This window comes from Phoenix dactylifera, unplaced genomic scaffold (assembly GCF_009389715.1).
Source record: "Phoenix dactylifera cultivar Barhee BC4 unplaced genomic scaffold, palm_55x_up_171113_PBpolish2nd_filt_p 001060F, whole genome shotgun sequence".
NCBI lineage: Eukaryota > Viridiplantae > Streptophyta > Magnoliopsida > Arecales > Arecaceae > Phoenix > Phoenix dactylifera.
Window position 1 is genome coordinate 48,771 of NW_024068409.1, and position 72,089 is coordinate 120,859.

The 72,089-nt window shown below is 38.0% G+C and overlaps 1 protein-coding gene across 2 annotated transcripts; it reads right to left on the reverse strand.

The window, feature by feature from the left end:
• Positions 1–26,555: 26,555 nt before the first annotated feature.
• LOC103698719 (leucine carboxyl methyltransferase 1 homolog) lies at positions 26,556–46,219 on the reverse strand. 2 transcript variants are annotated; one of them, XM_039121402.1, is made up of 14 exons: positions 45,972–46,180; positions 45,326–45,412; positions 41,246–41,334; positions 41,000–41,142; positions 40,624–40,671; positions 40,242–40,323; positions 32,256–32,358; positions 31,232–31,352; positions 31,095–31,142; positions 29,507–29,590; positions 29,318–29,382; positions 28,199–28,250; positions 28,015–28,053; positions 26,786–26,934 (listed from the first exon to the last, which is right to left on the reverse strand). In XM_039121402.1, exons 3-14 carry the CDS (start codon positions 41,310–41,312, stop codon positions 26,848–26,850), a joined length of 939 nt encoding a protein of 312 aa, XP_038977330.1. In that variant the 5' UTR covers positions 41,313–41,334; positions 45,326–45,412; positions 45,972–46,180; the 3' UTR covers positions 26,786–26,847. The 2 variants fall into 2 exon arrangements, with proteins under 2 accessions (XP_038977329.1, XP_038977330.1); XM_039121401.1 differs by lacking the exon at positions 45,326–45,412 and having other exon boundaries at positions 26,556–26,934; positions 45,972–46,219.
• Positions 46,220–72,089: the final 25,870 nt, after the last annotated feature.

Below are 72,089 nucleotides of genomic sequence, written 5' to 3' on the forward strand. Positions count from 1 at the left end.
AAGAGCTATGGCGCCATTATTATCGCGGTAGAGTGTTATGGCATCTGATGTCATCACGTCCAACTCTGCAATGAATTTCTTGAACCAGAAGCCTTCTTTAGCAGCTTCAGAGGCGGCGATATATTCAGCTTTCATAGTAGAATCAGCAATGATCGGTTGTTTAGAACTTTTTCAATTCACCGTACCACCATTGCACAAGAACACATATCCAGATGTTGACTTCCTATCATCGACATCAGTCATGAAGTCTGAATCTGGGTACCCTTCTACCTTTAACTCTTATGATCCTCCAAAGACCAAGAATAAATCTTTAGTTCTACTCAAGTACTTAAGAATATTCTTCACAGCTGTCTAGTGTTCTTCACCTGGATTCGACTCATATCTGCTTGTGACACTCACAGCAAGGGCTATATCAGGTCGTGTACATAGCATGACATACATGAGGCTCTCTATTGCTGATGCATAGGGGATCTTGCTCATGCGTTGAATCTCTTTAGATGTGTTGGGGCACATCTTCTTGGAGAGGTGAATTCCATGCCTTAGGGGTAAGAGACCCCTTTTAGAGTTTTCCATGCTGAACCTTTTCAGCACTTCCTATATGTACATCTTCTGTGATAGGCCAAGCATCCTTTTAGATCTATCTCTATAGACCTTTATTCCTAAAATATAGGATGCTTCCCCAAGGTCTTTCATGGAGAACTCTTTTGACAACCAGACCTTGACCGAGGTTAACATGGGAATATCATTCCCTATCAGGAGGATGTCGTCCACGTACAGTACGAGAAATACGACAGCACTCCCACTAACCTTTTTGTAAACACACGGTTCCTCTTCGTTTTTGATGAAATCAAACGTTTTGATTACGTCATCGAAACGAGTGTTCCAACTCCGAGATGCTTGCTTCAGTCCATAGATGGACCTTTGCAGCTTGCAGACCTTGTGATCTCCATCACTAGAAGTGAAACCCAAAGGCTGTTCCATATAGATATCTTCATCAAGATATCCATTTAGGAAAGCAGTTTTCACATCCATCTGCCAGATTTCATAATCATGAAATGCTGCAATGGCAAGCAATGTTCGGATGGATTTCAGCATGGCTACAGGTGAAAAGGTCTCCTGATAGTCAATGCCTTCGCGTTGACTATACCCTTTCGCCACTAGCCTTGCTTTATAGGTCTCTACCTTTCCATCCGAACCTATCTTCCTTTTGTAGATCCATTTGCATCCAATAGGTACAATACCTTTTGGTGGATCTACTAGGGTCCAAACTTGGTTGGAATGCATGGAGTCTAACTCTGATTTCATAGCTTCCAACCATTTTTCGGAATCGATATCATATATCGCCTCGTTGTAGGTTTTGGGATCCTGTATGTGATCCCTATCTCCTACTAGGAACATTTCCTCGGTATCCTCTTCTAGTATACCTAAGTATCTATCGGAAGGATGGGAGACCCTATTAGATCTGCGAGGTGGTTGAGGGACATCGTGTACTGGCTCTATATGAATGGGTTCGATAGGATCCATGACTCGTTGCTTTTCAGAGACTTTCTCTTCAAGCTCAATTTTTCTCCCACTGCCTCTATCAAGGATAAACTGGTTTTCCAAGAAGATGGCATGACGGCTCACAAACACATTGTGATCCTCTGAGACGTAAAAATTGTATCCTAATGACTCTTTAAGATATCCTATAAAACGAGCACTTATGGTCCTAGCCTCTAGCTTGTCCGCCTGTAGTCTTTTGACGTGGGCCGAACATCCCCAAATCTTGAGATGACCAAGACTTGGTTTCTTACCATGCCATATCTCATACGGTGTGGTAGGAACGGATTTAGAGGGAACTCTATTCAGTAGATATACTGCGGTAAGTAAGGCATCTCCCCAAAGAAACATTGGTAAATCAGTGAAGCTCATCATGGACCGCACCATATCCAACAGAGTCCGATTTCTTCTCTCTAACATCCCGTTGAGTTGAGGTGTACCCGGAGGAGTCCATTGTGAGACTATGCCATTGTCCTTGAGATAGTCCCGAAATTCTCCACTAAGGTATTCTCCTCCTCGATCTGATCGAAGAGCCTTAAGAGGTTTTTCAGTTTGTTTTTCTACTTCATTTCTGAACTCTTTGAACTTTTCAAAAGATTCAGATTTGTGTCTCATAAGATACACATACCCATACCATGAATAATCATCGGTAAAGGTAATGAAGTACGAAAACGTCCCCTGACTTGCACATCGAATGGGCCACACACATCTGTGTGTATCAGGGTAAGTATTTCAGTGGTCCTCTCCCCATGTCCTACAAAGGGTAATCTAGCCATTTTTTCTTGAAGACAGGACTCGCAAACTGGATATGACTCGGAAGTCAATGAGCCGAGAAGTCCATCTTTATCCATTTTGTTCATTCTGTCCTCTCCAATATGGCCAAGCCTGAGGTGCCACAAATATTTTTGGTTTATCTCATCCCTGGATCTTTTGGATCCTTTGGCATTCACTTCTTGCTCAGACATATTTACAGATACATCCATATGCAAATGATAGAGACTGTCAATTATAAAACCACGTGCGACTATTTTATTTCTGAAATAAATAGAACAGCAGTCTTTGTCAAATATAAAAACATGACCTTCCTGTGCTAGACATGAAACAGAAATCAAATTTCTGCTAGCAGCAGGTATATAATAGCAGTCTCTAAGTAATAAACTAAAACCAGACGGTAGTCGCAGATGGTAGATGCCCACAGCCACAGCAGCAACTTTTGCCCCGTTGCCAATCCGAAGGGTTACCGCACCTTCCGCCAGCCTTCTACTTTCATTTAGACCCTGCATGGTAGTGCACAAATGAGCACTAGAACCAGAATCTATAAGCTAACTAGAAGTAGAAGAAACCGTTAGATTAGTTTCAATTATGAGCAAGTCTATACCTTCTGAAGGTGTGTCACCTTTCTTGTTCTTCAGGCTCTCGAGGTATGAAGGATAGTTTCTCTTCCAGTGGCCGTCGACATTGCAGTGGAAATATTTTCCTTTGTCATTAGCCTTTTTCTTTTGAACTTCCTTCTTTGGCTTCTTGTCTTTCTTCTGCTTCTTAGCAGGCTTCTTTTTCTTCCAAGTAGACTTTCTCTTGGAACCAGAAGTCAACTCAGCAGCAAGGACATTGCCCCTTGAACCTTTCAAGGCTCCCTTAGCAGTTACCAACATATCTATCAGTTCAGTCTTAGTGCATTCAATCTTATTCATGTGGTAGTTTACTATAAACTGTCCAAATGAATCAGGTAGGGATTGAAGGATCAGATCTACTTGCAATTCCTTGTGCATGTTCATACCGAGCTTCTCAAGCTCCTCTAGGTCCTTGATCATAGTCAGACCGTGATCATGGACCGACTGCCCCTCGCGCATCTTTGCTTTGAAGAGCCTCTTGGATACTTCAAAACAAGCTGTGCGACTCTGCTCACCATATAACTCTTGCAGGTGTGCTAGTATGTCCCTAGCAGTCTTCATATTCTCATGCTGGCATTGGAGTTCATTGGACATGGATGCCATGATATAGCACTTGACTCTGATGTCATCATCCGTCCACTTTTGATGTGTCACACGCTGATCATCAGTAGGACGTGCTGGTAGTCTAGGGATATCATTTTCGAGTATGTAGCCCAGTTTTTCACAGTTCAAAATAATTTTGAGGTTTCTTAGCCAGTCCTTGTAATTGGTTCCAGTCAATCGGTTGGTCTCAAGAATACGGGTCAAAGAGTTTGAGGCTGACATTATGATCTGCAGAGAGTAAAGATTCTAGTTAGACTTTTGTACTTGATCCTTAATCTGTTCTAAGGACTTTTAGAACAAATGTACCTCCCACTATTTTCTCGAATCCCTTACACTTCCCTGATAAGAAAACAGAAATCGTACGTGACTAGGGTTTCTAGTAGGTACTACGGTCTCACCAATCTACATGGCACCTCACCTAACAGTTATTGGTGACACATAGATGGATGAGTGTACAACTCTTGTACAATGCTTCTCAAGCATGTTGTAGTGCAACTTGGTCTCTAAGCCATGAAGACCTCACCTAACAGTTATTGGTCCTATTTCTTAGTTAAGTCAGACCCACCGTATAACCGTAGAAATAAAGTCGTCATTGGGTCCTCACCCAACAGTTATTGGTGCCCAACCCCACCTTTACCCTACAACATCTCATGTCTATAGAGAGGTCCAGCCCCCCGATGCAACTTGCCCACTGTATCCAGCCGAGACAAATCAACATTAGAAAGACCTTAGCAGCTCTACTACAGTGGAAGACCTATTGACTTAATATTGGTTAATCAGGTCTTAGTGTTTGCAACTTGAGCTCTTCATAAGAGGTAATCGAACAATTGGTCAGGTAAGCAGGTGGGAGGCTCCCCTTACTTAGAGAGTAAGGTCCTAATTAAGTAACCATCTTTCATCCTTTCCTAGACACCAATTAGATCAATTAATCTAATATGACTCGCTCATGTTGGTTCACTCTCGACTTGATTGAGGAGGTTTTAATTTAGGTCTCAATTGGGTTTGCTACATCACATGTAAACCTATCTACCCCGCTCTCATTCACATCACATGCAAACGGCACATCACAGGCAGTTATAATCGCAGCATCAAATAAAGCTAAACTTTAAATAGGTGATGATCATGGATTCTAGTTAGGTCGTATTACAAGCACATGCACGTCAATCGATCAATTGGTCTTCAACTCTTGAATTGGTTCCAAGCCTCCTTGATTCGATCCTTGATCAACTCTTGATCCCATCGCCATCAACCGCTTAGATCGCCGTTCATCTCATGCCTTGTTTTCAACTTGATCGTTGACGTACATCACATCACAGAAATACAACCAGATGTAAAATAAAAATAATAATAAATTACATCCCTTTTTAGGAGGCACGCAGGCCTCTCAAAACATCAAATAAGATGCATACAAGCATCTGAAAAATTACATGACATTACAGATTACATCGCAGGTCATGAAATTTGATACCAAAAGGATTTGAACCTATGATCATCACCACATGCAGTAATTATAATTTTCAGATCTGAAATCTAATTGATTATCTCATGACATAGGTTGCTGATCATGCAAATCATGATTCTAAACTTTGTAATCCCATTAACAATGCAATTAGAATTATCTTTTTATTACATAAAAATCAGCATGCAAAAATCAGCACCCTAGAAAAAAATCTGCATGCAGAAAATTTTCAGCATGCATAATCATTTAAATTTCAGATCTAATAAGCCTATTAATAATTAATCCTTACCTTAATCTATGATGCCTAGGCTCTGATACCACTGTTAGGAACCCGCCCATGCCGCAGAAAAATTTCAAAAATTCAGATGCAGCGGAAGAGGCATGCGCGGGATCAACCGTTCATCGTATGAACGTTGTTTAAAATCGTTCGTAGATAGATAAGGATTAAAAATTTTTAAATAACATTAGAAGATCAGATCTTCACCTTGTGCGGGTAGATGATCACCGCAAACTGATGATCGTGGTTTTGGATGAAGGTTCGCTTGAAGCCGTTCAAGTGCCCGGCCTCTACGGGTATCCACACGAAGCAAGAACCGATCAAGCTTCTTTGTCTCTCCGGGATGCTAGCTCCCTTGCAGAGACAACTTTTAATGGCTGATCTCCTCTCTTTCTTTCAACTCTTGAATGTTCTTGAGAGGAGGAAGAAGAAAGATGAAGAATAGTAAAGGAACAAAACCCCTGCAGCCTTCTTTCTTTTCCTTGCGTTGGAAGGAGGAAGGGAGGATGATGAGGCCACCTTTCTTTTTCTTCCTTTGCTTGCGGCTGAACCAAGGAAAGGGGAGGAGAGGGAGCCACGAATTGGAGAGGGAGAGGGCTTCAATGATACCCTAGGTCAGCCCCCACGCCTCCTCTTAAATAGCATGTAGAGCTCCTACTTTGTAGGAGCTCCTTGATAAACTTCCAAGAGGGGCGTCGGCCCCTCTTCTTTACCGCACCAAGCAAGGAAAAGAAGGAGGGGCGTGTGCCCCTCCTTCATGGTTAACCTAATCCTCCTTTAAGGAGGATTAGGAAGGTCACTCATGGTTAGGTCCTAATCTAATTAGGCTTGGACCAAGGGTGAACCAATTTGGGTTTAATCTAGGTAAGTCCTAATCCAATTAGAACTTAATGAACCATGACTCAATTGAACCCTTCAATCCTAATCCAATTAGGAGTCTTGTTGATTCATTAGATTAATAATTAATTAGGACTTAAGAAATCCTAATCCTATTAGGACTTATTTAATTTTGGTCCTAATCCAATTAGGACTCTTATTTGAATTCGAAGTCCTAATCCAATTAGGACTCTAGAAATCCTACTCCAAGTAGGAATCCAAATTTAATTCAAAACTCTTAATCTAATTAGGATTGTAGGAATCCTACTCCAAGTAGAAATTCCAGTCCTACTCCAATTAGGATTTCCAGTCCTAATCCAATTAGGACTCTAGGAATCCTACTCGAAGTAGGATTTGTGTTTAAGTCCAATTAATTAATTCCATTGTTCCTTCTTCAACTGAATATCAATCGAATTGATTACTTGTGATTCCTAATTACGATTCAACCATCGGATCGGTCAATACTTCTAGTGTGTGTGACCCCATAGGTTCTACTTTGACTGGTAGTGAGATATATTGTGATCTCTATCACAATATCATTGAAAACTCCTTTCAATGGGTCGGAACGATTCCAACTCTACTCATTAGGGTTTATCGATCATCAAGATAATCCCTATGAGTCCCACCATCCATCAGTGACACCTAGCAGCATGTAGTAGCTACCCAGCAGAATAGAATGATGAACCTCTAGGTGCAGTTATCATGTGATACAGTCCTTCTATCATGGATCCCTACAGACGGAGGTCATGGATAACTCGTCAAACCCCTTCGTCTGTCATATGTCAAGATTTATTCGACTTAAGTTCGAGAGCGGAGAACTCTTTCTCCACTGTGCAATCTGCCTCGGCCGAGGTCTTACGAACTCAGTCTTATAAATCACATAGGATCTCTCCTTATCTATCAAGGTCGATAGATTTCTTATAGGTGCATACCCTACTCCTACAATGAACCTACTGCAGCCAATCTACACTGCATGGACCCATATGGCTAGAGACCATGTATATGTGCAGTCAAACTACAATAACCTCACTGTGAGTAGCCGAAGCATCGCAGATCAAAGGACCAGTCACACTGCTATAACATCAAGCAAGTCACTGACGAGTGGATAGACATCCAAGTGACTTCTTGTCTTGGTCACGCTCAGTACCCTTATTCTCTAACAAGCACCTGCACTATTACTTCAGTGTCTCCACACTGTGGACTCGAGTCTTGTCCATCCATAGGAAAAGTAATGTGTGCACTGATCTCATCGGATCGATCACCGTCCTCGTGATGATCCATCGATCAAGAACCTTTTAGAAATTAATCACTAATGATACATGGCTCAAATTCTTAACTCTTAAGAATACGAATCATCTTATTAATTCTTTGGACGATTCATAGACACATAAACAACATGAATAAAAAGATGCCTTTTATTTATTCAATAATAAATAGTCAAGTACAAAATTATGTCCCTAGAATTAACAATGTGTCAGCCAGATTGGCTTCTAGGGCATACATCTAACACTGATGTCCGAGAGCTCGAGGACAAACTCTAAAGGAACGAAGAACCGGGCTCAAACCGAGCCCAAATCCTCATTACTCATGAGCGAGCTGGTCCCATACGGACCTGGGTCCGCCTCGAGCTCGGCCTCCACCACATCGGAAGAAGCCTGGGCTCGAGACGAACCTGCGCCGAGCATCAAGGCCCTCATGGGCGAACTCATTGCCTTGGTCATAGAATTATAAAGAAATGAGAAGACAAGGAACTCTCCGAACGACCGAGAGAGGGATAAAATGCCTACCCAAAAGCTCGCCGAAGAAGATGACTGGAGAAAAGAAGAATGATCGCCGGAGATCGAAAATAGCGCTCGACGCAAAGGTCGACGTGAAGCTCCCAGAACGCCCAAGGAGAAGCTCCAATGCTACAGCAATGGCGGCCGGAATGAAAGGAGGTAGAGGCGAAAAAGATCAAATAACGACCCTAGGGCCCCTCCAGGTCTTATATAGCCCACTACGACGGCTCTGATTGGATAGCCCGAGCAATCAGACGAGCTAAATTCCGCCACGTAGCAGGCCCCAAAATGACCTCAACAAATCTTTCTCGATCGCGGCACTAAATGCCAATCATTATGGCGAGGTGCTCCGGAGAGCAGAACATTAATAACCGGGTTCTCATGTTCCGTCAGGCGAGACGCTTCGGAGAAGTGGAACATTAATAGCCGGCCTTTCGCGTTCCATCCAACAACCCCTCAGAAAGGAGCACGCACGTGGAACATTAAGAAGCTCCCACGGTGAATTCTGATTAGGGTGACGTGGCAGCTTAAGCCACCTAAGCCCGGCTCCAAAAGCCTGACTCAAAGCCCACAGCTATAAAATACACCAAGTGTCCCCTACTCGGCGTGCGCGTCTTCGCAAGCGTTTGGCCACACTGCAGGATGACCAACAATCTGACTTCTTCCTTCGTCCGAGCCACAGGGCAACTCGACCTTGGAAGTCGGGGGGCAAATGATGGGGGCCAAAATGGATCGTCCTGCTCACAACAATGGGGCCACTCAATTTCGGCCAATTGGGCCCCAGCACCGACCAGGCCGGATATCGGCCCCGGCAAGAGCCAATCCGAGCCTAGACTCCACCGAAGGCATAGTTGACCTCGGCCGAATCTCTCCACTGCTGCGACCTGCAGCAACCTTCTGATGCTCATGATGACGCTCCGTGCCCAAGCATGGGATGCCCCAAAAACTTCTTCGACCTCGGGGCGCCTCCTGTATTCACCGACTCGCCCCGACCAAGCTAGGGGCGCCTCCTGTATTCGCCGACTCGCCCCGACCAATCTCGGGGCGCCTTAGGTATTCGCCGACTCGCCCCGACCAAGCTCAGGGCGCCTCCTGTATTCACCGACTCGCTCCGACCTAGCTCGGGGCGCCTCCTGTATTCGCCGACTCGCCCCGACCAAGCTCGGGGCGCCCTCTCCAATGATATGCCCCGACTCTTGAACTCGTGGTGCTCTGCCGAGCACACCTCGGAACCCGGGATGCTAGGCTAACCTCAACACCCGTTAAGTCGACCTCGCCAAATGCATGATGCAACCTTTCAACGAGCTCAGCCTTGCCAACGGCCGCACCCATGTGCGTGCCTACGCCCTTTACGTAGCCGTACATTGCGACACCACTACGCCATGCATCCTGGCTCACGACAGTCAAGGACAGCGCCGTGCTACTTCAGCCATACCCTACTACGACTGTCGATGCCTTACCACTCACAAGGATGGACCGCACCATGTGCCACAAGCAAGCTCTGGCTGCGCGTTATCTCCACTCATGATGAAAACAGGCCATACCTCCACCACCTGGGCGTCACTACCGGGGCTATAAATGACCCCATCAGGTAACGGTTAAGGGACTTTTGGCTGGACCAACTGAATACCACTCTAACTTGATTGTCGGAGGGTCTTCACCAGAAGCACCGGTAAGGCTTTGTGCAGGTACACCGTCGTGCGGAAGGTGGCTCTCATCCTCTTCCTCCACAGACCGGTGCTCCTTCGACTCCACCGGCGTGGTCACCCTCGGGCCAGATTTGAACCACAACAGGGCTCATGTACGATTTGTTGATAAACTTTTAGATCAGCAAATAAATAAGTAATTAACATGGATAAACATTTAGATGATGTCCTTGCAATGGGTTGAGCCCATCGTGGTTCATAGGTCATTTATGGTCTTTTACTCTAGATACAATCACAAGTAATCGCCATGGACTACACTACAGCAAAAACAATATTTTCCGACGCCTTTTTTGGCTTTTACCGATGCTAAAAAGCGTCTCTAAAATTCTTCCCGACGCACCCTCAAGCGTGGCAACCTCGTCGGCTATGCGAGCGTAGAAATGGATTTTTGCAATGCCCAGTTTTGCGTCAGCATTAGATGATGCTTTAAAGCGTCGCATATTAGCGACGCTGTTGTCGAGATAGACAACCCAAGAGGAGGGGTGAATTGGGTTTTAAAATAATTATTACAATTAAATGGTTTGTGAAATACTAATTAATATTTTTTGCAAGTTGGTTAATTAGATGCTATGTGCAGTGAATGAAATGAAAGTAAGAGACACAAAGGCAATTACAAACACAATGATTTTATAGTGGTTCGGAGCTAACCCTTGCTTCTACGTCCACTCCCCAAGCCTCACTTGGGAATTCACTATAACCCCTCGGATTACAGCCGGTTGTTTTACAAGCTCACAACCCAACTTGTTGTTTTACGAGATCACAACGAACTCGGTCGGTTTTTCCAGGCTCACCGACTAGAACCACCCGATTGTTTTCCCGGGATCACAATCAAACCCTTACACGTTGGTTTCAACCTAGGCTCACCAACAAACCTTTACACCCTTGATTCAATCCCCTGATTGAATCAAGTAAGAATAAAATGGATAGAAAGAACAAACAGAAAAATACAGCTTCTAAGCAAGCAGATATTAAGCAATTTAAATAATAGAGAAGTTAAGAGCCCTCAAACAAGTTTATGATGATGTAGAGGAGGGCTTCTCGAACTCTGGGTCTCCTCTTGAATGTCTTGAAGACTTGAAGGCTGAAGGAGACTTCTTTAATGCTGGAAAGAGTTGGTTGAATGGAGTTAATGGCCCTCTTCCTTCTTTTTCGTTGAAATCCTTTTGCAGATGAAGATTTCTTGTTTTCTTAGAGTGGAATGTCACTTCTCTACCGTGCTACAGTTCTCTGTGGCTATTTAAGCCATTCCCCACGGAAACAAGCCGTTAGACACAATCTTCTAGCCTTCTGCACATTCTGCACATCCTGACAATGTTTTCGTTGGGATCGGAGTCGACTCGCGCGATCTGGAGTCGACTCGGCTGCAGCAGGAGTCGACTCATGCTTTTCTGGAGTCGGCTCGGCAACTGTTCTGGATTTGAATTAAAGTGCACTTCTCGACTGGGAGTCGACTCGACTTAACCCGGAGTCGACTCCCCAAACTCTGGAGCTGACCTGGCACTTTTGGAGTCAACTCATTCCAAGGAATCCATAGAGGTATTCTTCAACTTTGCTCACTCGAGTCGACTCGAAAATTCTGGGAGTCGACTCGGCGCTCAGAGTCCGAACTCCCGATCTTCTGTCTTTTGGCTCGTGCAGTCTTGGAGTCGACTCGGACTGTTTCAGAGTCGACTCGGCTCTCAGTATCCGAAAAACAGTCTTCTGTCTTTTTGGGGTAGCGCTGCCTTGGAGTCGACTCGAACTGTCTTGGAGTCGACTCGCCTCTCAGAGACAAAAATACTGTCTTCTGTCTTTTTGGGGTCGCGCTGTCTCGGAGTCGACTCGGGCTTTGCGGGAGTCGACTCGGCTCTCAGTGTCCGAAAGTTGCTCTCTGACTTTTGCCTTGTATTACACTGAGAGTCGACTCTCGCTTCCTTTGGAGTCGACCTGCCAACCATCGGAGTCGACTCGCGTTCCTCAGGAGTCGGCTCGGCTCTCAGGGTCCAAAATAACTTCTCTGTCTTTTTGTCTGTAACTCCCTGGAGTCGACTCATACTACTTTGGAGTCGACTCGGCAAGCATCGGAGTCGACTCGCGCTCTTCAGGAGTCGACTCGCTGACAGGTTTTGAGTTGGGTCTTTCTGTTCGTCTGTCTGTTCTCAGTCGGAGTCGACTCGTAATGTTCCGGAGTCGACTCGAGCCTGTGCCAGTGCTTCTGATACGCTTGGAGTCGACTCGTAATATCCCGGAGTCGACTCGAGTCTCAGACTTTGGTTCATATTGACTTCTTAACTTATCCAAAATGTCTTGAACCAAATCTAGAGACACTTAACCATAAATTTAAGAGAATTTCACTGAAATACTAGATTGGATTCATTAGTACACATAAGATATACTCAAATGCTTTGAGCTCATCAAAATCAAATAGGGTTATAATCAATCACTCCACAATCTCCCCCTTTTGATGATGACAAAACATTGAGTATATGTAAAGTGAATTGCTCAACAAACAAGAAGATTTATAATAAAATTTTAAAATGAATTCAAGTGTCTGGTTATTTAATTTATCCAAACTTGAAAGGTGTGAAACAATAAATTTTGAAGTTAAAGCTCCCCCTTTCATTTGGAATTATATAAGCCTTCATGTCATGCAATCAATTGTTTGGCTTATATATATTTAATGATTTTGCTTTCTAAAAAATTCAGATTCTCCCCCTCAACACATGCATTCAACTTTGTTTTGATTCTCTGAATTTTCTTTTAGTGCATTGAAGCTTTTGAACTTAAATTTTTGGTTTTTAGAGAAAAAATCTGCCAATTTGTTCTTGAGTATGATTCAACTAATCTCCGAATATCTCTTGAATAGATTCTGGAGATTACTCTATTAGGAGCCCCAACAGAGAGATAATGAGCCTCGAGGTATCGAATCCACTAAGAACAAATTATTGTGTGTTTTAAAAGTTTTCTTTTTATTGATTTTCATTGATTCCTTTAACATATCTATTAAATATATTTCTCCCCCTTTTTGTCATCGTATCAAAAAGGAAGAAAGCAGAACACACAAGCAATTAGAGATTAATGTGCACAATAATTGAGGAAAATTGTCTACTCATTGTATTGATGTATATGTAGGTACACTTGAGAATACAAAGAGTAAAGCAGTAAATACATGTCAAAATAAAAAACAATAAGCTAGGGCTTCCTCGAGGAGGATGTGGCTCCCTTGGTCAGTCTTGATTGTTCCATGAGTAGACTGACCCCATCAGTGACGTTCCCTAGCTGTGTGATGATCGCCGAGGTGGCCCTACTGTGCGTCGTGGAAAGCTCAATCAGAGTCTCCTGGAGTTTGTCCAACTTGGCGATCAACACATTCGCCATTCGCTCGGCCCCCTGACTCTTAGTGCCCATGTCATGTCGGATGTCATCTCGCATCTTCCGTGTGATGCTTGTAACATCGCTCATGTTGGAGAATTGGGCTTGTATAAGGCTTCTGACATTGAAGATCTCCTCCCTCAGATGAGCCGTCATCTCGGTCACGGCTGATAAGGAGGGAACTAATGCAGAAGAGGGGGCAGTGGCTGGACCTCAGAGCTTCCTCAGTAGGTCGTCCCGAAGATCCCGTACAATCTCCTGCCGCAACTCCCGGAGCTGCTCAGGAGAGATCCTGACCTTTGTCGGCTGAGTGGGTGGTGCTGAAGAGGAGGGTCCGGCAGAGGTGGATGGTGCTGAGGTGGAGGGATAGGTGGAAAAGTCAGAATTAGGATCAGGATTGGGGGAGTGTCGAGTGGTAGGTGTGGAAGAGGATTTTCTGACCCAGACTCCCTCTACCTTATCAAAACCCATCCTGTGAAGGGTTCCCTCACCCATGCGATCTGTGTATCGCAGTGCGCGAGAGGGTTCCCCCTCAGGAATGGGGATCTCAGACTCCCTAAATATCAGGGTATACATCATCCCATATGGAAGGGTGAGCCTAGGTTTGTCTAGTGGCTCACATAGGTATTTGTAGATCATCTTAGGGAAGTTAATAGGGGTGTCTTGGAGAATGTAATACATGAGGGCTAGGTCCCTCTCGGACACAAAGTCAAAACGGCCGGTCTTAGAAAATAGGGTCCTAGATATAATACTTAGGAGGAGCCGCATCTCAACAGAAAGTGAACTAGCGGACACCTCATCTAGTGGGGACTGGGGTGGACTCCCTAATATGGCCGTAAGGGCCTCAGTCCTATCGGTCGGGTGTGTAGGAAATACCCCTACTTGAGAAAGATGTAGGATTTGTGCTATAAAATCCTCAGAAATGAATAAAGGAACACCCGCTACGGTTCCCTGAATTTCACCATTACCCCTAGACACAGTCCCATAGAACTTCCTAACTAGCCCTAGGTAAGTGGGGAGATCTAGTGAGCAAAGGAACTCTAGTCCTTGGGCCCTCAACCTATCTCCTATAGTGAAGCCTTCCCGGGAGAGATAGTCGAAGTTGACATATCTCCCGGTGGAGACCGCCTTCCCGGCGCACGGTCGCGAGGGAACCGGCCTCGGCGGGGAACGAACCGGAGGTTGTGGCCTCACGGGATCATTCCAAGCCTTGGACCGTCGCTCGGCGCCGCTCGCGGGTTGGGGCCTCTTCCGGCTTGGGACAACCATCTTACGGGGCATTCTTGACCTAGGGATGGGGAATAAACCTAATGGACGGAAGAAGGTCGACGGAAAAACCCTAACGGAGGTCGGAGACGATGTCGGAGACGGCTCTAGGGTTTGTGAACAGTGGAGGCGGTGAATAGAAGTGTTGATTAAACGCTTGGATTAGGGTTAAAACCTCGGATCCCGACCGCGAGTCGACTCCAGTAAGTCGCGAGTCGACTCGACCTCGAGTCGACTCCAAAATATGCGCGAGTCGACTCCCCTTATGCTGCCATCGTCCTCGAGTCGACTCCCGTCTATGTGCGAGTCGACTCTCCTGATGCTGCCATCGACCTCGAGTCGACTCCCGTCTATGTGCGAGTCGACTTCCCGTCATGAGCCGACTCTGAAACTTATCCGAGTCGACTCCAACTCTGGTACGTACCTTAGAATCATGTTATTTTCGTGCCAAACAAGGGACAATCACTAAGTTATGATTTGATTTGATGATCATAGATGAGAAACTCTATATTTAACACAAGCTAATCATCGAAATCAATGAATTAGAAGAGAACATCACTAGGATGGATCAATCACTCCTAATCCTCTCCTAAGCACACTAAACCTCTCTTCACTCAAGGGTTTTGTGAAGATGTCTGCTAGTTGATCATTTGTGCAAATAAATTGAAGTGTAACATCACCATTCAATACATGATCTCTTATGAAGTGATGTCTTATTTCAATGTGTTTGGTTCTTGAGTGCTGAATTGGATTCTTAGTTAAGTTAATAGCACTTGTGTTATCACAATTAATGGGAATTTTATCTTGTTTAATTTCATAATCTTCCAATTGTTGTTTGATCCACATGATTTGAGCACAACAACTCCCGGCTGCAACATATTCAGCTTCAGCAGTAGATAATGCAACCGAGTTTTGTTTCTTGCTAAACCATGAGATTAAATTTTCTCCTAAGAATTGACACGACCCGCTGGTGCTTTTTCTATCAAGTTTACAACCAGCAAAGTCTGAATCTGTGTATCCTATTAAGTTCAGGCTAGATTCTTTAGAATACCATAAACCTATATTTTTTGTTCCTATTAGGTATTTAAAGATTCTCTTGATTGCAATTAGATGAGATTCCTTAGGATTAGACTGATATCTAGCACACATGCATACACTAAACATGATATCAGGTCTACTTGCAGTGAGATATAATAAAGATCCTATCATACCTCTATACATCTTTTGATCTACAGATTTACCTGATTCATCTTGGTCTAGTTTGCATGATGAGCTCATGGGTGTGCTGATTGACTTGTTTCCCTCCATATCAAACTTCTTAAGCATCTCCTTGATGTATTTAGCTTGATTGATGAAGATCCCTTCTTCAGATTGTTTGTTTTGAAGCCCGAGGAAATAGTTCAGCTCTCCCATCATGCTCATTTCAAACTCACTCTGCATCAAGTCAGCAAATTCTTCGCAGAGGCGATTGTTAGTAGCACCGAAAATAATATCATCAACATAAATCTGCATTACTAACATATCTTTGTTTTTCTTCTTTAGGAACAGTGTTGTATCTACATTTCTCCTAGAGAACTCATGTTCTAATAGAAATTTGCTGAGTCTTTCATACCATGCTCTAGGTGCTTGTTTCAAACCATAAAGTGCTTTGTTTAGTTTATACACATGATTAGGGTATTGATGATTTTCAAAACCAGGAGGTTGTTCTACATACACCTCCTTATTAATATACCCATTTAAAAATGCACTTTTTACATCCATTTGAAATTCTTAGAGCATGCAAATGCTAATAATAATCTAATTGCCTCAAGTCTAGCTACAGGAGCAAAGGTTTCATCAAAATCTATACCTTCTTCTTGATTATAGCCCTTTGCTACTAGTCTAGCCTTATTCCTAATTACAATTCCATTTTCATCAAGTTTATTTTTATATATCCATTTGGTACCTATAATTGAATATTCAGAGGGTCGTTCAACTAGGTTCCATACCTTGTTTCTAGTAAATTGGTTTAATTCTTCTTGTATTGCATTTATCCAATTTACATCTTTTTCAGCTTCTTCTATGTGTTTGGGTTCAAAATGTGAGACAAAAGCTAGATGATTATTTAAGTTCCTAAGAGATGCTCTAGTCCTAACAGGTTGAGATGGATCATCTAAAATTAATTCCTTAGGATGCCCGTGAGCATACCTCCAAGCCTTAGTCAGCCCATGATCCACAATAGCCTCTTGGCTTGATGATGCATTTCCAATTAATTTTTGTTCATCATCTTGTAATGTCATCTCATCAATCTTTTCTTCAAGAATTTCAGCATCATCATCAAGATCAACTCTCTTGCTAGAAGAGATATCACTAGAATCATCAAAAACAATATGTATAGATTCTTCTATAACTAGGGTTCTTTTATTAAATACTCTATAGGCTTTACTAGTTGTAGAGTACCCCAAAAATATACCCTCGTCAGATTTAGAGTCAAATTTACCTAGATTGTCTTTCCATTATTATGAACAAAACACCTACATCCAAAGACATGAAAATAGTTTACTTTTGGTTTTCTGTTTTTCCAAAGTTCATAAGGTGTTTTCTTTATAATGGGTCTCAATAAAACTCTATTTAATATATGACATGAGGTATTAATGGCTTTTCCCCAAAAGTACTTAGGGAGGTTACTTTCACATAACATGGTTCTAGCCATTTCCTCTAGAGTTCTATTTTTCCTTTCTACAACTCCATTTTGTTGTGGTGTCCTAGGTGCAGAAAAATTATGAGTTATTCCCTTTTTACTACAAAACTCATCAAATAAATGATTTTCAAATTCGGTTTCATGGTCACTTCTAATAGCTATGACTGAAGTATCTCTAGCATTTGTTACTTCCTTATGAAATTTCTTAAAAACTGAAAATGCTTGATCTTTATGAGCTAAGAACATGACCCAAGTATATCTAGAAAAATCATCTACAATAACTAGGCCATATTTATTTCCACGTAGACTTGTGGTTCTAGTTGGTCCGAATAGATCCATGTGTAGTAGTTCTAGAGGTCTAGAGGTAGAGACACAATTTATGGATTTAAAGGAGTTCCTTGATTGTTTGCCATATTGACAAGCTTCACATATTTTATTCTTTTCAAACTTCAGTTTTGGCAAACCTATCACGGAATCTCTTTTAACTAGTTTTGATATTGTATCCATGCTTGCATGACCTAACTTACGGTGCCATAACCAACTAGCATCATTATCCTTAGTTTCATTAACAACTAAACATGGGTTATGTTTGGCTAGATCCTCAAGGTCTACTACATACACATTCTCACGTCTTATTCCTTTAAAAACTAAACTATTGTCATTTGAGTTGGTTATGATGCATAGGGATGGTTTGAACAAAACATCAAAATCTCTATCACACAATTGACTAATGCTAAATAGATTATGCTTAAGACCATCAACATATCGAACATTATCACTAAAGGTTGAAGGGGTGATTTGTACTTTACCTATACCAATGATGTGACCTTGGTTATTGTCTCCAAAAGTCACAGCACCTCCCTTCTTAGCCTCAAGGGTGAAGAATTGGTCTTTGTCACCCGTCATGTGTCTTGAGCAGCCACTATCCAAGTACCAACAATTTTTGTCGACCTTGGCTGCAAGACACTCCTACACAAGCAAATCATACAATTTTAGGTACCCAAGTTTTCTTGGGTCCTTCATGGTTAGTAATGTTGGTTCCTTTTGGAACCCAAACCCTTTTAATTTTTCTTTTAGTTTTTTCTTTTCTATAATCACACACATTTGCTTTATGTCCTAATGTTCCACAACAAAAACAGGTTATTTTCTTAGTTTTACTTTCTCCTGCTTTAACAAAGAAATTACTAAGAAGTTTTTGCTTATTTTTAGGTTTATACCCTAAACCAGCCCTATTGAACACAGCTCGTTGACTATTAAGTATCATTTCTAATTTTTCTGAGCTATATATAAATTTTTCTACAAAAGGCTTGTACTTTTCAAGTTCTAGTGTCAATTTTTGATTTTCTGTTTTTAGTCCATTTAGGTCTTTTGTGAGACTCTCTTTTAAGATTTGTTTATTATTTTTAAGTTCTAATATTTCTTTGTTCAGCCTTTCGTTATCTTTAGTTAAGGTATTAGTCTTTTGAATTAAGATTTGGTTGCTTGTCTTAAGTTCTGAATTTTCTTTAATAATAACGTCTTTATCCTTAACTAATGTATCATACTTACGGAGGTGAGTTTGGTTAGTTAGTTTTAATTCTTTGTTTTTAAGGTTTATTGTCTTATATTCGTCCATTAATTCATTGAAGGCATCATATAATTCATCGAAAGTAAAATCTAAATGTGTTCCGAATATTACCTCATTGTCGTTAGCCATAAAACAAAGGTTGGCCTTTTCTTCTTGTTCCTCATCCGATGAAGATAATGATGTGTCGGAGTCCGATAGGGTGGAGACAAGGACTTTCTTTTTCTTGTACTTGCTCCCCTTCTTCAGCAAAGGACACTCAGCTCTGAAGTGCCCCGGCTTCTTACACTCATAACATCCGATCCCCTCATTTTTCCTTTCCTTACCTTTATCCTTGTGATAGGAACTTGAGGGGCCTCTCCTTTAATGAGAGGACTTCTTCCGATTGATGAATCTACGGAATTTTCTTACAAGGAGAGCCTCATCATCATCTCCCTCATTGTCTTCTTCTTCACTGCTACTGCTGCAAGACACATCCTTGTTAATGGAAACAGATTTTAGTGCTATTACCTTTTTCTTGTGAGAGGATTCTTCTTCATTGTGTTGTTTCATCGTTAGCTCATGTGTCATGAGGGATCCAAGTAGCTCCTCGAGTGGCAGCTTGTTTAAATTCTTAGCCTCTTGGATTGCCGTCACCTTGGCTTCCCATGACCTTGGTAGACAACGAAAAATCTTCCTGACAAGCTCACTGTTAGTATAATTTTTGCCAAGGCTTTTTAGGCCATTGACAATGTCAGTAAATCTGGTGAACATGCAAGTGATTGTTTCATTAGAATCCATCTTAAATAATTCATACTTGTGAACTAATATATTTATTTTGGATTCTTTGACTTGATTCGTGCCCTCGTGGGTCACTTCAAGTCTATCCCAAATTTCTTTTGCAGAATTGCAAGTAGAGACTCTATTGAATTCATTTCTATCTAAAGCACAATAAAGCACATTCATTGCTTTGGCATTTAGTTGTGCCTTCCTAATGTCATTCTCATCCCAATTCTTTTCAAGTTTGGGTACAGTGACACCCTCTAGATAAATGGATGGGATGTATGGTCCATTTAGTATGATGGTCCACATCTCATAGTCTTGGGCTTGGATAAATATTCTCATCCTAGCCTTCCAATATGAGTAGTCGGATCCATTAAAGAATGGAGGTCTTTGGGTGGACTGGCCCTCAATATGAGAAGATCTAAATGGGGTTGTCATTTTGATCTTTTACTCTTTGGGTAAAAGAGTTCCGGCTCTGATACCATTTGTTGCCCAGATAGACAACCCAAGAGGGGGGTGAATTGGGTTTTAAAATAATTATTACAATTAAATGGTTTGTGAAATACTAATTAATACTTTTTGCAAGTTGGTTAATTAGATGCTATGTGCAGTGAATGAAATGAAAGTAAGAGACACAAAGGCAATCACAAACACAATGATTTTATAGTGGTTCGGAGCTAACCCTTGCTCCTACGTCCACTCCCCAAGCCTCACTTGGGAATTCACTATAACCCCTCGGATTACAGCCGGTTGTTTTACAAGCTCACAACCCAACTTGTTGTTTTACGAGATCACAACGAACTCGGTCGGTTTTCCCAGGCTCACCGACTAGAACCACCCGATTGTTTTTCCGGGATCACAATCAAACCCTTACACGTTGGTTTCAACCTAGGCTCACCAACAAACCTTTACACCCTTGATTCAATCCCCTGATTGAATCAAGTAAGAATAAAATGGATAGAAAGAACAAACAGAAAAATACAGCTTCTAAGCAAGCAGATATTAAGCAATTTAAATAATAGAGAAGTTAAGAGCCCTCAAACAAGTTTATGATGATGTAGAGGAGGGCTTCTCGAACTCTGGGTCTCCTCTTGAATGTCTTGAAGACTTGAAGGCTGAAGGAGACTTCTTTAATGCTGGGAAGAGTTGGTTGAATGGAGTTAATGGCCCTCTTCCTTCTTTTCCGTTGAAATCCTTTTGCAGATGAAGATTTCTTGTTTTCTTAGAGTGGAATGTCACTTCTCTACCGTGCTACAGTTCTCTGTGGCTATTTAAGCCATTCCCCACGGAAACTAGCCGTTAGACACAATCTTCTAGCCGTTCTGCACATTCTGCACATCCTGACAATGTTTCCGTTGGGATCGGAGTCGACTCGCGCGATCTGGAGTCGACTCGGCTGCAGCAGGAGTCGACTCATGCTTTTCTGGAGTCGGCTCGGCAACTGTTCCGGATTTGAATTAAAGTGCACTTCTCGACTGGGAGTCGACTCGACTTAACCCGGAGTCGACTCCCCAAACTCTGGAGCTGACCTGGCACTTTTGGAGTCGACTCATTCCAAGGAATCCATAGAGGTATTCTTCAACTTTGCTCACTCGAGTCGACTCGGAAATTCTGGGAGTCGACTCGGCGCTCAGAGTCCAAACTCCCGATCTTCTGTCTTTTGGCTCGTGCAGTCTTGGAGTCGACTCGGACTGTTTCGGAGTCGACTCGGCTCTCAGTATCCGAAAAACAGTCTTCTGTCTTTTTGGAATAGCGCTGCCTTGGAGTCGACTCGAACTGTCTTGGAGTTGACTCGCCTCTCAGAGACAAAAATACTGTCTTCTGTCCTTTTGGGGTCGCGCTGTCTCGAAGTCGACTCGGGCTTTGCGGGAGTCGACTCGGCTCTCAGTGTCTGAAAGTTGCTCTCTGACTTTTGCCTTGTATTACACTGAGAGTCGACTCTCGCTTCCTTTGAAGTCGACCTGCCAACCATCGGAGTCGACTCGCGTTCCTCAGGAGTCGGCTCGGCTCTCAGGGTCCAAAATAACTTCTCTATCTTTTTGTCTGTAACTCCCTGGAGTCGACTCATACTACTTTGGAGTCGACTCGGCAAGCATCGGAGTCGACTCGCGCTCTTCAGGAGTCGACTCGCTGACAAATTTTGAGTTGGGTCTTTCTGTTCGTCTGTCTGTTCTCAGTCGGAGTCGACTCGTAATGTTCCAGAGTCGACTCGAGCCTGTGCCAGTGCTTCTGATACGCTTGGAGTCGACTCGTAATATCCCGGAGTCGACTCGAGTCTCAGACTTTGGTTCATATTGACTTCTTAACTTATCCAAAATGTCTTGAACCAAATCTAGAGACATTTAACCATAAATTTAAGAGAATTTCACTGAAACACTAGATTGAATTCATTAGTACACATAAGATATACTCAAATGCTTTGAGCTCATCAAAATCAAATAGGGTTATAATCAATCACTCCACAATCTCCCCCTTTTTGATGATGACAAAACATTGAGTATATGTAAAGTGAATTGCTCAACAAACAAGGAGATTTATAATAAAATTTTAAAATGAATTCAAGTGTCTGGTTATTTAATTTATCCAAACTTGAAAGGTGTGAAACAATAAATTTTGAAGTTAAAGCTCCCCCTTTCATTTGGAATTATATAAGCCTTCATGTCATGCAATCAATTGTTTGGCTTATATATATTTAATGATTTTGCTTTCTAAAAAATTCAGATTCTTCCCCTCAACACATGCATTCAACTTTGTTTTGATTCTCTGAATTTTCTTTTAGTGTATTGAAGCTTTTGAACTTAAATTTTTGGTTTTTAGAGAAAAAATCTGCCAATTTGTTCTTGAGTATGATTCAACTAATCTCCGAATATCCCTTGAATAGATTCTGGAGATTACTCCATTAGGAGCCCCAACAGAGAGATAATGAGCCTCGAGGTATCGAATCCACTAAGAATAAATTATTGTGTGTTTTAAAAGTTTTCTTTTTATTGATTTTCATTGATTCCTTTAACATATCTATTAAATATATTTCTCCCCCTTTTTGTCATCGTATCAAAAAGGAAGAAAGCAGAACACATAAGCAATTAGAGATTAATGTGCACAATAATTGAAGAAAATTGTCTACTCATTGTATTGATGTATATGTAGGTACACTTGAGAATACAAAGAGTAAAGCAGTAAATACATGTCGGCGAATAAAAGTCGGGAATTTAATATTTTTACGTAGTGCTAGCTCTGTGTGTATGAACAAAAACCAAGTCTTTAAACTTGCAGGCTTTAGGTGCCCACGAACTTTGTATAATTAAGAAAAAAAAAAAGGAGAGTTTCTCTATTTTGGACTTTTATCTCTGATACAGATATAACAAAGAGATGCAATAAAGAAAATTTGACCTATGATCTTGTGAGAGGAAGTCCCATTTGATAGAAAGTTAAGGTTTTGTCTAGTGGCTGATAGCTTTGAGTGCAGTAAGAAACCCATTCAATGATCTTAATGTTTTCTAACCAAAACATCTATTCATATAATGTTCTTTGAAAAAGATGCCAAATAGTATTTCCAAGGCAAAATAGTGCCTGTTTTGAGATGGATGTAATAAAATGCAAATTCATTGATTCATTGGTGCATTGTCCTTACAACGTAGTTGAATCAATTTATCCTTTCTTTAGCAAAAGTTTTAGACATTTTTGCATTTTTTAATTACCTAAAAATAGATAATTTCTATGAAAGTTTTTTTAAGAGAGTGCACTATTTATCTCAGAAAATGGTCTATAATTATCAAATGCTATACTTATATTTTTAATAATAACTTTAATATTTTTATAAATAATTAAATTGAAAATTAAATTTAAAATTTCAGATGATCTAAGAACTTTTATTAATGGAAGGCTTTTTAAATATCTGTCCCATGTTCACAACATGTAAAAAAAAAATTGTCCCAAACAATGGTGTTTTAAGTTGAGTTGATTTACACTATACAACAATTTTGGGTTGAGATTAGGTGGAACCCTAGCACGATCAAACCATGCCCATTTTGGTCCTAGGATGTACAAATCATTCCATTTTAAGATTAATTTTCATTTAAATTAAATTATTAGAAGTTAATAGCTAGAAACTTTATTAGTTAAGGTTCTAGGTTAATAGTATGTACAAATCAAGTTAATAGCATGTTAATATGGTCATTTATTTTTTAAAAAAGTTTGTGAATGCCATATAAAATTACATAGAGTTACAAATGGAATCGGATATTCGGATACAGATCGGATAGTTGTCTATCCATATCCATATCCATTTTTCTTTGACGGATATAGATACAAATACGGATATTAGTCGGATGCTCAAATTTCTAGCCATATCCAGTTAGATTCGAATACGAAAACGGATCCAGATGGATATTATCCGATCCACTTTCACCTTTATATCCATTTAGTATCTGTATCCGTATTTGTTGAAAAATATAGATATACCAATATCCGATCTATATTCGATCCATTTTTAACCCTATTTGAGTGCCATATTAAGTTCTTACATTATGAGGATTTAGCATTGCTCCCTTATCAGATTGAAGTGCTATGTCAGAGGAGTGCATAAATATAAGTTGTATCATTTATCAGACATAATTTACATGAGTTATTGAATGTATCCTGTATAAGCACTGCCATGCCTGATCATTGGATTTTTGTTATTGGTAATGTATGAATGATACAATCAAAATATTGTCACTCACCCTAACATACTGCCAGTACTATGTGGCCATTAAGTAGTCAATTAGGAATCAGGACTAAATGGGTATGATCTGGTTTCTTGTTTCCACTCCTCTATTCACGTTGGACTACCTCTGACGGCCATCTAACACAATTCATTGTTTTCATTGATATCTGCTCTATGTTTGATTAAGGACAGGAATGAAAAATAGGATTAGAAAGGGCCTACATTGCAGTATGCTTTGCTTATCAACTGAAAAATGAGTCAAATTTTTCCTTGCCAAAATTAAGTCTTTGTTCAACTGGTATGCAGAGAGAGCAAAATCAACTTTAGTGAGAGAAAATTTTTCCTTGTCTAATTTAATTCTTTGAAGAAAATGCAATCCAACTGAAAGGGAAATTGATATCAGTAGAAAAAATTTATTGCAAGTGTCTGTCGCACCCTAAATCCTGGATATAATACAACCATGGTACTGAGTGGCACAACCGATGATAACATGAAGCCACAATCATAATCTCTATCTGTTTTAATACATTGCTTTCCCTCCGATTGCAGGTAAGGATAATAATCTTACAACATTTATTTAGAAGAGATAATAAAAAGAAGCTGTAGTCTAGCCTCTTCGTTGCATTGTTGAATCTCCTACATCTTACACTGTTTCTTGTGCTGCTCTGTATTGTTATTAAGTGTGTAAACCCTTTCTATATTTCTTTTCTTTTAGAATTTGTACTCTTCCATGTAAGTCCTGAATTTATACTTATTTTGCAAGATCTATGTTACTTCATATGCTCTTAAGTAGCATTCAATATCGTTTGCTATTATCCTATCTCTACTTGAATACAAACAGATGTATCTATATGATATTTGTATTCAAATTGCAGTTCAAAGGAACTGATAGTTTCCCGTCTTTAGATTATATTAATTTTAGATCTTTATATTATCGGAAAATACAGAGAAAATAATTACCTACAGAAATACTATCAATAATGCCATTAGTTTTTATTTTACAATTTTTTATGTTATTAATTTAAACATGTTTCAAACAAGTTGGATTACTTTACCTAAGCATTCATCCGATGTTTTCTACTTCCCAAATTGCAGCATTTACTTGACATTCTCCTTGAATGTATTGGTGAATGATATTCTTTTATTTTTTTTTGGGGGGTACATGAATGATATTCTTTTCAAATCATTGATAGCAAAGCAAATTTCCAGCAGATAAATTACAGGAGCTACACCCTATTGGTATTCATAGAATTGTGAGAAACTATGCACTGCCCTCAACACTTTCTGATGTTTCTGATGACGAAGAAGAGATCCAAGATGACACAGATGTATGTTCTGAACAACCACATCCTCTCAGCAAGGCTTAACATTTGCCCATGCAAACTGAGCAATTATGCTTCTGGTCATGCAACAAACCTATATAAATAGTGTTTTGCTATCCTAGACTATTAAGCCGAATCAACCTTGTGGCAATCTTAAGCTGAAGTCTACTTTAGAATGTAAAGAAACTGTTACCAATGATTAAAATTGGCCAAGACAATCCAGTATATTCTTCCTATCCTGTGCTAGGTAACATAGGATATATAGATGTTCAACAGTTCCTGCTTTTCCTATTTTATTATATAACTATTGTATTGTGTGGGAACAGTTTTATTATATTGATATATTATTTTGGTCCCCAGCTCAACATTTGCCTAAACCACTTTAGTTTTTAACTGGGATCAAGCAATTTCAATGTTTTTGACTTGTTCTATATTTGAGGCTTATTATCTCATTTCTAAACAATTTGACCTATGCAGATATAACTACCCAAGCATGGAGTGCAATATTATGTTTGGATTTGATAGGTGAGTCATAATGCTGCTAGAAGCCTTGCATATATACTTTTATTTATCTTTCTTTCGTCTTTCTGGACTATGTTAGCTAATTACTATATCATACAGACCTTCTGTAACAGTCCCAGAACTGCAACCCATGCATCATGCAAAGAAAAAGCTAGTTTCATAAAATAGGTGTTCCTAAGATGTTCACCAAAGCTTGGTTCAGTTGGGTGAGAAGCCTCAAGCCTAAGATGTGTTAGAGAGCACCTCAAAACCACACAATGGGGCAACAGAGCAGATCTAATGCCTCACAACCACGCGATTTGCAGGGGATACATCAATTTGTCATGGCATTTTTAAGCAATAATGTACAAACCAAAATACATTTGCCACATAAACTAAGCCCACAAGGCTGATTACCTAAAACAACTCTAACCAAGATGATGATTATGCTACTCATAACTATTTTCATTTTGCTGAGGCAACTTATTTGCTCCTGAATGTCATTTTCCTCTGAACAAATCAGGTAATGGTGTCTCCAGTTATTCATCGATACTGTACTGTGTGGGAAAGGACCAAGAAAAAAGATAGTATATATGTACAGACTTTTCTGACACTTTGATTATTAGCTAGGGTTAAGGCTGCACCCCTGCTGACCAAAACAGCATTCATCATCGGTGGCATTAATTTCTAGGTATATTGCAGTTATCACAGTATGATTCCTGCAGATCAACAATACTTCCCACTTGATCACTAAAATTCTAAGAAAAAAATAATGGAGGAAGAAGAAAAGGAGTGATCATCTTTAAATTGCCAACCAATCCCCCCAAAAAGGAGATTTCATAAAAGCATAATAAAAATTCAATTTTCCAAAACATAGTCTTGAATGGTGGCTAAAAGACATGTTTCTTCAATCTAGACAACCCTGCGCTGCAGAATACTATCATGCCACCAGCACATGCATGGGACTTCATATAATACATCCCTAGATGAATTATCTTTTCTTTGTTTTTTTTTTTTTTTTTTTTTTTTTGCGGCAGTTGTGGGAGGTTCGGTCCAACTAATAATGGTTATTCCTTGATCTGCAGAGGATGAAGCTTCTGAGATTGGCTGCTAATATGCGGGTCCTTGGAGAATCCAAAATCCCTAAACAGGCCCTGCAAGTGAACAGGTAGAACACAAGCTTCGTCAACAAATCTTAATCAAAAATAAGCTGATGAACTAAAATGTTCTTCTGTAAGGGCAACAACTCTGGTGATGCTAAAACATTACTCAGAAAATTCAACTTTTGCATTAGCATTGATGATATTAATTATGATAGCTAGTCCATTCTAATGATAATCGAGAAACAGGTAAAATCTCTTCTTCCATAAGTCCAGCTTAAAATATTGTTACAATAGCTTTTTTTTTTTTAATGATGATTCAGACCCATTGGTTTCATGGCTAGATATTCTCACCAAACATCATTCCACTCTCTTGAATTGGCTTTAGACTGGTTTGCAGCATAAGCTATTTTTTTAAAGTAGCATTCTTCTCTCTGACGCCTTGAGGCATTTCAAAGATTCCACCCATGTAGTTGTATAAAACATGAATTGTAATATTGACAACACTTATCAAGCTATTGCATGTTGAAACTTTAAATATAAGAAAAATATTATAAATTAAGGAAAAAGGGACAAGGGAGAAAAAAAAAGAATTTTAAATTATACTTAACCAGTGTGTTCATCGAGCCTGGATCCTTCGAGGCTAAAATCCCGTGGCTAAAATATTGTACAATAGTTTTTTTTTTTTTAATGATGATCCTAGCCATTCAGACACATTGGTTTCATGGCTAGATATTCTCACCAAACATCATTCCACTCTCTTGAATTGGCTTTAGACTGGTTTGTAGCATAAGCTATTTTTTTAAAGTAGCATTCTTCTCTCTGACGCCTTGAGGCATTTCAAAGATTCCACCCATGTAGTTGTATAAAACATGAATTGTAATATTGACTACACTTGTCAAGCTATTGCATGTTGAAACTTTAAATATAAGAAAAATATTATAAAATAAGGAAAAAGGGACAAGGGAGAAAAAAAAGAATCCATGGCCCACATCACATGGGCAAAGTATGGCCATACAGAATCCATGCTTGTGTTTTCAGTTTTATTATCTTTGTTTTCATGTAGTGGAAGCAAGTAAAATATGCCTATATCCACTTCAGATATCTGAGCTGCTGAATGTATTTGCTACCAACCTCAGCATCATTAATTGCGCAAGCCACACAGTAATGTTCCTGGAGGAAAAGAATTAATTTATTAGAAAATGCCTTTGACGATGAATGGAGATGCTGCTACTTAGGTAAAGGCTAATGAGATACTACAATGTTGACCTGAAATCATGACATTAACCATTCCACATTATATTAAACATGCACTTGCCTGCATCATGTACCACTCTTCAAACTCATCAAACAACTCTAGCCGTTCGATCCTGCAACAGAGTAAAGTTAGAGGCTATTATTACCTTATTATTCGGATGACTTATTTTAGCTTCATGCTTAGTTTTGGACTCATAAATGCAATTCATGCCTTCAGTGAACTGGGGCCAGAAACTCAGGTTGTGGCAATACAATTTACCCATATTCAGATTTAATAGAGTATGATAGTCATATACCATCGGTAATCATAGTAGAGCTGAATAATCAAGAAGCAGCAAGAAGGAAGGCATTTAGAAGCCAACTTTGCAGTTGAAAAATGAGTTGCATCAATTTTTTACTTTTTTGTGAAAAATACTTGCATATTGCAAACCTGTCCAACCGCACAACATAAATGAAATTAGTGTGTGCACACGTCACCAAAGTCAACGTCCAGCACAAACATGAAGTTCCAGAAACTACTATTTAGCTTAAAACAGCTTTCAGTGGTAGCCCAACCAAGATTTGAAGTCTCGGAATCAGGCACCAGACTGGTATGTTACTGATTCAGTATGATATGGTCAGCATAGCATGGTAAGCACCCCATATACCGAGATAGCTCCCGACCCCATTTCTCACTTTTATCATGGTACCATCTGAAACTGGGCAGTACGGGTCGATATGTGACACACCCCAGTTTTGGACAATATCGGGTGGTAGGGTACAATTTAGGCCGATATGGATCGATTCAGGGCCTGTATCGACCCGAATGATGTTTTCGTGCGGATCCCATATAGTGCTCAGTAATCATGCCTAAAATGTATACAAATGACTCTAATATTATAACTTGAACAACTACCCATTTTGTTATGCAGCCGTGCATGGTAAGGAGTTTGTCTGGCGATGATAAGAATAGTAGTGAAGTAAAGAAATGCAAAAAACCAAGAGGGAAATGACAGAATATGAACCATGAGAAAATCTTATGTGAAGACAAATCTTGGTGCTCATTTTCTTCCTCTAGCATGTAGCAAACAAAATAACATTTCTAAATTTCACACTGCATTTATTAAAAGAAAGTTGTCAGCATTGTTAGTTTTACACCCTCTGCAGCAATTTTTGTATAATTCAATAAGAAAAATCTTACCTGTGTTTTTCTTGAATTTCGATAAATTCATTATATATCTGCAGCATATCCCATGCAACAGCTCTCTGCATCATCAAATATTAGAGGGAGTGGATCATGAATTTTAGCTTCAATATGTGTAGGCATTGTTTATATCTAACAAAGAGAGAGTCTTTTGCTAGAAAAATGCCATCTATTGAAAGAACACACCTGCCATCCATGATCAACGAAGAGTTTCTGCTTAGATTGTAAGCTCGGTGTAGCATGTATACCAAGGAGAGGGCATCCTCGACTCTGCAAAACAAGCCAATATGCATACATCACTTCTATGATTTGTCCGGGCAATTTTTTATACATCATCAGTTAATAAATAAAAAATACATGGTAAAGACAATTATCAGAAATGCAGAGAATGAAAAAGAAGCATATTTAACAGGATCATATTTAAAGAAAAGGGTAAATAAAAAAAATAGAAACTTGAAATCTATGCCAAGGAAGATTGAAAGCCTACAAAGTGGTTTTTGATGATCTATAACCTCAAGATAAAAGAGGGCATAGGTGAATGTTGAATATGTATGTTATGTTGGCAATCAATAGAAATAAGTTGTGACGATAGTCGAGCTAAAATGAGAACATTATTTCCAAGATTGAAAATAGACATGGTTGCATTGATTAGGAAAAAGGGGCAAGCTTGCATAGACCCTAACAGCACTTTAGTCAGAGAATCTTGGTAAGTCCAAGAAATTAGTTTTTTTTTTTTTTTGTGAACCTATCAACAACTTAAAAACTGGAACCAACAGGTTTGATACTTAGATCATAGCAAAACATCATACCATGTCATTGAAGCTGTTTTTTTGTGCACCCTCTCCAATGCATGAGTTTAAGGTCTTGGAGACATGGTTTTTGGTTTCTAAGAATTGTTAGTAGTGAGATCACGACCTATGATGTGGATCTCCAATTTGGATGGTCAATAACAGCTTTTTGTATTATTAAATCTTGTACCAGATATTCAAAGTTACCTATGCCATTTAGATTGAAAATTAACCAAATCAGGCTACAGATTCTATTAAATATTAAAATTGAAGAAATCATGAAACATCTTATTCAGATTCTGATTTGGTAGCAAGCAGGTGATTAACATGGATCCTGCTTGAATTGTCTGGTTAAAGCTAATTTATAAGCTGATACAGTAGGAACAACAATCACATACAAAGTTCATATCAGTGCATCAGGTGCACCACCGCAAACTATTGAATTTTCCCATTAAAACAGGTTAAAAAAAATCTTATATTTATTCAGTAATCATGTCAGCTCCGACTGCAGAACAGACCATGCATCCCTCAATTCTCCCCCTTCTTTCTCATGTTTCCTTTTCTTCTAATTTCTTCACTCTCTTTCTTTTTCATTATTTCTTTTCCCCTTTTCTTTCCTCTATTACACTACATTCCTTGAAAGAATATTTTTCACTACAGCAATTTCTGTCTGAGGTTTTAAGTTTAGTGCTTCCAATGAAGAAAGGGTTCAATCTCAGGAGCACAGAGCAAATCTTGAGCCCCAACATAAACAACTGTGGAAGGGCACAAGTTTCCAGCTGACCTAGTGCACATCTTAAATTATAAAGAAATTGTTTAAAGTCTTTCTTGACTTCTTGATTAGCTCCACTGCCGTACTGTTGGCATGTACAATTAAAAGCTCAATTGGCTGCAATGACAATAATATCAGATTCATAAAATAGAATACTTACACAACTGAGATAAAAAAAAAAATACAATCATGATGATAAGATAATTTATAATACCTCAAGATTTTTTATCATTTGCTCTCCAAAAGCATCATCAGGATGGATCTAAGTAGCAAACCAGGGAAAATTGTAATACCTCCAAAAATAAAAGCTATTAAAGTAGGCTGACATCATGGCATGAAATGGAAATCAACCTGTTCATATAAGAAAAATACTGCAGTCGAGAATTTTTTGGCAGCCCATCCAACAATAGCATGGGTCGAATCTGGATCCAAGTATATTAAAACGCACTCTGCAATTATAAATGTTGGCAGGCTGATGGCAACATGATCAAAATGAACCAGTTTAATATTTCTCAGACATAGATTTTTTGCATCCTATAGTAGAAAAATCTCAGTAACATTAACATTTAGATTTATATCTTGTAAACATGGCAACATATGTTAATTTTAAGGCTAAAGTCCGAATGTCCCACCTTAATGATAGTAGTGCAATCTCTATGTATTAAAACAACTGCAATGAATAGTAGAATACCAAGTAATGCAAACTCACAATTCTATATTTCCGAACTAAGTGCTTTCCTTTTAAAATTCAAAAATAAATCTAGAAAAAAAATCTAGATAGAACCACAGTTATATGGACAGACTCGAGAATTAGATTCTGGCACTTGTCCAGGTGTCAGATATAAAACGGAGGACAAAGATGATGTACGTAGAACAAAATATAATTTAAATAACTTTTAACGTATCACCATATCTTCATTTACAAAATAATATATATTGAAATTTTTATTTTAATAATTTTAAAAAACATAAAACATGGTTTAATGTATTATATATAAATAAAATAATAAAAAATATTAAAGATATTATTTATTAAGGTTTTCAATATACATGTTGCTCATTCACACTTTCCAACAAGCTTAAGAATTTCCAAATATATTTTGCAAACTTATTTTAGTACTCTGTTGAAAAACAAAACCTAATTGTAGTGGATTGAACTCATTGTAAGTCCAACTCTCTACCAACTTCTATAAGCTGGATATGTATCTGGCAAAGATTCTGGAAGCTGGATGCCACTGTCCAGGTAAGACACGAAAGAACAAAGAAACTTATCATTGTGTCATTGATTATGACCTTAACTTAAATCAAAATAAGGCGATAAATGGTCCACATTGACTTGATAGATATGAGAATAAGGAAAAGTGGGAATATGTACCTGGGATCCAAGTGAGCCAGACCTATGATGCTATCTAGTTTTTGGATATCGCGTATATCAGCAGAGAGTAGCTTGTAATGATCACTTAACACTTCACCTCTTTCTGACATAATGAAAAACTCTATCATGAAAGCACAAGAATACAAGGCATAATAACAACATAATGACTCAAGTTAAACAAATATATCATACAAAGAGCTTAAGTTCACATCCCTGGTAAAATGGTCTCATGCTCAGTCAAGAACTTGTGCTCCCGCATAGACATACAAAGAAAACTCAAGATATAACATATACATGGCCCACAAATATTATTGGCCTCAAGCAAATCCATAGCAGGGTTGCTTCATTGTTTAAAATGACTAATGTTATTGCTACATCAGATCTTGACATATGCCATTCAAGTGATTTTTTAAAAGAAAATATCGAATAAATGGTTCTAATTGCATCTCTATTTCCTTTCATATCTGAAATCATGAACGAATATAATCTTTGTCCAATATCTATATATCTTCAAAATGAGCAGATAAGGAAAGCAAAGAAGAGAATGTAAATATATCTTCCCCCCCTTACCTGGTGTTTTTTCCGTTCCTTCACTTGGTTGTCATTTTTATTTAAAAAAAAAAAAAGAAACTTTCAGTGCATTGTGCAGAATCTTAGACATAGGTAAGAAATAAATTTGGGAAATAAATTTGGGACAGATTTCTTATTCTCTTTAGACATAGGGCCCATGGAAAAAGGTGAGAGGATTCAAGCTTGGATGTCAGCTGCACGAAGCTGGGCCCAAGCCTTTTGCACTATATATAGCAAGTGTCACCTATGTTATAATACCATTAGGTCTTGACACATGCAATCCACATGTTTTTTTAAGAAAGTAATTAATAAAATGGTTCTAATCACATCTCTCTTTCTTTCATAATTGAAATCATTTACAAGTATAATCTCCATCTAATATCTATCTTATCTTAAAAGATAAGGAAACGAAGATGGGGATGTAATTATATCTTCCCCCTTTAATAGTGTTTTTCCCCTTCCTTCACTCACTTGTCTTTGGTTTTGTTCATTTTCTTTAGGAAAACTGTGAAGGTCATGCAAGAAATAAATTTGGGATGGATTTCTTATCCTCTTTAGACACAGGGCCTGTGGAAAAAGGTGAGAGTTCAGGCATGGAGCTCAGCTGCACGAAGCCAACCCCAAGCCTTTCCCATTATCTACATATATACAGTAGTAGATAACAGTTTCATTCAATGCATTTCCATTGAATAATGAGCATCAATGACGTAATATAAATTATAATTACTTAAAAATATAATTTTGCAATCACTACAGTAGCATTATGTAATGGCCATAAATGCAATCCTTGATATTACAATTGTTCAATATTATATTGTTCATTTTTATCTAAGGCCACTAATCAAATGTATCTTTAAGATCATTGTTTAAATATAAAATACTCATGATGTTGCTATACCACGGCCGCTATATGACAAGAAAGAAAGCTAGCATTACAAGCAACATTTTGAACCAAAATACATTCTTCAAACTTATTTGGCTTGTCAACAGTCCTTGGGATGGTCTATAACAGTTTTATACATATATACATATATACAGTAGTAGATAACAGTTTCATTCAAGACATTTCCATTGATAATTAGCATACATTGTATAATATAAATTATAATTTCTTAAAATATAATTTTGGAACCACCACAGTGGCATCATGTAATGGCCATAAAAACAACTCCTGATACTGCCACTAATCAAATGTATCTTTAAGATCATTGTTTAAAGACAAAATACTTACAATGTTGTTATAACACAATTATGAGCTGCTATATGACAACAAAGAAAACTAGTACTACAAGCAACATTTTGAATCAAAACACATTCTTCAAAATTATTTGGCTTATCCGCAGTCCTTGGGATGGTTTATAACAGTTTTCCAGGTTCTGTTGGATTTGTGGATGAGGGCACAATTGAATCAATGGATGATTTTGGATTGTGAATGTTTCGAACTTTAATTTTATGACTGGTACAAATGGCATTTGTTACAGAAAAGAACAGGTGAAACAAATAGGAAGACAAAGGGAAAGAACAAGAGAGTATACCTTTTATCACCACAGGAAACAACTAAATTTGAAACTAATTTATGAAAAAAAGGTAAAAGATAAATAAAAAAGAAAAGAAAACAGCACAATTTTAAACCAATATGTCCATCAGTAAAAACAGATTGACCTCTTGTAAATTAATTAGAGTGCTGATTGCCAGCACCACTCCACTCCCTGCTGAGAGCACCAGTTCCCCATAGCAGTCAGGGATTGGTGTGGTATTCGGGGGTCACATGGGAGACAAGCAGGCCCCCTGTGCCAACTTACCAATCAACGCACACAAGGACTAAAGCGGGGATGGTGAAGCATTCTTCGATTAATTAAGTTCTCACCTGAAGTATGAAAGCCCATCCAAGCACATATGAACCACAATAATAATGCTCCACAGACTTCAAAAAAACTCATCCACCTTTAGGATCCACACTATCATAAGATCCTCAATGGACAAAGTAATGGCCAAGCTTCAGCTGCATTTGTTTCCATATGGACTGATAACTTACAAATGTATAGTCAGGATGGGATCATTAACCACTGCATTGATTCCAGCAAGCCACATATACGAAGGAGTCAGAACTGACTCACAAGACCTACTTTTACAGAACATAATTTGTAATTCCCATTCCATCAAAGAGATATCTGATTTCACTTGTTCAATACATCATCAAAGCCGAGCTCCACATGATCTTCTCCACAAAAGCCACTTATGGGATCCACGAAGTAATGCAACAAGAGCAACATTTGCTTCATGACTTTATTCTGATTGTTTTTTAAATTTTGATTAAAAAAGGAAAACTTAAACCCATCAAAACTGCTTAAAAAGTGGAACATTATTTGCAGATCTAAGAAAGAAACCAAATCCTCAAACCTTGGCTACACTGCATGTGTGACTTTGCTGACACAGCTATCATTTGTTTAGTTCATGTATTTTACCTAGCATCAATTAGCAAAAACATAACAAGTATAAAGTACCACTTGCCTTGCCACTAATGCTTAACTAATGTTGACCAGAGATTAATGGTCGAATAGCCTATAAAGTGCTGTCCAAGATCGGTCAACTTTAACGAGATTTAGCAACCTGTCAATGTCTAAACCGGCTGAGTTTTGTTGACTTTGGTCACCATCAGCAAAATCAATGACAATCTAACAAAAATAAGTCAGTGATGATCAACTACATAATAAAATTAGTGGCGAACAATTATGTCCAATCAGGCAACTATGATGAGTATCAGTCAATTATCACTAATGTGGTCCATGTTAGCTATTGATGATTACATATGTCTTAGGTCAACTTTGATCAGTAACAAACAATTGCAGCCAACAATCAGCTCTGATGAGTATTAATCAGCTCCAACAAATTTTCCAATATTTCCTTCTAATACTAGCCACATATTAGTGCAAGAGAAAGAAAATAAAAAATTGTAAACTTACCATTTTTCCGGACCACTTTCCATGGCAACTAATCAACAATATTGGCTACACTGTCTTACTCGGAAACTCTTCAAATTCTTGAAGGTAAACTATATCTAATGCTGTTCTGAATAATCCCAACCGGGTGATGCAAGACCAATAGGGGATGGCCTGCAATGCATCAAAGGACCTAGGGAATGCACTGGAGTAGGAATAGGTCTAGTTAGATTGCTTGTTGTCGTGAACCTGTATAGGGGACGGCAATGGTCAATCTCCAAGATCAAGGACAAATAACAACACCAAATAAACCCAACCTAGGGTTTTGTGATAGGAATGGATAAGAGGAACTAAGTGTTAAAGGGTCTTAGGATAAACAACGGGGTTTATATTGATGTATTACTAAAATTCAGTACCGTCTAAGGATAAACAATAGGATTTATATTGATGTATTACTAATCACTAAAATTCAGAATTGTGCATACAGAATAAAGACATATAATTATACATAAAGATAAGAGAAGGGTCATCTAAAGGGGGGAAGAAGAGATATCAGGGTGAGGGGGATAGAGAGAGAGGGAAGGATCCTTGAACCTTCAATTCCTTTCACAAGAAAAACCGGCATATATTATCTTTCGCTCGAAACCCTTTATAAAGATTCCCAAGCTTGACCCACAAATTACTGAATTTCAGTCTTTGGGGGTTCCTTGATAGATAGAATTCCCTCAATAGAATCTCCAAAACAAGCTACCTATCGACCCCTAACAACCCAATGTACTGTAGCATCATTATTTATGCCAAAAAGCGATGTGTACAGAACTGATTACCCTATCTACCTTCAGACCTCCAAAACTTAATGACTCAAAGATCTTATGACAGCGTTCACTGGTTGTTTTTGGACTCTAATCAAATTAAGGGCAAAAGCACTATGGGTTTTAGTCTAAGGCCTATAATTAAATGACTTTGGATCAGCAAATTTCAGACCATTAAATGCATTAAAATCTACTCCAAAATCATTCGCTTCTGTTGCATAAATCTCAACCCAAGATCCAGATGATTCATCCTCATACTCAACCGTTGGATCATCAGGATTTGATGATGGAGGCCCACATAGGACTTTCATGCTATCATGTTGCTAGTTGGTTGTTCTAGTGCCCTTTGATTGATGATGAAAACGCTATAAATCATCCACTGTTTTAATCTTTTGCAATGGAGATATCTAATGGATCAACGATCACAAGATTCTCATTTCATAAATCTGCATAATCACAAATCTTACATATATTCTCGATCATAGACTCACCATATGAAGAACCTTCAATTCTAGATTCATCATTTTTAATGGTTCTTCAGGTTTGCAACTCTTGACCTGTGGTCTCGCCTCAAGGAATTTTTCAATATTTAAATGCTGCTACAATCAAGTTGCTGTAGCATTACTGACCGCACATCATTATTGATAGATGTCAGAAGATCATTGCTTTTGACACCCAACTCCTCATTCTTTATTATGATAAAGGGAAAGAAAAAAGAGGCAAATAGAAGATCAAGAAAGAAGAAGACAAGGTAGAACTCTTTTGCTGTGAGACCAAATTGATGCAGACTAATAGGGGATGCCCTGCAATACATGGAAGGACCTAATGAATGCACTGGAGTAGGAATAGGTCTAGTTTGATTGATTGCTGTCCAGAACCTTTATATGCAACAACAGAGACCAATATCCCAGATTAAGGAAAATAACAGGTCAAGTAACCCTTTCCTAGGGTTTTGTCAGCGAAATGGAAAATTCAGAATAGTGCATGCAGAGTAGAGACATACAAGCAAAATAAAAGACAACAAAAACATGATATAGAGGAGAGGGAAAAAGAGATATCAAAGAGAGGGAGCGATGGAGGGGGGGGTGCGGCGCGCAGAGAGAGAGAGAGAGAAGTAAGTGATGAACCTGACCTTAAACTTCAATTTCTTTTATATGAAAAACCATCATACATTCTCTTTTGCTCACCCTCTTTATAAAAATTCCGAAACTTGACCAACAAATTATTGAATTTCAATGCTTTTGGGACTCTTTACAAACTCAACTCAACTAAGCCTTAATCCCAAACTTGTTGGGTTCGGCTACTTTTGGGACTCTTTATGAAGATAGAAACAAATGCCCCAAAGAATCTCCAAAAGAACCTACTTATGGACCCTAACAACCGATTGTACTCTAGCATCACTACTCACGATGCTTGGACATAAATGGTACCAATTACATTTAAGGACTTAAAGATCTCATGACACATACTTGACTATTATTGGACTACAAACAAATCAAGAAAAAGAGCCTAAAAAATTCAGTCCAAGGCCTAGAACTAAAGAACTTTAGATCAGCAAATTCAGGCCATTAAATGCATTGCAATCAATTACTTTATTCCAAGGATTAAGGCATCAGCCATACCGGCCTGATACTACTCCGTACGTACTATGCCACTAGGTGCCAGTACTCCCACAAGATGGGTTCCACAGGTAAACTGATCCCATATCAACCTCTACCACCCAAAGTAGCGCATAGTGTTAGTGCTTCATTTTTTCTTGGCTCATTTGAATCAGCCTTGTGCTAAGCATGTACCCCCCTCCCCCACAAAAACCACAGGACATATTGTACCAGCCAGTGACTGATACTTGCGTGTATCTTGAGTTTAAAATTAGGGGTGCAAGTGGTACCCAAAACTTTGATAAACCAACCGATTATTTTATATAATCGGTATCGATACATATAATTTTTCGATAACCTTATTGGATCAAATTCGGATTCTATATATAGAATCTGATTGCATATGAACCAAAAAACTTGGATTTAGCTACGTTAGAATCCAAAAACCAAATAACCCAAATACTGGAAAAGCAAACTATATATGCAGTATAGGAATATAAAGAAAATTGGCTCCATGATTTGTGTCAATTCCTTTTCTTCATATTTGGATTTACATTTTTTTCGCATGTGTGCTCTCCTTAACTCTTGCCCACTGCTATTTTAGTTCCAAATCCCAACCGACATTGGATTTTCATTATGTTTCAATCAAATTAAACATATATAGAAATTAAAATTTAAACTTTTTCAAAGGTGATTTGACTTTTTCCAAAAAACAATCATTCACTTCCCATATCATGCTTCCTTCATATTGCAATCTGTCACAAACAATTGTGATAAGAGTCCTTTTAGTTTTGCAAAATGTTGAGCCTTGGACCTACTAAAATCATGTGCCAGATCAAACCTAAAAAAAAAAAGAAAAAAAAACTCAAATCCAAACTCAATGCAAGTTTGGAGCTTACTCATTTTGATGGACCTGAAACCAAATCCAAACTTGATTTTTCATATTGAGTTTGGGTATGGACACATGATGGATATGACCTGAATCCAGCCCATTCACATCTCTATTTCAAATTCTTATTCCCAGATCTTGTTCGATTTTTATTCCATATGCAAAACATGGCCTACTAATCCTTCAAATCCACCTAAATTCCTAAACATATAGCATATATCAAATTTAAGGACGCCATCTTTTCTCCATTTCAAAACAAAGGAAGAAGAAGAAACTTGATCAACAAAGTTTATTTTTACAACAGTTTTAAAGAAACTTCATGCTACATCTGTAGAATAACAGCCCTTCATAATTTTGCCCAACAAACATGAATATCAAGTGAAAGCATTCCAAGAGCTTAACTAAGGAAGATACTTACATAAATCTTCCTCAAGTGAAAAACTGAGCCCTAATCTATAACAAAAATAATTTATCAGGTTTCAAATTAATATGTTCACATCATCCAATAAACAAGGGGTCATTGCTTGGAACAACGGTAAAAGGCTTGTACTACCAAATGCAATGGCATGGGTTCAAGTCTTGGAGCAGCCACTTTGTGCAAAAAAGGAAAAAAAAAAACAAAAGTTAGGTCTGTCCCTTGAATGCCCCTCCCAAGACCCCAGACTGCAGACCATAACTAGTTAATGGCTTTTTTTTACAGCATCCAATAAACAGTTCAAATTTTCTGATATACAGACATCCTCCGCATCTGCCACCAGATATAGTTTCAAATAGCATTGACATGCTGCAATTCCCTACTTTGATAACTTAACTTCCACAAGGATTTAATATATTGTCTGTTACTTGAGTGTCATATGGACTTGACAAGTGATGAGGTATTTTTTGTAACTCAGATTTTTATGGAGTATTGGATAACATAGCAATTAATTGCTTTGTCATTAAATCCTCGTAGCCATTATTTCCCATTTTTTCTTTGTATATAATTCCTATGAATAAAATTCAGCCAATATATGTTTTTTACTTCTATGATTATGCATCTATGAAGATAAATGGTCAGTGAATTTAAAGTGCAGAAACACAAAAATTAAGGAGAGAAAAAGGAATTGCAGCACAAGTAGATTAAAATATGATGATAAAACAACTGTTGAAAAACATTGTTTTAACAAGAGTTGACTTACCTATTGAAATGGATGCTTCTGGTCCAACTTTGTCTCTTAATAGGCTATAGCGTTCTACGAGAGCTGCCTTTTTACTGGTTACCTAATAAAAATGAAAAGAATCAAATATGTACATACATTTGTAATGGAATTGAAAAAAATTAATGCTTCAGAAGACACTTATAACTTGGGATGGCATGCTGATCAGGATATTAGAACATCTAGAACAATTAAAATAAAATGTACGCTTCAAAAGAAAAAATCATGGAAGGGGCATTTATAATTTTTATCTCCAAAAACTACAAATTCTTCATCTAGTGTAGCAAAAGATACTCAGGGTACAAAAATGAACTAAACATTCACTAATCGATTATTATAAAATTCTCATGCTTTAAATTCATACCTCCTTAAAATCCACTTCTACATAAAGATGTGGTGCAATCCCTTCATTCTGTAAAAATAAGATAAAATAAGATAAAATAAATTCAGTAAAAAGACCAGGATATTAGTGGCAGACCGAGCAAGAAAGGAAGACTCAGAAAACCTGATTGGAATTTGTTATGTATTTTAATTTATAAAATTAAATTAATATCAGGTGCAAAAGATGATCAGAGAGCATCTGCTTCCCTGGATACCAACTCATTCCACGCTCCCAAAACACTGAGACAGTCTCTTCTTGGTTATGAGATTTGAATTAACATCATAAAGAACAGAAATACACATCAAGTATAGTTGGAATCAATTTAGATACACAAATTAGATGAAAGAGTGTCACGCACCACCAACTGAAAGTAGGTTGTATCAAAGCCAGCTCCAAGAGACAAAATCTGTTTCTTTGTCTGAATGTTGTCATTGTTGTGTCTCTCGGACTTGAGAAACTGAAGAAGGAGCTTCCGGAGAGCAACCCAACGAGCATAGTACCCTTAAAAATGCCATTTGAAGTACCACATGAAAAGTTATTAATATTGAATAATCTGAAAGATGAGAAATAACAGATTTCTAGGTCCAGATGCAGGAAATCGAACCACGGTTGATTATGGGCGCTCTCTTTACAGGTCTTCTAACAAACAAGTGAACATATTCATCCTTCATGTATCCTTTATTCACACAGGACCTTTGTGAGCAACAATATAATAATTAGTTCTAGCAATAGAAGGTCACAATAACTGTTTAATAGAACTTCATCTGCAAAGAAGTTAAAAGTAGAGCAGAATCACATAATGGATAAAAGACAGTGACTGTAGCAACTGATATGCCAAACAGAAAAACATATGATAGCAAGATGCCTGCAACACAATATGCTTCTGACATGCATTTTACGTAAGTAAGTGTGAGAAATATAAGGGTCAATATGGACAGGACGGTGGTGCTGCCATCATAATCTTGTAGGTCGTAGCATGGTACGCTGAACCAACCGGAACCGGTCGGTACGGTATATAATTTCAATTCCGACCCAAAAGGATCAAAACCGAATGGTTCCGTACGTGTACCGGTACGAATCGGCTCGGTTTGCGCCGGTACATACCCGTACTGGTGGGAACCGGCCCGGTTCGCACGGTACAAGCCGGTACCGGTGCGAACTAGGCCAGTTCGCACTGGCCCAAACGCGAAACCCTGCGCGCGGGGAAGCGCGCCCCGCTTGCGGAAAAGAGCATCCGCACGGTTTTCTGCGCTGGAAACCTCGCCCACGCAGTTCTCCACACTGGGAGTCACGCCCGCGCACATGGCAGCGCGTGCACGCCCACACGGGCTCGTGGGACAGCTCGCCTATGCGGGGAGCGCGCGCTGCCCCGCGCGGGAGATTCAATGCCACAAAGTGGCATTAAATGCCACGCGCGTCCGTGAGGTTTTTTTTTTTTATCTTCGTCGGTACAGTACCGGTTCGGTTCAACACTGTTTTGGTACCGTACCGATACCGACGCCCATCGGTACGTCTGTACAATCAGTACGGCGGACCTTGGGTCGTAGTTTACATATAGCTGCCCGACTGATTCTACCATAGAAGCCAATGATCGAAATTAACTCCCCCCGAACACAGCATGAAGGTAATTAATATATGATTTGCAACAAATTAAAGGTATGCACAAACATGGTGTGAGTATGAACTGAAAACTGGTAGGTTCTTCTTCTTGTTTCTTTCAATTTTTTTCCCTTTACCAGGCAATATCATGAGGGTTTTGGTAGCTTCTTCATCTTATTTTCTTCTTTCTGCATGGACTAGATAAGTGCTATTGCCCCTATATTTTTATCTTATTATGCCTAGGAAAGTTTGTGAGGGTATTTCTAGTATTTGTATTCAATTAACTAAAGAAAAGTGATTGGCACATGGTTTTGAATGGGTATGGATCATTAAAGCAATATTATCTTGCTCATGTAGATTCAGCCTGCTCCACTGATAGACATGCTTAACAACATATGAAATTTTATAAGAAAAAATCTGCACTTATATGGAAAGAAACTGAAACAGGCTTGATTTGGGAGCTTTACTAGCCCAAGACTTAAGACCAAAGTCCACCAGGCTGCCAAGGCCAAACCCATAGGCTAGAAGATTCTACCAACTTTTGATAGCTCAATGTCAACCCATTGACAAGAATTACTTAGCTAATAGCCAACTAACTGCTAGTTGGCTCCTTCCTATGACAACTTAATCCAATTCACTGATAACCATTAATTAGTTGTTTCTGAGGTATTTTAATTGCAAACCTCCTTTATAAAAGGAGAGAAGATGGCCTTTGTAAAGGCATGTAACATTGTACGCTAAATAACCTGTCTAGGTCCTAAATTTGGTGAGATGTCAAGCTCCTGAAGGAGTGTTTCCTCTTTACTAGGTGTTGTTCCTAGTAAACGCTAGGTGTGATTCCCGGGTCGAAACCTTTAAGGAGAACTCTATAATGGAAAGCTTTTTGAACTTACTCCAAACTAATGACCTTCTTACAAAAGTACATAAACCACTCACTTTAAACACCTAATGACCTGCTTTTTTAAATAAATTTGCAAGATATCTTATATCTAAACACTCCTAAGATGTTCATTAAATTAATGCAAAATAATCTCACTATCCAAATAATTAAAAAGGAATTTTAGTTTTTTATATAGAAAAATAAATGGAGTGGATATGGCTCAGATATGTGCATAAACAAATCCATATTCTATTTGTATTGCAGGCACGCACATGAATGTTTGCATAGTTCAGATCTTGAAGCTTATATTTGTCCTTGTAGGATGACATGAAATATGAACTTGACATGAATACAACCATATCTAATTTAAATAAAAATAAATACAATTGGGAATGTGGAAGATTTCTTATACAAAATAGAGGTTCAATAAGAGTAAATTGGATTGACTTAAGGCTAACAGACTTATCCAATCAATCAAATCACATCTGGAGCCCAGCTTATACCAATATGGAGCCAACCACACAAACCTGGAATTCACATGCCTCCTATAGTTCAACCAAACGGAATTGGGGTCGGATCTATCAAGTTGGTTCATTGTTGTATCTTAAACTCCTCACAGCATTTTGATCATGAAACCATCTTTACTTTCATCAAGCAAAAGGTTATGCTAGGTAGGAGGCCCGTAAAAGAGGTATGGATTTAGTTTCAATAAGTCAGATCTGAAAATGAATTCCAGGTTGCCCAAGGCTTCATATTGAATTAACCCATCAACAAATCAAGCTGACATTTTCCAACCCAAGCCTGGCCTCAGCTAGATGCACAATTACTCAACTCGGCCAAACAATGGGTTGGCTCTGGTAGGGTTTACATCAACCCAGTTCAAGTTGCACTAGTCAAGTTAATAAGTTGTCTCATATGCTTTCTTGTCATCTCATGCATAATAAGTTCCGATCATATGGATTTTTAGCAAAACTACATAATAATGTTGGTTAAATCTTCATGAAATTATGTTTTGTTTTATAAAGATTTTTTTTTTTACATCCATGCCCATTAATTAAGACATAATGACAATCTTATCCAAATCCAGATTATACAAATGTTCATTAAATTATATGTATTCATATCCAAAATATAAGAGCATAACCATATCAACATCCAAGGTCAGATGACTTCAAAACCATTCATCCACCAAATTTAATCACTTGACAATTGAAATTCGAAAAGAACACCAACACAGATTCAGCATCTCAGCATGGACCTAATATGATTATTGCATCTGACAGCAGTGGAATCCGATGGTGATATCCAACAATGACAGAAGTATTAGCAGAAGGAAAAAAAAAAAAAGCCTCCCCCTTCCCTTTCCACTATATTCTCTTCTCCCACCTTCTGTTACTCCTGTTCCCTCTACAAACCTTTCCCTCTTTTTTTATCTGTTTATTTCATCCTTTTAAGCCACTGTTGCTGCTATTAAGGCACCAAAACTAATGGCGGCAGCAGCAGGTAGCAAAGATATATGCTGTTTATTATAATGTGCCAAGAAACTAAGAAGTTGTGGTTGCCAATCAAGCATCAACAATTTTTCAAACATACCTTCTCCGTATATACCAGTGGGATAGAGTAGAGAAAGTCATGCCCTCTCTAAAACTCATCAAAGTTCTCAGAGAAATCACAGAAGAAATCAACCATATGTAGCGGCCACACCATTCTTTTTTAATATCCTACTAATTTCCATTTCTTTTAATTGTTCATTTAGTTGACACATCATCCCTTTTAATGTCCTATTAAATTATTTATCCTCCTTAATTTTGGCCATAATTACGCAACATTTTTAGTAACATTCCCCTTAGTTATTGTAAAGCATCAAATGTTTTCAACTTCTAGTTTCCCACTATGACACTAGCACGAGACTCATAATTCAATGACCAATATAAAACCATTCAACTTCCTCCCACCACACAAATTCAACTAGTCAAGGAAGAGCCTGGATTCATTAACTACCAAAACAAATCATTCAGCCATTACTTGGATGCTCCAATAAGCTACCTTTGACATAAAAACAATGTCTACCAAAGCTGAGGAACAATTGATAACCAGAGGGTTTGTGACATTAAAACCACACACTACAGCACAGAAACCAAGAAATCCCCGATTCAAATCCTCAAAATTTAGCAACAGCAATAACTCCTACATATTACAGAATACCTTATCTGCAAGCATTTGCATATGTTTTGTATTTCCAATTTCTCTAAACAGAACCTGAACTCCAAATGCTCCAATCTGTCCCATTACCTAGCAACATACAACATCCAAACATGCATAAATCACCAATTTTAAATGGAGAAGATAGAAGTTTCTATGTGGATGATGAATCTACCACCTGCATGACCGCCCAAACAATCCCATACTTTATATACAGTTCTACCTCAAATTTAGGGATTTTCCACTCCGCAACTCTGCCTATTTTCTTTAATTTTGTTTCCTATCATAGTTGTCGTACCTCTATAGAAGATTTATTCTGGCGTAGAAACAGGGCATCTTAGATTGAAGCATATAAATTATGAAGCTTAAAACAATATCGATCTAAAACAGCACGCCATGCCTAAGATATCAACCCAATCAAGTTATGCCATGAGAACATCGACGCCTACAAATATAAAAAGTGAAGCAATTCGAATAAGAAAAACAAAAGGAGCAAAAGTATTTGTATTAAGAATGGGAACAACGGGATCAGCGAGTTCAAGATATAGAAATCATGACGAAGAATCTAACTGATATTATGAATTTTGTTATGTTCTTTGGATTGGAAGGGAAAGAGGGAAAAGAAAGAAGAGGGGTGATGGACACGCACAGCTTGCTGGCGGCAGCATCGTCGTTGGTCGCTTGAACGGCGGCGGTGCTGCCGCTGCTGCGGGAATCGGCCGCTGCTCTCTCCATCGGCTGCGCAGTTCGCTGATTCGCCTTTGAGTGGGAAAAAATCCTTCAAGATAGCAACACTATCCTGTGTCTGGATTTAGGAAAGGATATAATTCCAAACCGGAGGGATCGAAAGTATAACACAAAGACGAAAGAGGGAGGAAGGGTGGAACGGCCAGGTGGGGGGCCGCGGGGCGCCGTGGGTCCAGAGCACCCCTTGTCTTCAGAGATGTGGGCCGAACTGGGCTTAATCCAAAGAGGTCTAAACGGGCTTCAACAGAAGGTGAAGACTTGACCTTTTAACAATAAAGATTACTAGTATTGTTAAGCAGGCATAAGCAAATGGCAGTCATCTACTTATATTATCAATAAAGATAGTCTGATTCTAATACTAAAAAATTAAAAGTGTTTACACCCCAACTCAACAATATAGCTAGTAGCCGAAAGCAAGCACCATGTGAATCAATTTTAATGGAATCATGGCAAGCGAGAATCACATGACTTTTATTGGACTAAGTAGAGTTCAGTTGTCATATATCGCACTAAGGGTGGAGACAAGCTAAACAAGTAGAATTCGGCCATTACATAGAAAAACATGTTGAAAGATTGAACCTTAGCCATAATTAACTACAAAGCATGTGAAGACGGCCTGTAGAAGACTGAAGTGCTGAATCGGTCCTAGAGGTGTAGGAGACCGTATTGTAGGCCGAGAAAGAAGAGAGACAGCCAACGCAGGCACCTTGGATAAATTAAAACCAATAAAAATTGATTACGGTTAGTGCGAAGCAACATGATGACAAACGTGGGATAATAGAGGGCGGTTAGCATCAGTTTCCAAAATGGACAAGAGTAGAGGCCAGACATAGAGAACAACCGTCAAAGTGGGCACTTATCATGTTTTAAGGTATTTTTTTTTATTTTTCTATAAAATAATGGAATTGTACTTTTTGTGGGGATGCTTTAACAATATAAATCAATATATCTTTTTATCTTATCTTAGTCTTAACCTACTAGTAGTTAAGTAGCTGTAACTTAAATTTCTACCACAGCTAGTGCTACACCCTTACCGAGTCCTATATCCTACCATGGCTTAGTGCTGCACCCCAACAAGATCCATCTCTTTTAAATAGTAGTGTGACGGTGATAGAAATTCTTGAAGGTCAAGGTATCTGGACCCATGCTACTTTTTATCCTCTCGTCGATCTTTAGATCCGCATCATCTTCTTTCCGACTAATTTAACATTGGTGGTATGCTTGCATACATCTACCCTATTGCCTTTAAGACTAGACGCCTGTCTCCACTAGATACTCACCTAGATGGGATGGGAAGGGCGACAACAAGAGACTACGTGTCATTTAAAGAAGAAAAAAAAAACATTCTTGGGGTTGAATTGAAGAAAGAGGACTATCATGTCAAATTATCCTTATGTCACAATACTTGGACCATTATTTACTTAACTATGTCGAACCAGCTGATACAAGACATACCAAAATAGACTGATTGATGATCAGCGCAATTTAGGTTATTAAAATGAGATAGGGTCTGTACACTTAAGCCCCCCTCCCCTATCTATTAAACCACTTGTAATCTGACTTCCCTCCCCCCCTCCACCACCACCACCACCACACTCCGACTACTCGCGATGGTCCGCCCCACCCCCCTCCTCCGCCAACTACATTTTGATAAGTTCCTCCCTCCCATCCTCTCTCTCTCTCTCTCAGGTTAGAGTTAAGGTTTTCCTCGCACTCCACCTTCCTCCCTCTCTCTCCCCATCTCTCTCTCTCTCTCGCTCGCTCGCTCGCTCACTAAGGTTAGAGTTATGGCTTCCCTCGCCCTCCCCTTCCCTCCCTTCCTCTCTCCCTCTCCTTCTCTCTCCCTCCCTCTTTCTCTCTCTCTCTCTCTCTCTCTCTCTTCCTCTCTCCTTTTCTTCCTCTTCCCCTCTTCGGCTCCCCTATGTCAATATGCTCCAGAATAGCATGGTATGAACCAATACCATACCGAACTAGTCACTAGCCGATATGCACCCTAGTATCGGTTTGGCGAACCTTGGCCTGGACCATTTGGAGGGCTAGAAGTATACCAAGGGGCTGTCTAATTACTTGCATTTGCCTAGGGATGTAAATAATGCTAAAAAAACTCGATAATGTAGTGTCAATCTAAATTAAGTTTTTGATAATCTTATCTGATCAAAGTTGGATTCTCTACCTAGGTTCTCATTTCTTATGGAATCAAACTAATGTAGATATGTTCGAACCAAAAACCTGATAACCTGAATATATATACACAAACTATATATGTAGTATATATCAATAAAGGAATATAAAGGGAATTGGTTGCATGACTTGTGTTAATTTCGTTTCTTCATATTTGGATTTATGCTTTCTACTCAAGCTTGCCCTTCCTAACTCTCTCCCACTATTATTTCAATTCCAAATCTCAGTCTAAGCTTAGATTTTGATTATATTTTAATTATACTAAACATAAATATAAATTTGAATCTCTTTCAAATGTGATCAGAAAAAGAGAAAATAAAAAATTGGATATTTTTTATATTTTTGGGTGAAGTATTTTGTGCTTAATAATGAAAAAGATAATCTAGATAAATTTGATGCCAAATCAGATAAAGCCATCTTTCTTGGATACTCTTCATCTAGCAAAGCATATAGAGTATTTAATAAAAAAATCTTAGTTGTTGAAGAATTCATTCATGTTATATTTGATGGAACTAATGGCCTTCCTTCAAGACAGAAATAAGATTTTAATGATGAAGTAGGTTCATTGAATAAAGAAATTAATGACCTTACCTTGAAGGATACATCTACACAAGAGGTAATGGACCATGAAGAAAAAGCTAATAATGATAAAAAAAAAGAGGATCGACCAGAACAACAATCTCAAGGTAGACTAGACTTACCTAAAGATTGGAGGTATAATCCTAATCATCCTAAAGAATTAATTATTGGTGATCCTTTGCATGGGATAAGAACTAAATCATCTTTTAGAGATACTTGTAATCACTTAGATTTTGTTTCGCAAATTGAACCTAAAACAATATAAAAGAAAAACTGAACAATATCATAATTGGTTAAATACTATGCAAGAAGAAGTGAACCAATTTGAAAGAAATAATATGTGTTTGGAAACTTGTAAGTAAACCCAATCTTGTCTTAGAAACTGAATGGGTTTACGAAAACAAATTGAATGAATATGAGAATATAATATAAAATAAATCCAGATTAGTTGTTAAAAGATAACTAAGAAGAAGGTATTGATTTTGATGAAATTTTTACACCTGTAGCAAGAATAGAAAATATCTGATTATTACTTGCATTTTCCTTGCTACATGAAACTTAAAGTATTTCATTGGTTGTCAAAAGTGCCATTCTGAATGGTTTTATTACTGAAAAAGTTTATGCGAAAATTAAAAATCATAAATTTCCAAACCATGCATTCAAATTTAACAAGGCTTTATATAGTTTAATGCAAGCTCCTAGAGCTTAGTATGAATGGTTAAGCAAATTTTTGTTAGAAAATGATTTTTCAAGAGAAATTGTTGGTAAAACCCTGTTCACAAGAAGAAAGGATTATGATACATTAATTGTACAAATTTATGTTGATAAGGTGCTACTAACAAAGTTTTATTTCAAGATTTTACTAAGTTCACGTAGGAAGAATCCGAGATGAGCATGATGGATCAGCTTACATTTTTTCTCAGTCTCCAAACAAACAAACAAGAGATGAAATCTTCATCAGCTAAAGCAAGTATACAAAAAAAATCTTGAAAAAATTTGGCATAGAGAATGCAAAGCATATCAACACTCCTATAAGCCCCTCTTGTAAATTAGATAAAGATGTGCCTGGTAAAAGTACTGATTTAAAACTTTATTAAGGCATGATATATTTCTTATTATACTTAAAGGCTTGATATCATGTTTTAATTTTTGCTTAAATGCAAGGTATCAATTTAACCCTAAGGAAACACTCTTAACTACTATCAAAAGAGTACATAAATATCTAATTGGAACAATGACACTCAAAAGAATACATAAATTTCTTATTATACTTAATTACCATGATAATTTGTTTTGATTTAAATTCTTGCATATTTTCTTAGTGCTTCTTAACTGAAATTAATATTCATCATCTAAACAGTTAATTATGTTGTATTATTAGATAGAGTTTTTGAAAAACCCGATTCATCCCTTCTATTGGGCTGCATAGTTGGGCAACAAGCACTAAGCATACCTTGAGCGCCCTGTCATTTCAAGAAAGTTAATGCTCAGGCATGCATAGAAGAATTCGATTTCCTCGTTCTTGGATCTTTCTTCCATTCCAGGATCCCTCAATCCTTATCTTCTTTCATTCATTATTCTTTTAAAGAAGTTTTCTTGTATGAAAGATTGAACTTCAAAATTTCAATCTAAAGTAAATTGAACTTCCACCATCTATGGTCTACCAAGACTCTTCTTTAGAATCTTTGGTTCAACCGAGTTTTCCAATAAAAAGCCACCATTTGGGAGGCTAATGGTCTCCTCAATCTTTTATCTAATTTGATGTCTCCTCCCATAGCCAACTATCCTTCGATCATGGCAGGCACCTATTTCTGGTCACCCACCTCCAATATCTTTTTATTTCAACTTTGGAATGTCAAGCCCTAGTCACTTGAATTTATGATTTCTTTTCATCATTCGCTCCATCGGGGAAGTGTACAATGCGAACACTCCGGTCAAAATTCTTCTTATTAATTTCGGCCTCAATTTTAGCAAAAATACTAACTCTATATCATATACTTTGAACTTTTGCCATCAAACCGGGCTTGTCTCCATGATAGAGTACAAAACCTTCTTTTTGATATGGATCTCTAAATTCTTTTTCTGTTGATGGTTAGTAGAAAGAGTCAAAGCTTCCCTTTTAACTCGCAGTTGCCTTGGCCAAAGATCAGTCCATACCTCTTGGACACTTCATTTTAGGCCATCTTTACCAATGTCTGAAGGACTCAAACTCGGAACTTAGAAATATGGATCTTTCAAATTTGGCTCTATATTTATTTTCTAGAGTGAGGATGATAGTGTTATTTTGATGATTAACAAGCAATTATCTAGAGTATGTTATAAGTTAAATCGATACTACATTCTTAAGTCTGTTACTCTCAGTATATTTGTTTAAATTGATATAGATACATTTCATTGTTTATTTGAATGAATCTAACCTTGAGATGCAACAAAGTGTGGATTGAGTCGACCCAAAGGATGATTGGGTCGACCCCGGCACATCAAGAAAGCATTTGGCACACTTCTGCAAAAATGGCACAAATGAACAGTGAGTTGGGTCGACCCAAGGAAAGCATGAGTCGACCCAAACATCAAGATCCTCAAACAGAAGACAGAAAATGGTTCTCTGGATTTACTGAGAGGGTCGACCCAAGATATAGTTGAGTCGACCCAAGCTTGAGTAGACCCAAACCCTGTGTGGGTCGACCCAAAGGCAAGACAGAACAGAAGACAGAAAAGGTTCTCTGGAAACCCTGTTAGGGTCGACCCAAGAAGAAGTTGAGTCGACCCAACTGAACCTTGAGTCGACCCAAGGAAAGGTTGGGTCGACCCAAGTGAAGGAAAGCTGAATTCCAAGTTTCTGTGTTTCTGAAGGTTGGGTCGACCCAAGAAAAAGTTTGAGCTGACCCAAGGTTTGGGTCGACCCAAGAAAAGTTTGGGTCGACCCAAGCACGGGCAGAAGCATAACGGCTAGTTCTGCAGAAGTGCTTTTTGGACTCCCAACGGCTATAAACGGCTAGTTTCTTCAATCCAACGGTCAGGAAGGACTATTTGGAGGTTGGAGAAGTATTTAAGAGGGAGTATTCATCAGAGGAAGCAAGCTTTGGAAAATACATCAAGTGCATTCAAGAGAAAACCCTAGCAAGGCAAGCTTCATCCAAGTGCTTCATTCAAGAATCAAAAGAAAGTGGTTGAGCAGATTCAAAGAGTCATCAAGAGCTCCATCCACCCTTGAAGAGTGAAGCATCCTTGACAAAGAAGAGAGAAGTCACATCAAGCGATAAATATTCTCTAAACTCTTCTTTGTAGATTATATTGTTATATTTGCTCATCTAGGAGTTTAAATCTTCATCCTTTGTTTATTAAACTACTTGTAAAGGTTGGTTGGTTAGCCCGCAAAACCAACGGAATAGGTTGATTGGTGAACCCGGAAAACCAATTGTAAAGGTTCGTTGGTGAGCCCGTAAAACCAACATAGGTTGTTGGTAAGCCCGTAAAACCAACGTAGGTTGTTGGTGAACCCGTAAAACCAATTGTATAGGTTCGTTGGTGAGCCCGTAAAACCAACATAGGTTTTTGGTGAACCCGGAAAACCAAAGTGTAAAGGTTTTTGGATTGTGAGCCCGGAAAACAATCCAACTGTAATCCGCGGGATTATAGTGAATTTCCAAGGGGTCGCTTGGAGAGTGGATGTAGGTGCTAAGGAGAGCACCGAACCACTATACTTCTTGTTGTTTGTATTGTGATTTGTTTAAGTTCACTAACTCATCATTTAACACAAGTAAGATAGTTAAAATTAAAAGAAACCAATTCACCCCCCTCCCCCCCTCTTGGCTTGTCACCTTGGGCAACATAGAGATTCATCCTTGGGCAAAAATTTCTGAAGCTCCTCTTCTTAGCATTCATTTTGCTCAATTAATAGAGTCGATTCTTTCCTTTACCGAATACTTTAAGAAATTTTACAAAAGTTCATCTCGCCATACCAACTCTTTCCTCTGTCCATTCCTTTGGGTGCTCACTCTATTGGCTTCTTTTGCCTCTAGGAGACACGGCTCCAGAAGAAGCTGGCGCAATAGATGACCAATGGAGACAATTTCTCGTGCCTAATGACCTCCATGTTGGTTCCACCATTGAGTATTTAGGCAACAATAAATGAGTGGTTGAGTAGTATTGCCCGAACTTTTTTTCTGCCAATTCAAACTCTCCCAAGCAATCCAATATTTGCCTCTTTTATGTCTTAATGAACATTATTATGATCCGCTTTTGATCACAGATCCTGAGGTGGTAGATCTCGTGTGATTATTTCTATCACCACACCTTTGTCCAATTCATACTTATGCCTGCCATGCATTGGTAGGATAAATATATATCACAGGTTTGGTCTTGGCCGATGACTTCCGTCCTAGCTAGATAGATGAATCCGAGCCTCAATGTGAACCATCCTCCTCTATCCCTAATAGGCCTGTTAACGAGCCGAGCCGAGCCCGAGCCTGTACAGAAACTCGAGCTCGGGCTCGACTCGTTTTACAGAAACTCAGGCTCGGGCTCGGGCTCGGGCTTGGTACCGAGCTCTGTATTGGGCTCGAGCTCGGGCTTGCTTGGCAAAGCAAAAGCTCGGGCTTAAGCCCGTAAAGCCCGTTTCAATTACGAGCTCAAGCTCGAGCCTAGGCTCGGGCTCGGGCTCGGGCTCGTCCACTCCCCAAGCGACCCCTTGGGAATTCACTATAATCTCGCGGATTACAGTTGGATTGTTTTCCGGGCTCACAATCCAAAAACCTTTGTTGGTTTTACGGGCTCACCAACGAACCTTTACAATTGGTTTTCCGGGTTCACCAATCAACCTACTCCGTTGGTTTTCCGGGCTCACCAACCAACCTTTACAAGTTGTTTAACAAATAAAGAAAGAAGATTTAAACTCCTAAATGAGCAAATAAAATAATATAAACTACAAAGAAGGGTATAGAAAATATTTATCGCTTTGAAGTGGCTTCTCTCTTCTTTGTCAAGGATGCTTCACTCTACAAGGGAGGATGGAGCTCTTGATGACTCTTTGAATCTGCTCAACCCCTTTCTTTGATTCTTGAATGAAGCACTTGGATGAAGAAGATTAGGGCACTTTTGTTTTCTTGTGTACTCTTTGATATTGCTTTCAAAAGGTTGTTCTATCTGATGAATAGTGCCACTTTAAATAGTCTCCTACATCCATTGAACAAGCCCCAATGGTTAGAATTCAAAAACTAGCCGTTACTAACTTTGGGAAGGACAAAAAGTACATCTGCAGAACTAGCCGTTATGCTTCAGCCCGTGTTTGGGTCGGCTCAACCTATCCTTGGGTCGACCCAACTTTCACTTGGGTCGACTCAAACATTCCTTAGGTCGACTCTCTCAGAAAACACAGAAACTTGAAATTCAGCCTTCCTTCTCTTGGGTCGACCCAACCATTCTTTGGGTCGACTCAAAGTTCACTTGGGTCGACTCAACTTCTTCTTGGGTCGACCCTCTCAGTAATTCTAGAGAACCATTTTCTGTCTTCTTTTCTGTCTTGCCTTTGGGTCGACCCTCTCAGGGTTTGGGTCGACTCAAGCTTGGGTCGACTCAACTACTTCTTGGGTCGACCCTCTCAGTGAATCCAGAGAACCATTGTTCTGTCTTGTTTTGAGGATCTTGATATTTGGGTCGACTCATGCTTTCCTTGGGTCGACCCAACTCACTGTTCATCTGTGCCATTTTTGCAGAAGTGTGCCAAATGATTTCTTGATGTGCCGGGGTCGACCCAATCATCCTTTGGGTCGACTCAATCCACACTTTGCTGCATCTCAAGGTTAGATTCATTCAAATAAACAATAAAATGTATCTATATCAATTTATACAAATATCCTGAGAGTAATAGTCTTATAAATGAAGTATCAATTTAACTTATAACATACTCTAGATAATTGCTTGTTAATCATCAAAATAACACTATCATCCTCAATCTCCCCCTTTTTGATGATTACAAAATAAAGAGTATGAGCCTATTGATACTTGTCTTTAAGATCAGTTTTTAAAAGGGCTTAACTTGCTGAATTTCAGCTTTTCATATATAAGAGTGAAATCTCCCCCTATTTCATTTAAATGTTGCCAATTTGACTTTTTGAATTGCTCCCCCTTTCATTTATAATTCATTAACGATGAAACTTCAAAAATTAGAGATAAAATATGAGTTTCAGGTTATGTATCGGGGTGCGAGAGGTGCGTGCCAAATTCTGAAATTATGTGTGCCAAATTCTGAAATTTGATAGAAATTTTTGATTTGATGATTTTCATTGTTACAAATTGCTCCCCCTTGGATGTATAAGCTTTCTTATATGATTTTCAATTTGTTTGCCCAATTATTTCTCTTTTCTTGCATAAGTTCTTATTTCTCTTTCTTTACATAACTTCTTATTTCTTTTTCTTTACTTCTCCTTTCTTTAACTTTCTTTACTTTTGCTCTTATTAATCTTTCTTTACTTACTCTAAACAATATCTTTACTTCTCCCCTAAGATCTTTACTTCTTCTAAAATAAATACTCTTTCTTTACTTCTCCCCCTTTTTGTTATCATCAAAAAGATACATGGGAAAGATGCAATAAATACCAAACTTCAAATTTCATTGATCAAAATGGGAACATTTTCATACATTCATGCCAAAAACAAAAACAGATACAATGTTCCTGAATCAAAGTTTAAAGATACATGATAAAAGCAAAATACATACGAGAACTAGATATCTAGCCTAGGCTCTAAACATAGATGCTAAGATCAGCCTAGGGAGACTCTAACGGCTGGGATCTAGTCCTCATCCTCCTAGTGTACGTGGCGAGGGGAGGTCGAGCCTGGTGAGACTGTGTCTGGCGTGGAGCACGACGAGCTGGATGACTCTGTGCCGAAATCTCTGACTCAGCAGCCTGTGGCACAGATAGTCCATGGGTCTCTCTCTCTCTCCGGAGTGCTCCTATCTGCTGCCTCAGATCACTGATCTCAGCAGACATGACGTCCAATCGGGCGCCCAATCGGCTCGTCAGCCCGTCAGTGATAGTCCTCGCCTGAGCTGACATGAGCTCAGTCATCCTGCTCCAGAACTCATCCGTATCTCTCGGAGGAACGGATGATGATGGTCCAGCCTCTGAAGGTGCAGTAGGATGATCCATATGCTCCTCATCCTCATCCTCTAGTGCATTTCCCTCTAGTGCCTCACCCTAAATGCCTGCTCCAGTGTGAATCCACTGCCCGTTCACTTTCTCATATCCCATGCGTATAAGTGTCCGTGCAGTGTATGTGTCAGTATGATGCAGACTCTTGGATGCCTCCTCCTCGAGAGCTAAACCGTGCTGTCGAAAAATCAAGGTGAGTATCATACCATAAGGTAGTGATACCCTGGAGTTGCACATCACCTTCCTCATCTGTCTCAGTATCATGGCCGGAAGATTTAGGGAAATCCCCTGAATCATACACTCCATCACTGCTAGATCTCGCTCTGTGATGAGATCGAATCTCCCGGTCTTTGGAAATAAGATTCTATTTATTATACTGAGCAGTAATCTCATTTCAGCAGTAAGAGAACTAGCTATTACCTTCGCGGAAAAGTCGAAGTTCTCATTTTCCATGATCAACTGTAGAGCTCTCATTTTGTTTTCAGGCTTTTCCGGAGTGGCTCCTACGCAGGGTAGATGAAGTAGCTCACTCAAGCTCTCCTCGGAAACTCGAACTCGAACCCCTCGAACTTCTGAAACAAGCCCTCCCATACCAGTTTTGAGGAAGGTATAGAACTCCTGAACCAATCCGGGGTAGATCATCACGTCTAGGGAGCAAAGATACTCCCAACCTTGCCTTTGGATCCATTCCCTCAACCGAAACCCTTCTTGATCAAAGAACTCGGAATGGATCCTTCTCCCCGTTGTAACCGGTCTCCCGGCAAATCTTGCAAGTATCACTGAGGGGGAAGGAGGAGGAGGGGCCTCCGCACGTGCCTCACGTCGTGGAGACACGGTAGATGGCTCCGTAGGTTGCCTTTCCTCCCGTTGGATCCGTGTGACTCTTCCGGATCTCTTGGCTACGGCTCTTTTGGGTCCCATTTCTCTAAGATCTCAAGGTAATCTACTGTTTGGAGGAGTTTGGAGGAGTTTGGAGAGTGGGGATTAGAGTATTCAGAAGAGGACAAGGGCAAACAGTGCCCTAACAATGCTCTCGGGTCCCCTTTTAATAGTGGGGTCCCGACGTTGGGTCGACTCAAGATTTTTCTTGGGTCGACTCAACGTTGGGTCGACCCTATTCAGGGTTGGGTCGACCCAAGTGCAGAATTTTTTCTTTTCTCTTTCTTTTTGCTTCTAAGAATTTTTCTTGCTTCCAATCCTTATAAACTCTTTATGGGACAATGATACATGAGTAAGAAATCTCTAGATAACAAATTTGACTCATGTTTCATGGGATTTTAGAAATTGAAAGAATGTATCATGAGACTACTAGCTCCCTTTTATATTTCTTCAATAAAAAGGATCACATATGCCTAATTCCCTCCTTAGCATGCAGAATCTATCTTCACTCAATGGTTTCGTAAATATGTCGGCTAATTGTTTTTCAGTGCATATATGCTCAATACATATATTTCCATTTTGCACATGATCCCTAATAAAATGGTACCTTATTTCTATGTATTTGGCTTTAGAGTGCTGAACTGGATTTTTAGTAAGATTGATGGCACTAGTATTATCACACTTAATAGGAATATTATCTAGTTTAACTCCATAGTCCTCTAGTTGTTGCTTAAGCCATAATACTTGAGCACAACAACTACCAGCAGCTATATATTCAGCTTCAGCTGTGGACAGTGCCACTGAATTCTGCTTTTTGCTAAACCATGATACTAAGTTATTTCCTAAGAATTGACATGTGCCACTTGTGCTCTTCCTATCTAATTTGCATCCGGCAAAATCAGCATCTGAATACGCAAGCAAATTTAGACAGGAGTCCCTTGAGTACCATAGTCCTATATTGGTAGTTCCTCTTAAATATGTAAGGATTCTCTTAACAGCACTTAAATGTGACTCCTTAGGATCCGATTGGTATCTAGCACATATTCCTACACTAAATACGATGTCGGGTCTACTAGCAGTAAGATAGAGCAAGGATCCAATTAGTCCTCTATAGAGCTTGATATCAATACTCTTCCCTTTTTCATCCTTGTCTAGCTTGCTAGTGGGATTCATTGGAGTGCCTACTTCCTTATGATTTTCATTCCCAAACTTCTTTAGTATTTCTTTTGTATACTTAGTTTGATGAATGAAAATGCCTTCTTTAGTTTGTTTGATTTGTAATCCTAGAAAGAAGCTTAGTTCTCCCATCAAACTCATTTCAAATTCTCCATGCATTAAATCAGCAAATTCTTTGCAAAGAGTATTATTTGTGGCACCAAAGATTATGTCATCTACATATATTTGTACCACTAATAGATTTTTGTCCTTTCTTTTGAGAAATAGAGTTTTATCTACATTTCCTCTACTAAAGTCATTATTAAGCAGAAATTTGCTTAGTCGATCATACCAAGCCCTAGGTGCTTGCTTTAATCCATATAATGCCTTATGTAGTTTAAAGACATGATTTGGCAATTCATGATTCTCAAAACCTGGAGGTTGTTCTACATATACCTCCTCCTCAATAAAACCATTTAAGAATGCACTCTTCACATCCATTTGATATAATTTGAAATCCATGAAACATGCAAATGCTAGAAGTAATCTAATAGCCTCTAATCTAGCTACAGGAGCAAATGTCTCATCAAAATCTATTCCTTCTTCTTGATTGTATCCCTTAGCTACAAGTCTAGCCTTATTTCTTATAACTAATCCATTTTCATCTAATTTATTTCTAAATATCCATTTTGTTCCAATTACTGAATTATGCTTTGGTCTTTCAGTTAATGTCCATACATTACTTCTTTTGAATTGATTTAATTCTTCTTGCATGGCATTTATCCAGTTAGTATCTTTTTCAGCTTCTTCATAAGTCTTAGGTTCTAATTGTGAAACGAAAGCAAGATAATCATTTAAATTCCTAAGAGATGATCGAGTTCTTACCCCTTGAGATGGATCACCAATGATTAAGTCTTTAGGATGTCCATATGCATACCTCCATTCCTTTGGCAAGTTTTGGGATTGTGGTGGCACGCTATCATCTCCCTTATCTTGATTTGGCACGTCATCAATATTCAACTTTTCAAAGTCGATAATTCCTGTATCATCATCAACAATATTTTTTTTTCTAGCAGACTCACTATCAGACTCATCAAATATAATATTGACTGACTCTTCCACTACTAAGGTTCTTTTATTGAATACTCTGTATGCCCTGCTAGATGTGGAGTATCCTAAGAAGATACCTTCATCTGACTTGGCATCAAATTTACTTAGATCCTCCTTGCCATTGTTTAAGATGAAACATCTACATCCAAAAACTTTAAGATATTTAGCAGTTGATTTCTTATTCTTCCAGAGTTCATAAGGAGTTTTCTTGGTTATAGGTCGTATTAAAACTCGATTTAGAATATGGCAAGCAGTGTTTATAGCTTCAGCCCAAAAGTACTTTGAAAGATTTGACTCACACAACATTGTGCGTGCCATTTCTGCCAATGTCCTATTTTTCCTTTCAACAACCCCATTTTGTTGAGGCGTTCTAGGTGCTGAAAATTGATGTGATATTCCATTTTTAGTGCAAAATTCTTCAAAGTGTTGATTTTCAAATTCCGTACCATGATCACTTCGAATTGCTACTAAGGTGAGTTTCTTTTCATTTATGATATTATTATATAGTTTCAAAAATTCTGAAAATGCTTCATTCTTATGTGCCAAAAATGAAACCCATGTATACCTTGAAAAATCATCAACAATAACTAGTCCATATTTCTTCCCTCCTAGACTTGCAGTTCTAGTAGGTCCAAATAAATTCATGTGTATGAGTTCAAATGGTCTAGTTGTTGATACTACATTCTTCGATTTGAAAGATGATTTAGTTTGTTTTTCCAATGAACATGGTCCACATATTTTGTCCTTTTCAAAGATCAATTTTGGCACATCTTTTATTAATTCCTTCTTAACTAGTTTTGATATTAATTCCATACTAGCATGTCCTAATCTTCGATGCCAAAGCCAACTAGTTTCATTTTTCTTTTCTTCATTAGTAATTAAGCATAAACCATTTTTCCTGCCTAACTCATGAAGATCTACTAAGTAAATATTTCTTTGCCTTTGTCCTACAAGTACAATGCTATTATCTTTAGGATTAGTGATTATGCATACAGATGCTTCAAATGTAACTTTAAACCCTTTATCACAAAATTGACTTATACTAAGAAGGTTATGTTTCAAACCCTTAACTAATAAGACATTTTCTATAAAAATAGATGGAGCAATAAAAATTTTACCCTTTCCAATGATATTGCTGCCCAAGGTGACAATCCAAGAGGGGGGGGGTGAATTGGTTTCTTCTCAATTTTGGTGTTTTAAAAGCTTTCTTAATTAAGTGCGGTGGTTGCTTTCTTAGATTATTTGAATGAGTTAAACTAGAACAAAGATGGAAGATAATGCAAGAATAAATGTAAACACAAGCACAACACAAACACAACAATATATAGTGGTTCGGTGCTCTCCTTAGCACCTACGTCTACTCCCCAAGCGACCCCTTGGGAATTCACTATAATCTCGCGGATTACAGTTGGATTGTTTTCCGGGCTCACAATCCAAAAACCTTTGTTGGTTTTACGGGCTCACCAACGAACCTATACACTTTGGTTTTCCGGGTTCACCAAAAACCTTTGTTGGTTTTGCGGGCTCACCAACGAACCTTTACCCTTTGGTTTTCCGGGTTCACCAAAAACCTTTGTTGGTTTTACGGGTTCACCAACGAACCTTTACCCTTTGGTTTTCCGGGTTCACCAAAAACCTTTGTTGGTTTTACGGGCTCACCAACGAACCTTTACACTTTGGTTTTCCGGGTTCACCAAAAATCTTTGTTGGTTTTACGGGTTCACCAACGAACCTTTACAAATAGTTCGACAAACAAAAAGAAAGATTCAAACTCCTAAATGAGCAAATAAAACAATATTAACCACAAAGAAGAGTTAGAAAATATTTATCGCTTTGAAGTGGCTTCTCTCTTCTTTGTCAAGGATGCTTCACTCTTCAAGGGAGGATGGAGCTCTTGATGCCTCTTTGAATCTGCTCAATCCCTTTCTTTGATTCTTGAATGAAGCTCTTGAATGAAGAAGATTAGGGCACTTTTGTTTTCTTGGGTACTCTTTGATATTCAACTCAAAAGTTATTCTATCTGATGAATAGTGCCCCTTTAAATAGCTTCCCACATCCTTTGGACAAGCCCCAATGGTTAGATTTGAAAAACTAGCCGTTACTGACCTTGGGAAGGACAAAAAGTACATCTGCAGAACTAGCCGTTATGCTTCAGCCCGTGTTTGGGTCGGCTCAACCTGTCCTTGGGTCGACTCAAACATTCCTTGGGTCGACCCTCTCAGAAAATACAGAAACTTGAATTTCAGCCTTCCTTCCCATGGGTCGACCCAACCATTCTTTGGGTCGACTCAAAGTTCACTTGGGTCGACTCAACTTCTTCTTGGGTCGACCCTCTCAGTAATTCCAGAGAACCAATTTCTGTCTGCCTTTCTGTCTTGCCTTTGGGTCGACCCTCTCAGGGTTTGGGTCGACTCAAGCTTGGGTCGACTCAACCACTGTTTGGGTCAACCCTCTCAATAAATCCAGAGAACATATTTCTTTCATGTTTTGAGGTTCTTGAAGTTTGGGTCGACTCATGCTTACCTTGGGTCGACCCAACTCACTGTTCATCTGTGCCAATTTTGCAGAAGTGTGCCAAATGACTTCTTGATGTGCCGGGGTCGACCCAATCATCCTTTGGGTCGACTCAATCTACACTTTGCTGCATCTCAAGGTTAGATTTATTCAAATGAACAAAGCCATGTATCTATTATCAATTCATACAAATATACTGAGAGTAATGAACTTATAAATGAAGTATCAATTTAACTTATAATATACTCTAGATAATTGCTTGTTAATCATCAAAATAACACTATCATCCTCAATCTCCCCCTTTTTGATGATTACAAAATAAAGAGTATAAGCCTATTGATACTTATCTTTAAAAACAGTTTATAAAAGGGTTTAAATTGCTGAATTTCAGCTTTTCATATATAAGAGTGAAATCTCCCCCTATATTATTTAAATGTTGCCAATTTGACTCTTTGAATTGCTCCCCCTTTCATTTATAATTCATTAGCGATGAAACTTCAAAAATTTGAGATAAAATATGAGTTTCAGGTTATGTATCGGGGTGCGAGAGGTGCGTGCCAAATTCTGAATTTATATGTGCCAAATTCTGAAATTTGATAGAAATTTTTGATTTAATCAATTTCATTGTTACAAATTGCTCCCCCTTAGATGTATAAGCTTTCTTATATGATTTTTAATTTATTTGCCCAATTATTTCTCTTTTCTTGCATAAATTCTTATTTCTTTTTCTCTACTTCTCCTTTCTTTAACTTTCTTTACTTTTGCTCTTATTATTCTTTCTTTACTTATTCTAAAGATATCTTTACTTCTCCCCTTTTTGTTGCTTTATCTAATCTACACAAAATCTTTACTTCTCACCTAAGATCTTTACTTCTCCTCAAATAAATACTCTTTCATCCTCAAATAAATACTCTTTCTTTACTTCCTAAAATAAATACTCTTTCTTTACTTCTCCCCCTTTTTGTTATCATCAAAAAGATACATGGGAAAGATGCAATAAATAACAAACATTCAAACTTCATTGATCAAAATAGGAACATTTTAGTATATCAAAAGCAAAAGCAAATACAATGTTTCTCAATCAAAGTTTAAAGATGCATGATAAACACAAAATACATATGAGAACTAGATACATATCCTAGGCTCTAAACAAGATCGTGAGACTCTCCCGGATCGCTTGGCTACGGCTCTCTTGGGTCTCATTTCTCCAAGATCTTGAAGTAATCTACTGTTTGGAGATGATTGGAGAAGATTTGAGAGTGGGGAATAGGATTTTCGGAAGAGGACAAAGGGTAAACAGTGCCCTAGATAGCTCACGGGTCCCCCTTTTAACAGTAGGGTCCCGACGTTGGGTCGACTCAAGAATTTTCTTGGGTCGACTCAACGTTGGGTCGACTCTATTCTGGGTTGGGTCGACCCAAGTTCAGAAATTTTCCTTTCTCTTCCTTTTCGCTTCTAAATTTTTTTTTTTGCTTCCAATCCTTACAAATTCTTTCTGGGACAATGATACATGAGTAAGAAATCTATAGATTACAAGTTTGACTCATGTTTCATGGGTTTTTAGAAATGGGAGGAATGTATCATGAGACTGCTTGCTCCCTTTTATATCTCTTCAATAAAAAGGATCACATATGCCTAATTCCCTCCTTAGCGTGCAGAATCTATCTTCACTCAAGGGTTTTGTGAATATGTCGGCTAATTATTTTTCAGTGCATATATGCTCAATACATATGTTTCCATTTTGCACATGATCCCTAATAAAATGATATCTTATTTCTATGTGTTTGGCTTTAGGAATGAGATATTTAGGATGTAAGCCAGAAGTGATCTCTAAATGTAGATTCTAAAGATAGTTTTGAAATCAAGTGTAGATGGAATCCTTTTCAAGTTATTTCAAGGAGTATCAAGAATAATATTCAAAGAAAGCACGAATGAAAATCCAATACCTTTTTTTTTTAATATATTAAGTATATAGCCACATGAGAGCAATCTAATTAATTTTTAGAGTATAGTATAAGAGCAGATAAAGATCAAAACTTATATACTCGAAAAACATAAGATTATGTTGAATCCTTAGTTCTTAATGACTTCAAAGTTCTTTCATGATATAAAAGTATTGGAGCATAGATACCAAGATATGAATTTATGCAATGTAGGATACATAAAATTCAGGGCTTTGAAAGTTCTTTTAAAGCTCTCTTAAAGACTTTCTTTTACTCCTTTAAAGATCATAGCATCAAAATCAATTAAAATGAATTGGCTCATGATTGAAATACTAAAGTGCAAGCCAATAAGAGCTCATTAGTAGATTCCAAAGCAAATTTCCAATACTAAGACAAATGAAATCCTTTTCACTTAGTTTTCAAAACAAGTGATTTACCAATTAAGTACAGATGAAAATCCAACTTTCAAAAGATATTCAATGAAGCACAAAGTTTAATACCACTTTACATTTAGTATTCTTTTTCTCATCTTTAGTTGTGAATTTACATGATTAAGTTCTATATGATCTCTCCCTCTGAAATTTTCTTTCTCCCCCTTAATTAATCATTCCATTTGAGAGTTTTAGAATTTGAAGATAATGTTCAATAAAATTGTCAATCTCGAAAATATATTCTATTTTCATAAGACTCAAGGTTTGAGATAAGACAACCTTTATAGAACTCATATCAAGGTATAAATTTATTATATAATTAAAGCAAGTCTTGCAATATAAGGAGGTTCATCAAAATCAATCCATAAAATTCAAGGTATGCATCAAATTAAGGTAACTTTAGGATAAGATACTGAATATCTAAAGCTCCCCCTTAAAAGATGCATTCTTCTTTAATTATTCTTATCTTTTGTTGAATTTCAGATTTTAATGATAAACGTGAATAAAACTGAAACTTTATGATATCAAGAATGTAGAGTGATCTAGAATTATTCAAAATTTATAGCAATCACTCTTTTTAATCTTTTAAGAACAAGTTATGCTTCCTCTTAATCTTTGAGAAAATGTACAGAAATATTAATCAGAAAATGATTCATTTGAAGCTCAAATTCTTTCAAAAGCATTTACATTTTCTTTCTTTTAAGAATCATTTGAGTGAGCTGAAATATTTCTAGACTTAAGATCATTCACTCTTTTAATAATATATATATACATATATATTTTGATGGTCTTTAATAATGTAGGAGAGAAAAAAAAACATATAGATGATCATTGAAGAATTTATATTTATAGAACTCAATTTCTTAATCAAAGTTTTTCAGCAATGTATATATGAAGCACAATAAATCTTTTCAATATCAAAATAAAATCATATATTAAAAATATTTGTTTGCAATCAAGATCATCGAAAGACACATCATTCAGACCAATATTAGTACACTTTGAAGATAAGAAATGATATGTTTCAGATGCGTATCGGGGCAAGCAATCAAGGCATCAGAATTATTCTATTTTTCTTAAGCTGTAGTTTTATCTAGAAATTCATATTGAGTTTAAGCTTTTATACAAAATCAGATTCTGAATTTCATAAAGATTCTCAAGGAGGCTTTCAAAGTTGTAATTTGAGATATGTATCTTCACATTGTAGCTCATCTTAAATCATTACGATTGAAAACACATATTTCAAACATATAAGAGCATATTCAGATATTTGTATTTATGTTGAGTTTTGGTATGAATTTGAACATTATATACCAAAGTTAGGCAAGTTGAAGGATAAAACAAAATCAATTCATTTTGCCTAAATAGAGATATCCTTCTCTTCTTCTTTTTACAAATTTATTCAACTTTCAGATTTTAAAGATGATTGTGAACGACAATTCTGAAATTTCTTTTCAATAATACCAAATAAAAATTTTATGTAGTATTTCAAACATTCAATCAAATTGTCCAAGCATGGAGCATTACAAAATATTGAGAACCCATAATTCAAGACATCATGCCATATGCAAAATATATTATGTGTTAAGTCATGCATTAAAATATTAAGAGCAAGCATGTCAATGATCAAAATCAATTCTTTTCAAATAAACTCCTCCTATTTAAATATAATCTTGCACTGATTTCATCCTTAAAGTGTGTTTTCAAGTGATTAAAAATTTGACTTGATTCTTCTTATATACTTTCATATTTACCTTCTTATGCTCTATACTCTATTTGCTCCCTATCCGGTGGAGTTGGAAGGGGCACGAGGTACTACCACTAGCCTCCCTCTTGTGCCGTCCCTAATATACCCTACACCGAATAGTTGGGTCAAATAGTGCCGGGTACTACCACTAGCCTCCCCATTGGCACCATCCCTATGATGAGCAATATAGAAATGTTAAAATGTTCACTTCAAACTCTCCCTGTTTAAGTGTATTTTATTACGGATTTTATCTCTTCCAAAGGAATGTTCATATTAGTCTCACAAATGTGCCAAATATATTATACTTGTTTTGCTTTTCCTAAAGATTGGAGTATTTGCCTTTACTTAGATTTTACTTCCCTTGAATAATTGTTCATTTTCTTTTCTTTATCTCCCTCTTTTTGTTATTCTCAAGTAATTTACATGAAAGAGCAGAATAAAGAATTAATCTAATATGCTGCATATAAATGTATATCATGCAAACAACATTTTCATTATGTCCAATGATTCATAGCTCATCACAAGTTATTTTGAATTAGAGATTTGAGGCATAAACTTGTGTATTTCATGGTTATGCATTATATAGGAAAAAGTAAACTTCAATTTAATCACACCATGAAACAATCATCACTAGCATGAGAATGAAGCATGATATCAAGATGATCAGCAATTAAAGGTTTAATCATGCTACCATATAATTTCAGACTATTGATTTTGCTCAACTAACTCACAAGAGAAGAGTTTAGATTACCAGTGCATTTAGCATTCTTCAAGCCAAATACCTTTTAGATTCTTTACACCCTTGGCTGAAGAAAATCTTCCTTTTTTTTTGTTTCCAAGGGAATGTTTATTGTATCTTTCATCGAGGTGTCCTTCAAGTTAAAATTTCTTGCTCACAAATCCTGTATCATTAGCAAAATCTCTTTCTTTTCTTGAAGGCAATTCATTAGGTTCTCTAGGATACAAAAACATTCATACAACATATCTCGACTCAACATGAGACATGACAATAATTGAATTTGAGTCACTTTACTCAAGAGATTGCCTAAATATAAGCAAGCACAAGTCACTTGAACTGAAGAGATAACTTTATTAAATAATATGGTTCAAGGACACCCATGTGAGGCAATAAGAAGATTTATCAAAGTCAAACCAATTTCTTATTTTCAAAAGCAATTTAGCTTAGATTCTATTTGCTTAAGATAATTATCAATAAGATATACCAGTTAAGTTTTAATCAAATTATCTTAAATAGTTGTTTCTATCAAAATTCTGGTTATGATTCGGCTTTCAATACAAATAATCTTGTTTCAGAGAGATAAGCAATTTTCTTTTAGATTAATTAAGATTTTACATTTGACTTATGGGAGATGGTTCAAAGGAATTAATATTCATACTTTTCGAATATTTTTATGCTCAGATTAAACATGACGTGTTAACATTAATCAGTAGAATTTGAGATAATTTTATGTAAGGATATTAATCATTCAATCAAGGATACAATGATTATACTAAATGAAACACTTTAAAGATCAGATTTATTAATCTTAGATTTTTAAAATAGTCTTGAGAATTACTTATAAAGAAAAAAACAATCCATTGTTATAAAACTTTTTAGTAGCATTCCCATTATGATCACGACACATTAATCATTTATGATTGAAACATATGATGCATACATGCGACTTATAGAGTAAATCATAATATATTTCAAATAATCACATAAGGAATGAGTGATATAATGATAAATTATACTCATACCTTTACAAATAATGAAATAAGATTTCATAAGTATTATGCTCAATAAAGTTTTAACATGAAGGTATGAAATCAGCATCAAGTGTTTATACTAGAGAGGGAATTTAGATTTTGTAAACTTGAAGAAGAAGGTTATATATATATATCCATTCATTGTTTTCTTATCATGATGCAAGCACTAGAGAGTTTCATGCTAAAATCGTTGAGATAAGATTTAACATATGAGGCATTTAAAAACTTTGATGCAGAGAGTATCGTAATTTCATAAAAAGATAATTTCAATACATGAAGTAGAATGTTAAACCTTATACTAGATTTAATGAATAAATTGAGACTTATCTTTAATTATGTGTCAACGCACCCATTTGCATGAAAATTTCATTTATTCCATGGGTAGCTTGGCACACCTACATCTACACCCTCATATTTTCATTTTGGGTACCCAAGCTTGCTTGGGTCCTTGAGGGTTAGTGCATATGGTTCCTTTTGGAATCCAAATCTGTTTCATCGTAATAACTTTACCATTTGATTTATTCGTATTAGAACCATAGGTAAAGTTTTTATGCCCAATCTTTTTATGTTTGAAATAAGTTATCTTATTTGATGGTTTGCTTGGCGAATTGATAACCTTTTTCTTTAGGGGTTTATTATTGAGCAAAGGAATCCAGCCAAGTCTTGATTTATCAAAAACAGCATGTTGGCTTTCAAATATCGTTTTTAATCTTTCTGAACTTACAGTGAATTTGTTAATAAAAGATTTCAATTGGTTAACTTCTTCACTTAAGTTTTGATTTTCTTTAATTAAATTCTGATTTTTCTGAATCAATTCTTCCAAATTTAATCTTAAGCGTTCATTCTCAGAATTTAATTTGTCTTTCATTTCAGCGGAAGAATTTCTTTCTTCTGACATTTCCAGATTTAGCTTTTTAAGATTTTTATTTTTCGTAGCTAATTTTCTACATTCACCATACAAATCATGAAAAGCATTTAATAGTTCATCATAAGAGAATTCTTCCTGAAATTCATTAGGTGTGAAATCAGATTCAGATTTTACCTTATCTTCTTGTGCCATAAGGCATAAGTTAGTTACCTCTTGTAGTTCTTTGGAGCTAGTATCATTATTGTTGCTCCTTACTTTCATTTTCTTGCTTGACTCTTCCTTGGTCAAGGCTTTCTTGCTTTTTATCTCTTTCTTCCTTTCTTCTTGCTTCCTCTTCTTCTTTGTCTTTAGGAAGCTTTTGAATTTTTCGGTGTTTGGGTATGGGTCCTTGTTTTCATCACTGAATTCTTCATTTATTGTTCTTTCTTCCGGATTGGGAGATTCAACATCTTTTTCTGCAGGCTCACTGTTAGTGTGTAATTGAAGCACATGTGAGCTAATCTGAATTTTGTCATAAATATTTTCTAAAGTATCCCAGATTTCCTTAGCAGATAAGCATGCGGAGATTTTATTAAATTCAGTTTCATGGATAGCACAATATAGTATGTTCATAGCATTAGCATTCAATTGTGCTAAGTCTTTTTCATTAATAGTGTGAGAGAGTGAGTGAGGGCCTCTAGTAACAATGTACCATAATTTATAGTCTAAAGCTTGAATGAATATCCTCATCCTAGCTTTCCAGTATGTGTAGTTTGTGCCATTAAATAGAGGTGGTCTATTTGTGGATTGCCCCTCACTCATAGAACATCCCACTTGGGTTGTCATGATCTTTAACTCTTGATTGTGAGATCAATGAGTACTATTGGAGCGCCTTGCTCTGATACCACTTGTTGCCCAAGGTGACAATCCAAGAGGGGGGGTGAATTGGTTTCTTCTCAATTTTGGTGTTTTAAAAGCTTTCTTAATTAAGTGCTGTGGTTGCTTTCTTAGATTATTTGAATGAGTTAAACTAGAACAAAGATGGAAGATAATGCAAGAATAAATGTAAACACAAGCACAACACAAACACAACAATATATAGTGGTTCGGTGCTCTCCTTAGCACCTACGTCCACTCCCCAAGCGACCCCTTGGGAATTCACTATAATCTCGCGGATTACAGTTGGATTGTTTTCCGGGCTCACAATCCAAAAACCTTTGTTGGTTTTACGGGCTCACCAACGAACCTATACACTTTGGTTTTCCGGGTTCACCAAAAACCTTTGTTGGTTTTGCGGGCTCACCAACGAACCTTTACCCTTTGGTTTTCCGGGTTCACCAAAAACCTTTGTTGGTTTTACGGGTTCACCAACGAACCTTTACCCTTTGGTTTTCCGGGTTCACCAAAAACCTTTGTTGGTTTTACGGGCTCACCAACGAACCTTTACACTTTGGTTTTCCGGGTTCACCAAAAACCTTTGTTGGTTTTACGGGTTCACCAACGAACCTTTACAAATAGTTCGACAAACAAAAAGAAAGATTCAAACTCCTAAATGAGCAAATGAAACAATATTAACCACAAAGAAGAGTTAGAAAATATTTATCGCTTTGAAGTGGCTTCTCTCTTCTTTGTCAAGGATGCTTCACTCTTCAAGGGAGGATGGAGCTCTTGATGCCTCTTTGAATCTGCTCAATCCCTTTCTTTGATTCTTGAATGAAGCTCTTGATGAAGAAGATTAGGGCACTTTTGTTTTCTTGTGTACTCTTTGATATTCCTTGCAAAAGTTATTCTATCTGATGAATAGTGCCCCTTTAAATAGCTTCCCACATCCTTTGGACAAGCCCCAATGGTTAGATTTGAAAAACTAGCCGTTACTGACCTTGGGAAGGACAAAAAGTACATCTGCAGAACTAGCCGTTATGCTTCAGCCCGTATTTGGGTCGGCTCAACCTGTCCTTGGGTCGACCCAACTTTCACTTGGGTCGACTCAAACATTCCTTGGGTCGACCCTCTCAGAAAACACAGAAACTTGAATTTCAGCCTTCCTTCCCATGGGTCGACCCAACCATTCTTTGGGTCGACTCAAAGTTCACTTGGGTTGACTCAACTTCTTCTTGGGTCGACCCTCTCAGTAATTCCAGAGAACCATTTTCTGTCTGCCTTTTTGTCTTGCCTTTGGGTCGACCCTCTCAGGGTTTGGGTCGACTCAAGCTTGGGTCGACTCAACCACTGTTTGGGTCGACCCTCTCAGTAAATCCAGAGAACATATTTCTTTCATGTTTTGAGGTTTTTGAAGTTTGGGTCGACTCATGCTTACCTTGGGTCGACCCAACTCACTGTTCATCTGTGCCAATTTTGCAGAAGTGTGCCAAATGACTTCTTGATGTGCCGGGGTCGACCCAATCATCCTTTGGGTCGACTCAATCTACACTTTGCTGCATCTCAAGGTTAGATTTATTCAAATGAACAAAGCCATGTATCTATTATCAATTCATACAAATATACTGAGAGTAATGAACTTATAAATGAAGTATCAATTTAACTTATAATATACTCTAGATAATTGCTTGTTAATCATCAAAATAACACTATCATCCTCAGATATGCCCTTTACCATTGTCTCCATAGGTTACTATTCCACCTTTCTTTGATTCCAAGGTGACAAATTGATCTACGTCACCGGCATGTGTCTTGAACAGCCGCTATCTAGATACCATCGTTTTTTCCACTTTATCAGCTGTAAGACACACCTGCAATCAAGATCAAGAAGAAACTTTAGGTACCCAAACTAAGTTGGGTCCTTTAGGGTTAGTACTCCATGTTCCTTTTGGAACCCAAACTTTCTTGAAGTTAATCTTTTGATTATAACTTGATTTGTTTTGACTGGACTTTCTAAAGTTACATTCATATGCTCTATGTCGTAACTTATTGCTGTTGGGAACCCGCCCATGCCGCTGATATTTCAAAAATTTTTCAGATGGCAGCGGAATCGGCATGCACGAGTTCGACGTTCATCTCATGAACGTTGTTTCGAGACCTTTCGTAATTAGGTAAGAATTAAAACTTTTAGAACTAATAGGAAGATCAAATCTTCACCTTGCGCGGGTAGATGATCACCGCGAATCTGAATTCGTGGTTTTGGAAGAGGGTTCGTTTGAAGCCGTTCAAACGTCCGGCCTCTACGGGTATCCACACGAAGTAGAGAACCGATCAAAGCTTTCTTGTCTTCCCGGGGTGCTAGCTCCCTTGCAAAGACTCCTTTGATGGCTGATCTCTTCTCTTTCTTTCAACTCTTGAAAGTGCTTGAGAGGAGGAAGAAGAAGAAGGAACTCAAGGAAGAAGAACACAGCTTCTGCAGCCTTCTTTCTTTTCCCTGCGTTGGAAGAAGGATTGGAGGAAGAGGAAGACGGACAAGGCTCTCTTCTTTTTCCTTCTTGTTGGCGGCTGAACTAGGGAGTTGGGAGAGGGTGGCGGCAGCAAGGAGAAGAGGATTCAATTGCTTAGGGCGCCGGCCCCTAGTCCTCCTTATAAAGGGATTGGAGCTCCTAACTTTTAGGAGTTCCAATGACAACTTGCCTAAGAAGGGGGGGCGCCGGCCCTAGCTTCTTCATGTCGCCCTAGCCAAGTGAGAGGGGCTGATGTCCCTCTTACTTGGTTAACCTAATCCTCTTCCAAAGAGGATTAGGTGCCTCTCTCATGGTTTAATCCCA

What these genes read in the sequence shown, in the direction of transcription:
- LOC103698719 (XM_039121401.1), bottom strand. Translation starts at nt 46,057, where the DNA reads ATGGAGAGAGCAGCGGCCGATTCCCGCAGCAGCGGCAGCACCGCCGCC. An exon ending in CAACCTACTTTCAGTTGGTG is followed by an intron (nt 40,672 to 40,999) that starts GTGCGTGACACT and finishes TTATTTTTACAG; the next exon opens with AATGAAGGGATTGCACCACA. An exon ending in AAATGATAAAAAATCTTGAG is followed by an intron (nt 29,591 to 31,094) that starts GTATTATAAATT and finishes CTTGTTTTGCAG; the next exon opens with AGTCGAGGATGCCCTCTCCT.